We start from the raw sequence: 72089 nt of genomic DNA on the forward strand, positions 1-72089 counted from the left end.
GGGCAAATATCTCTCCTTATATGGAATGGGCAAGGGATAGAGGGCATGCTGCTTGGGAGGGCTCTGGGACATTGCAATGGTTGCCTTGTACAGAGTGATAGGAGTCCTGTAACTCTATTCCGGCAAGATTGGCCCTTTGAGTCTATCTTGTTCTTTGTCCTTGGAGCACACCACAATTACTACCTACTCTTGTGTTAAAGAATGAGTTGTCCATTAAGATGTGAGCTACACTATTTAGCTAAGCAAGTCCAAGCCAACAGCCAAGAGAGAAACTTGGTGAGATTTGGGGGGTTTACTTCTCATGTGAACCTTAACACAGGATCAGCAGGTATTAATTAATTAATTAATTAATTGGCAGGTAGTGTGTTTTCCATAAGAACAAAGAATTTTGGAACTGATGAAAAAAAAGCGTTGAAGGAAGAAGAAGCAATGTGCAGGTAGGAGCTGCTAGAAGATGAGTAGAGTGGAGAGGAGAGGAGAGGAGAAGAGGAGAGGAGAGGAGAGGAGAGGAAAGGAGGAGGGGAGGGGAGGGGAAAGGAGGGGAGAGGAGAGGAGGAGAGGAGAGGAGAGGAGGAGAGGAGAGGAGAGGAGAGGAGGAGAGGAGAGGAGAGGAGGAGAGGAGAGGAGAGGAGGAGGGGAGAGGAGAGGAGGAGGGGAGAGGAGAGGAGGAGGGGAGAGGAGAGGAGAGGAGGAGAGGAGAGGAGGAGAGGAGGGGAGGGGAAAGGAGGGGAGAGGAGAGACTGGCACATGGCTCCCTGATATGTACCATCATCACTTTAGTTCTTCCAGCTCCTCAGATCAAAAGCCTTGGGGTCATCTCTAGCTCCTTTTTTCTCATCTCCCCATATAGTAGTCCATCAGCAAATCTCATTGGCTCTACCTTCAGCATACAGCCAGAATTTGACCATTTCTCACCATCTCCACTGTCATCTCTTGTTTAGATTCTTGCAATATCCACCTAAATGGTCTCCACTTCTGCCTTTGCAGTCTACTCTCAACAGTCTGTTCTCAGGGTAACCCTGCTAAAATGTTTGTGAGATCATATCACTTCTCTGCTCAAAGCTCTCCAGTGGCCCTCCATTGACCTCAAGCTAAGAGTCAGTGACCTTACTGAGGCCTACAAAGCCTACATGATCACGCCTCACTCCCCATTTTTTTTTTTAACTCTAACCTTGTCTCCACTATCATCCTCACTCACTCAGTTCCAGCCACAGTGGCCTCCTCTCTATCCTCTCTAATCCAGACCCATGCTGCCTCTAGGGCTTTGAACTTGCTCTTCTGGGAAAAGGAAGAGCCTGGCCACAGACTAGTTCGAAAGTCACGTTCTCAGTGAGACCATCCCCGGCTACCTGTCTAAACTGAACTCCCCTACCCCTCGTGATTCATTTGCCCTGACTATTCTTTTAAAATTCCTTTTAGTTCCCAGCACTGAATATTATACTTACTTGTCTTGTTTGCAGTCTGATGCCCAAATGTTTGTTCAATTAGGGATTTTTGCCATTTCTTTTATCACTGATATATTTCTAGTACCTGGAATGCTGATTGATAGCCAGTTGGTGCTGAATAAGTATTTGTTGAATAAACTAATGAATAACACACAAATCACACTCTGCTCATAATAGGCTCTTAACATATCAAGCCTTGCACCTACCTAAAGGATAACTTTACCCACACTCTAAAATCATTTAAAATTAAATTCTTTAAAAGGTAATTAAGATTTTTTCTTTCAGAGACAAATTAGACAATTTCCTACTAACAAACTGTCTACTTGATCACTGGAATTTATTAAGCATACCAAATTCTCAGATTGCACATTAGAGCAGGGGTGTGTGTGTATGCACACACAGACACGCGCACAAGGAAAGGGGACAAAAGAGACAGGTATTTGGAGAGAGACTAATATCCTTCACACCTAAAGACTGGTAAAGGCATGACTGGTGGGCACCAAATTATTTGGTTACTGAGAAACCAGAAAAAAGAATTATGAAGAGTTTTGCCAAAAGTGGAATATGAATTTAAAAAATCTACAGGAAGGACAGAAGCTCCTCTCTGGAACTCGGAAGTGGTCCTTCTGAACCTTTGGAACTTTGGGTATACTTCTCATTCTAAAATCAGTTCCACCTTGTTTCATAATATTCATTTCAGAAATTCTCCATAAGTTTTCAGGCATTTTTCGGATCCAAACTTAGTGAAAGTGTGCTAAGAATAGATGGTACCTAGAACCTAGAAAATAATATATTTTATAAATATTATTAACTAATATTGAATAGAACTTTACAGTTCACAAGGCATTTTCATGTATATTTTTGAAGTATATGAACTGTTTCTATATTTTACCTCCCTCCTCAATCTTTATTGTCCACTGTATTTGTATTTTCCCTGATCATGAATTTTATCTATTTTATCTGTCTTTATTTAAATCATATATGGAACAAGGTAAAAAGAGCAAGTGAGGTAAATATAGTGGGTGTATAAGTGCAAAGTTTTATTATCCATATTTTGCAGGTAAGGAAACTGAAACTCAGAGAGTTTAAGTATGTTCAAGGCCACACACCTCATTAAATTATGGAGCTGAGATGCATACAGAGATGATCTGACCCATGCTTTGTCTATCATACCATTCTGCTTTTCTGTGATACGCCATTCAAGTACCAAAATACCAATCTACTATAAAATATCACCTTGTATTGTGATTGTTTATACAAGGCTGTCCTTCCAGCTGCAGTATGAACTCTTCAAGTTTTCACGTGTGAATATGGAATGACCAGTCAGACTGGCCTCTCTGCACTGAGACCCGTAACGAGCCCAGTGGCTGGCACAGTGGTATTCATCTCTGCTGACAACACAGCCTTGCAAGTGCACTCACACTCCATCTCTCTACCTAGTGCTCTGCCCGTTCTCTAGTCCTCACCCAAGGTCCACTCACATGCACATCCAGCTACTGTCCAAAGGAATTTGTTGGACATAAATTCAGGAATTTGGGGCTATCTTATCTCCATGCAGTACTGGCATATAATGGATATTCAGTAAGAGTAGCTGAATTGCTTAAAATGATTGAAATGTTTGAAACAAGGCATATATGGATTGGAACATGGACATTTATGTTATACCCCATATTTGTGGCATTCTGCTCATAATAACACTCCTAGCAAGATTTGATCTATAACATCATGAAACATTTTAAAATTCAGGTGCATCAGGACATTTCCCACCATAATCACTCAAGCCAAGTGAGGGAAGCTTCAAGAAAACCTCTCAGAGCACTTGGCATGCAACCCTTGGAGTTTCGAGGACACAGAGCCTGGAGGTGGACTCTAGTCTGGAAAGAGTTCAAATGTATGAAGCTTGCAGGAACTGCTGCCTTTTGGGGCCAAGGAGAAGAGAGGGCTGTGGTGGGAGCAGACTTCACTTCAAGAGTTTTTAGGACAAAAGAGCCAAATGTTTCCTCTGAGCCAGAATGGATGCCAAGGAAGGTAGCAGGACTTGAGTTGCCATCAAAGGGCCATGCCTGAGTGGTCACCGTCCAGAGCCAGGTGACTCCAACAGAAAGAATCAGAACCAGGGTCAGCCAGAGGGTTTTTCTCCTTTGCCAGGGAACAATGCTATAAAAAATATATCCCATATTCCACTCAGAGGGCTACAAAGTCATGTGACCACTATACTAATTAACTTTACTCCTTCCCTTACTCTCCCTCACCTCGCTGTGACCTTGAGAAGTAGGACAAGGTGGAATATAGAAAGCAAAAATACACCACACAGCCTCTTCCCAGCGCAGGTTTCTGAGCCTGTATCGACCTAGGAGTTACAGGGTGGAGATGGGGGAGAGGATCTTTAAACTGAGTGAGACATTGAATATTTGACATTCCAAATACTGGGCTTCCAAGATGAGCACTCTTTCTGCGCTTTGTGCTGCTCACTCATGGCAACTTCCTGTTTTCATATATACCTATTATACAGTATATTCGTCAAACTGCACAGTGTAGAACTTAGGAGCTCTGGCCAAGGAGGCATAGAGACGTGACTTTCTGCAAGGTACTTCACCTCTCTAAGCCTCAGTTTCCTTATGCACAAAAAGTGAATAACAATAACATCACAGGATCAGACTGTTGTGGAAGATGTGATAGTACACACGAAGAGATAGAAAGTTCAAGCACATAACCAATATTTATTGAATATCGTCTGTGTGTGTTTCCCAGGACTGCTTTAAAAAAGTACCACAAACTGGCTGGCTCAGAACAACAGAAATTTACTGTCTCACAGTTCTGGGGGCCAGAAGTCCAAAATCGAGGTGTCAATAAGGCCCCATCCTTTGAAGGTGTGAGGGAAGGCTCTGCTCTAAGTCTCTCTCCTAGCCTCACTTAGGACCTTGACTTGGACCAACATAATTCCAGTCTTCACATGGCGTTCTCCCTATGTGCAGGTCTGTACCTAAGCTTCTCCTTTTTATTTTTTATTTATTTATTTATTTTTTTTAAGCTTCTCCTTTTTATAAGGGCACCAGTCATGTTGGATTAGGGGCCTACCCTTTTCCAGTGTGACTTCATCTTAACTAGTTACATATGCAACAACCCTATTTCCAAATATGGTCACGCTCTGAGGTACTGGGGATCAGAGCTTAAACATATGAAGTCTTAGGGTATGTAATTCAACCCATAACACCTATTATGTGCCAGACACTAGCACTGGCACTGGTAGTCCAGCAGTGAATAGACAGTACTTGGGGTATTTGTGTTCTAGTTGGGGAAAGTCACACAAGAAATGTACAAACAATAAACAAAATAATTTCAGGTAGACATAAGAGCTCTGGAGAAAGGAAAATAATGGATTAGAGCGTTGGTCCTCAAACATTTTGGTTTCAGGACCCCTGAAGCTTTTGTGTATGTAGGTTATACATCTGTCAATATTTACCGTATAAGAAATTTACTCTATTCTATCCATTTTTCCAAGTTCAAAACTTGGTGATGTATTTAATACTTCATGTGGAAACACCAAGTTTAATATTTAAAAATACTAAAGCAATGGCTCAAAAAAAAGTAAAATTTTAGTGTCAACATTTGTAACTCAAACACATGATTTTTACACAAGCATGTAATGTTGGCTTAAGTGACTGAAAAATCATGCCTAGTTGAACCACATCAAGCCAAATACTTAAGCAGTATGTCCCTTTTGCTAGTAATTTATTGCCACTTACCTCTGAATTTGTGGTTCTCAGCCTAACCATACCTAAGAATCACCTGGGGAACTTAAAATTTTTTGCTGGCTAAATGCCACACTAAATCATTTCAGTCAGAATGTTTGGACTGGGTTCCCTGGGTATCAGTGTTAATTTCCTTATTTCACTATAGATAATTATGTATGTTACAGTAGGTGTGGAGACTCAAAACCAAACAAACACAAATGCTATAGAGGTGATTTTAAGCCAGGATGGAGAACATTGCTCTATTCCAGATGAATATGAACTCCAACAGGCACAGATTAGTAAAATCAACCCCTCTCTCAATATTCTGAGAGTCCCCAACCTGACCTTGTTTTACTCCATGCAATCATTTTGATCCAAAATGAACTAGAATATGTACATTATATTAATTCCACCTGTATATAGACAGTCAAGAAATTTCAGTGCTGGAAGGAAAAGTTCAGCTCTTGTTGCCTTGGAAAATGCCCAACAATCTGTCCTGCAAAAAGGTTGAAATGTCAAATGATGATGCTCCCTATGAAACTGAATTAGAGTATGACCTCAAATGTTAATATATTCAGATCCTTCCTCTGCCCTTAGAAGGTCAAATATTCACAACAGTCATAAAATCTACCCTGCACTATCCTCCCAGGATTTCTGAGGCTGCAGTAACAAATTATAAAGAAAAAGAAATCCCCTATTTAAGGAAAGTTACAGCCTAAGAAAAAGTAAGCTGCAGCTTAACAGAGAAACATGTCATCAATCCCATGTTGATACCTAATAGTTATGCCATGCTATACAACTTACAAAACTCTTTTGCATCTGTCAATTGATTTGATCTGCATGACAGTTGTATTTGGTGACTATTACTCCTATTTCCATTTTCTATAGAAGAAAATAGAAATTACAAGAGGTTAAGTGACCCATCCAAAGTTAACAGCACAGATAAGACCTTTAGGTCTTATTCAGGAAATCTTAAGTCCTTTCAGCTGCCTTTCCCTATATATAGGAATGTGTCAACATTTCTTGAACCCGTTTTCCTATTAAATGCTACCCGAGATAAAAACTTCCTCCCCAGAACAAGTAAATGCAAAATCTGTTTTTAAATTTTATCAGTATATTACACCACTCATAAGTCACAAAACATAAATTAATTCATTAAAATAGTATTTTTCATCAAAGATTACTAGGGATTTTCTATTCCATATTTTTATTAACAACGGTTTAAAACCAATAGTTACATAGTAGGGCCAGTTTGGGGCAGATTCTTGCTAGATAGAGTACTTTTCAAAACTATTTTTCTTAGTATTCTCTCTCATGTAAGTCATATAAATTGTAATAACTATGAAAAATCTAACCAAACATGAGTGCAGTTTTCTCTAGGAAACAATTCTGAGTCAAATGAAAAGGCACACAGTTAAATTAAAGAAGAAAGAGCTCTCTAGCATTTCACCTAAAAATCTGATCTGACAAACAATGTAGTCGTGGTAACCCACATAAAAGGCAGTACTTTGAGTAACAGTGATGAATTTGAAATCCAGTCAATGACCCATTTTAAATAACATCTGTGGCTCTTTGTAATCAATAATAATAAAACGATTCTCTTTAGTTTGTGTTCTTGTGTAGAGGCTGAGGGGGAAATAGCCCTCAGAGTAACAAGATGGCAGGGACACCCTCTCCTTTCACATTATTCCCCCAAATAGCAGCCAATTGTTACCGAATCAAACAGCCAAATGAAGACTGGACAGAATAAGAGACCAAGGGCAACAGAAAAACAGATGCTTTGGCGAGAAGGCAGCCTATAAACGTTGGTTTCCCAGGATTTTGATAGCAGGAGTGTTTATCTTATTGAAAGCAGAGTCTAATTGAATAAAAGAGTTTTTAAAATAGTGGGCCATTAATTAGGCAGCATGGGGTAAAGCACAGATTCCGTAATGTACGAGGCTTCTGGGAGGCTTCAGGCTGCACTCATCGATTCTGTCAGGGCGCCAGAGAAATGAGAGAGCCGAATGTTTTGCCTCTTCTGGAAACCTACCTGATACATTTGGAAGTGGCTTCCCCATGCATTGCCTCTGCTCAAATCATCCCATAATTACTCTGGCACTGTAAGCTGCGAACTTGGCGGGCTCTGAGAGATATCAGATGTTTTTCTCATGCTTGCTGAACCTCTCTTAGACAAATTTTGCATTGTTTTTTGTGTCAGTTTTATCGTGAAACATCGTGTTGCCATCTGGGAAGAAAAACAACATGGTAGAGGAGCAGCTGGTGAATGGCAATGGCCAAATAAACATTGGCAGGCATCCGCCATTAGGTGAGATAAGAGGGATGGGCGGCCGCCAGCGCTGACGATCCCTCACCGCTGGAACATCTTTCACTGTCCCCTTCTCTCTTATCTTCATTCAAATTCATGGCAATTTTTCATTCAGAGACTCAAGCTCTCCAAGTGTCAGGTGTTGGGCTTTCCCTGCTCTGTCCTGGAGGAACAAGATAGATCTATAAAGTGCCCCACCAACTGAATTTCTCTCCTGGTCAGGACAATGGGCTTCTTGAAGCAATGAGTGAGCTTCCGATACCTTAACAGAAAGGCTCCTCTAAGGAATGAGAGGATACCAAGGTCCTCACCAAGCTTTTCAGCCAATTTGATGGCCATTATTTTGGTCACACCCAACAATATCAGTATTTGTGGCTCTCAAACCCTTAAATCTTTTAAAGACCGTATGCGTATGATAAACCAACATAAATATTCATGCCTTTGGGAGCCGGGCAATGAGAGGAAGTAAGTTACACCTGATTAACAAAGTTATACCCCATGCTTTCTTGTTTCTAAGATAAAAATTTTCCATTGCAACATTTTAAAAATTGAGATTCGTAGAATAGATGTCTAAAAAAATATCTGCCAATCTTCAGACAGCAGAATAAGTTGTGAAGGGCCAATAGTTATCATTGCCAGCACATGTGCAAACTGGTGAACATTTGAAGGTGAACATTCATCCAATCACCTCATTGTATTATTTCTATTGTTGGAACCAATATGGTTGAATTTTTAACTTAAATGTGGATTCCCAGTTTTGGTTTAAAATATGTTCAAAATATTATATTGTAATATCGCATTTTTTTTATTTGTTCAGTTTGCAGAAATTTGTTTCACACAAGCAATGTGATCAGAGGCAACAGAAATTGCTGAATCTCTCAAAATAATTCAAAAATTTTTAAGTTAATAGAGGTTAGAATGACAAGCACATGTGTCCTGGAGACTGACACTCAAGGTAGTACATCTACCTGACAAAACCTTCCAACTAACTTTCAATATACAATTCATTTATATATAGTCATTACATAGTATATTCACTAAATTATATATTAAGTATATTACATTCAATATATTACATATTTAATATACTTTATAGTCAATATATTATATATTCAATATATTCAACATATAATTCAATTCAAGGAAAATTTATATATATGAGAGATAACTGACATATATTATATATAATTTTCCCTTAATTGAATTATACATTGAATATGATCTATATTGAATATATATGTTACATATTGAATATATTATATATAACTTTTTCATATGTATGAATTTAACCAAAAGCAAAATGGAAATGCAAACAAAACCCTGGAACTCTCAACAAGATTTTACTCTACATTCTAAAAAGGATGAGGTTACAAGAAACAAGAGCAGTGTACCACCATGTCATTTATAAAGGCAAGGCTGGAGTATAAAAGGCTTAAATATAAATTTCTCTTGTGAGGGTTATGAAAATGGCATGCAATTTTATGCAGCATTGATTATTAAAAAAAATACACACAACCTATGTACAATTAATATATTATTTCTTCTACCACCAAGAAAAGAAAAATTGATGGTAATGTAGAAAATATGCTAAATTTCAGAACTGTGGAGAATCACCCAATTCATCCCCTTGTTTTAAAAAATAAGATCCTAATGTCCCACAGCTCACTCACAACAGAACTCAAACTAGAATTGTGAACTAAGCAGGTGGACATGAAAGGACAAATGGGAGAGCAGGAAATGACATGCCTTGACCTAGGGACAGGCCAAATTAGGACCAGCCAGGGACTCTCCTAAAACAACATTAGAACAAGTTCTCTGGAAAAATTCCTGCTCCTAGATCACTTATACACTTATACAACTTAACTAAACACAATCAAGAAGATTGCTGGGAAAATCTAAGAGAAACCAAAGCATAAAGAAAACTTCCTAAAAGTCTGTTTAGATTTATTTCAATATTATTCATGAGAAAAGTCAGTCACTCTGAATGTTTCAATAAATACTATATGTGTAGCCACATTCTTTTGTCAATGTGCTATTCATTTTTTTCTATCTGTCAGGTAAGTATATGACAATTGTTATTATACTGATTTGAGTTCCAATTAGATTAATTGAATGGGTATCTCATTATATTGTTAATTCAATAATTTTAAGGTCATAATTCATTAGTCCATAATCTTAATCCATAAACTCAAATTTTTGCCTACAGACCACTCAGTCAACATTTATAAGAAATTTTATGCTAGAACAGCAGGGAAATACTTTCTAAAGTAAACCCATCACTGGAAAAAAGAAACTGCAAGCAATTCCTCTTCCTTTCTTCAGCATCTACTATGTATAATAACACTAGATGGACTCTGTAGTGATGTCAAGAAAGGTCATACTTGGCCCCATTTTACAGAAGAAGTAACTGAAGCCTACAAATGGTAAACAACTTGCCCTAGACCAAACAGCTTGAAAATCCAGAAAATCTCTAAGACCTATGACCTTAACTGCTACACTGTGATGCAAGGTGTTCAATAATTAAATACTAAACTAGTAGCATATAACTGATATTGTGACTTTGAAGTCAGTTAAAGTAGTTCAGGTAGGCTGGAAAATAAATAGGGCCTTGAAGGATAAATAAACTTGGTAAAGGTAGATTTTGTCAGAGTCAGCAAATAAACAAATAAAACTAAAGAGTAAATACTGGACAACAAATAAGGGAAATGCAGAAGGAAACAGTTGGAAATTTGTAGAAGGCCTGCAGGAGAAGAAATTGAAACTGGAATTACATGTTGGCCAAGGCAGTGCAAATCAATTTGTAAGCGATGGATGTCCCTTTGGAAGGCTTCCAGGGAGACACAGCAGTATGGACAGGAAGTAGCCCCCTCCTGATGAGTAAGTCAGTGCCTTCCTGAGAAGGGTAATAGCCTCACCTTTCAGTGGGGCCCAGATGACAGAATGCAAGAAAGCGACAGAGCTAATATGATCATTGCATTATAAATTAGAGCATTTAACCACATGGATATTTCTCACCCCAAAAGACAGGATCTTGTCACTTAACAGGATCAATGAAGAAAGACGCATATCCCTGGCCACAGAGAAGCACCCAGAGCTGCTGTATCTCTGCCTTGTTGAGAGTAAGATGGTTTTGGCACAGCTACAAGTTCATCTTCTGACCTACCAGAAGGTCCCTGTTAACAACAGAATTTCACAGAAATAGAATAAAATGTAACCATTAAGTACCCCAAACTCCGAGAATGCAACAATAGGGGTATGTAAGTTAAAGCTCAGGCTTTGAAGAGCCCAGATTTGTGATGTCTAAGGTAGAAAAATCTTGCAACATCAACATTAGCAAAAGGGGCACACTGAGTTCAAAAAACTAAGTAAAGAATCCTATCACAAGTAGAAAGCAAAAAAAAAAAAAGAAAAACAAAACAAAAATTAAAAAACTTCTAACACTGCATACTTACAAACAAAGCCAGGCCTGGGGTGAGGGGTAGGACTAGTATTGGGAGATGGGGGGAGTCCTTGCCACAAAGTGAGCATGGTGGGAACCCTAAAGGCTGTAGAATCTGTTTAAATATGTAAGGCAATTTATTCTGACCTCTAAATGGACTGCTTGGAACAATGTCAAGTACTTTAGGTCCTCAGAGTGGGAGCCTAAACTCTGGGGAAGTGAACACAAGGAACTAAGAACTACTGGACCTGTCAATGAACTCCTTAAAGAACGGGATAACATTTTATTTATATTAGAATTTCCGGTACCAAGCACAATGCCCAGAAAATATTGAGTTTAATAAACATTTGATGGCTAAACAGAATAATGATGTTCCTTCTAAGATTCTGTGAACTGTAGATGATACAGAATAAGCATCACCATGGGATAAAATGGACATTGCTTAGGTGATGTTATCTGAGAAGGACAGAGGGCCCCTCCTTCCACTGAACTTCTTCGACAGCCCTCATGTTAGGCTCAAATGTGACCATTAGAGGGTCATTTCTCAGTGGTAGGCATTGCCCTCTCTATTGGAAGAATGGCCCTGGGAGCAGCAAGCTCATGAAATACAGTACTAACATCTAACTGATGTCACTGTCTGAAGCATGAGTGACATCAATAGCCTGATTTGGAGATATTAAAAGCATGTGAGGACAAAAAAAGGGGGGGGGGGTTTCAAAAAGAAACTGCCCACTTAACAATTTGCTTTGAGCTCCAAATAGAGAGGACCACATCTTTTGTAACACACAGACATAGCCATATTTTACAGCAGTAGCAATGTTTGGATTCTCTGGTGCTATGTCCCCCCTTTCTTACTCTCTTCTTCCTTTTAATTTCTCCTTAAGCTCAGCTCCGGGAGAGTCCAGTTACACAGGCCGCCTCTTCTCGGTGAAAATAGGCTCTTTTATGGTAGGTAAAACTCCTGGCTCCAGGTCATCCCCTCTCATTCAAGCTACCTGCCATTTATGAGTCTCAGCAAATATCAAAGCATATTACATAGCTACAATAACTAAAATACTGTGGACCTGGCATAAGAAAAGAAAGTCAATAAATGACTTACAAATAGAAAGCAGTATTTCTTAAAATGCATATACTGTAAACGTGATAACAAATCAGTTTCAGCAATAAATATTAAAACATTAAGTTATCTATTTGGCACTTCCTAGGTGGTGCAGTGGTTAAGAATCCGCCTGCTAATGCAGCGAACATGGGTTCAATCCCTGCCCCAGGAAGACACCACATGCCACAGAGCAACTAGGTCCGTGTGCCACAACTACTGAGCCTGTGCTCTAGAGCCTGTGAGCCACAACTATTGAGGCCATGTGCTGCAAATACTGAAGCCCACGCGCTTAGAGCCTGTGCTCTGCAAGCAGAGAAGCCACCACAATGAGGAGCCCGTACACCACAATGAAGAGTAGCCCCCCGCTTGCGGCAACTGGAGAAAGCCTGTGTGCAGCAACAAAGACCCAAAGCAGCCAATAAATAAATTAATTAATTAAAAAACAAATTTATTTTTTAAAAAGTTATCTATTTGGCTTTTAAATCTAATTCTAGTCTATTTTAAAGATAAATGCAAAATATAAACCATAAAAAATTTTTAAAAAGTAATTTTATTGACTTTCTGGCTCTTTAAGCTTTAAGGTTAGATAATAAATTACAGAAAATGTTAAATTTAACAACATATACTTTTGTTTTCATATCAGAATACACCTTGAACAAATTTAAAAATATGATAGACATATGCCTGGGTCCAGCTTGAGGGTCAACAGGCAGTCACGTCTTCTCTGTGATCTCCTCCAACAATTTTTTAAAGAACTATTGGATAATATATTATATATACAATATACAACAGAGAGAGACTTAAAAGCTCCAACACTTTGTTATAATAATTCCACATTTAGGAATCCATCCTAAGGAATAATATGAAATAGAGATAAAACAATATGTCTAAGAAAACAATATGTATACGAAACCTCAAAAAAATCGTCATTAAAAGTAAAATTTATAAAGTTTTAAAAGCATAGTAAAATATTTTCATTATACCCTTAAGTCAAAAAATAGTAAACAAACTTGTGTTTATAATGTGATTGTGACTGGAAAATTATGTAGGCAGAGAAAAAAATAGAAGAAAATAAACCAATGCCTATAGTGACTATGACTGGGTAGTTGGATAATATTTATTTTCTTTACCTTACTTTTCTGAAGTTTTCAGATTGCCTATAATAAGTATAATCTTGATAATCAAAGGAAATTTTTTAAAATTTTTAAAGAAGTTACTTGCCCCTCTGTCCCATTTTCTCAGAAGTATATGGACTCTTTGAGGACATAGGATATCACAGACTCAAAGGGTACTCTGACTGGAAGGCATTTCAGAGATGATGTGCATCAACACTTCCTCTAACAGAGCTATCACATCCATGCATCTCTGACAGTCGTTCCTTCTCTATTTGAAGACTTGCAGTGAGAGTGGGAGGTGCAAGGCACAGAGCTCATTCACAGTCAAGAGGGACTCATAGCTCTAAGCGATGGAGAGTTCCTTCTTATATTAACTGAGCATCTTATGCTGAATTTACTTATGTTGATTCACATCTTGGTAACTTCAAATCATTCATCTTAGTTTTACTCTCTGAGCAATGAAAATCATGTCATGGGAGGATCATGGCTTTATCATCAGGTAGATCAAAGTCTGAATCCTGGCTACCACTGTACTAGTATTAGGATCTTGGGCAACAACTCTGAACCTCTGTTTCTTCAATCGTAAAGTGGAGATAATGTTATCTATCTCTCAGACAAGTATGATCCTATGTGTAAAGCACCTAGCATAAGTATACACAGAAGAGAATGTAATTCTCTATTCTCATATCATGACGGCTAAGCACACTGCCTAGAATATAAGAATTCAAAAATATTTCTTGAATGAATGAATTGTTGCTAAAATAGCTGTGAATCTATGAAAACAGTAATGCACCTTAGTTTCCCCATCATATCTTTGAGAATGCAATAAGAGAATGTGAGATGCTCTATGGAATTTAGGGTACATTATATCTCAGCTCTTCTCTGAATTCCTAGTCTAACAAAAGAGAAAAGAAATTTGATTGGTCCCGCTCATGTCCCTCTTGAATCCGTGTTACTCTCAGTGATCACCTTCCCCTCATAACTGCTCATAAACCATCTGCTGAATAGTCAAGAATTATGCTTACAATGACATCAAAGTTACTAGGCTACAGTTTTCAAAATGCTTTTCCTTTCCTATTTTTTTCTTCATTTGGTTTTCAAACATTTTTTCTGTAAACTCTCAGTAAACTTTCAAGGAGAAAAAGTGAAACAAAAAACAAAAAACAACCATTTCTGACAACCAAAATATAATCAGAAATCATACTCGTTGGTTCTTTGTATCCTAGGATGTAATGTATCAGGGTCTAAAGATCTGAACTTACTTAAAGCACATTGATGATCTCTGTTTCCCCCAACTTCCTTATAATTTGATTCTATCTTCATATTTTCAGTTCTACTCTTTCCAGGAAGGAAATCAGGTACTCAGAGCCAACAGAAGCATAATATGATTTCTGGTTTTTCTGTTAACTGTTAATGTCATAGCAGGTGCCCCTGAATGGCGTCTCATCCCTCTGGACTCCTTTTAGGATTACTGACAAGCCTCTCCCTCTCTGGGCCATCAAATTTCCACAAATGGTTCATAGTGGTTTCTGCCCATTTGTCTTTGGTTATCCGACTCTTTCTTTTAGGAGAGGAACAGAGACAGTGATTTTATTTCATATTCTCCCCCTTTTCTTTTTCCTCTTAACTGAAGCAGGATATCAAGTGGAAATTTTCTAATTTCCCCAGTATTGCATCTAAGATCAAAGCTGAAGATTAACATACGCTAAGACCCCCATATTCTAATATGTGGGAGCTTACTAACAGGCATCTGTTTATTAGCCTTACTACCAATCATTACCATCTCTCCCTAGGCGATATAAGAAGAGACCTTAGAGGGTATTGAGGAGGGCAGCTGTTTAAGGAGACACTATTCCATGAAGGAGAAAGAAAATGGGCTATCTTACCAAAAATCAAGGGAAGAGGGTTCAAAGGGAATTGATGTTAAGAATAGGGGGTGACTACATGAAAGGAATATGGGCAGTTGATTTTGCAGTTGGCAATCTGTTTGGCCAGCACAACTGAGCTACCTGAGCAAAGAAAAGAGAATTAGAGAGTATGGTGAGACTAGGAACAGAGGCAGCCAAGAAGCTGTCTGCCCCATTATCTGACATGTCATGGAAGGATGACTTTCCTAAGGGTCAACAGATGAGGAGACAATTTGCTGGACTCTGTCTTCCCAGACTTCACCAAGAGGGCTGATCACCAGAAAAGGGGATCTCAGTGTTGGGGTGGGCACCTTTTGGAGCAGCTAAGGGAGTAGAAAAGGTAAAATCAGATTTCTCACATCAAGAAATATGCATTAGGAAGAGGAGGACTTTGGAGACACTCAAAGGAACTCACATATGAGAGGACCAGCAGCTACATGCCAGCCACACAGAAGGTATTAATGATTACCTTGAGCCAAACGAATGCAGGCAGCTAGCCAAGCAAAGAACTCAACCTCACCATGGAGAGTTAAATAAGGAGGTGTTTGCCCTGTCCCTCTTCTTCTACATTGCATGAACATGACAGAAGATAGAGGAGGGAGGAGGGAGAAGTCAATTATTTGCAGAATGAAGAGAGGAAAAGAGCTTTGGGATTAATTTAAAACTTGAAACAACACAAAACTACTCTAATAATTAAAAGTGACTGGAAGATTATGCAATCTAGCCAACATATTATTAAGGTACCTGTTATTAATTGCCTGCAATGAGGTGATATGGTGCTTAATTGTACCACAGTACAATGAAAAATAGCAGTAATTGGAAGCTTAAACTCAAATGAACTGAAACTCTTCAACAAATATATTTAGATATATCTTCCCAAACTCTCATCTTCTTTTAGGATGAGGACAGCAGGCTGTCATTATGTGATGTTCTCTCCCTTTTTCTCCCTTGTCTGGTTATACTCTAGTTGGACACTCAAGAAAATTATGCCTTTTGGTATCCCTTACATCAGCACAATAAAAGTAATTTGAAAAAATAATCTAAAATGAGAGTCATCAAAGTGTCCCTATCCTACCTTTGCAATGCAAGAGTTCAGATATGCCAGTGGGCTTATGTGTGGACTACACAGGATGATTACAGGGGCTTTATCAATGAGAAATGACCACATGGAGTAGAGATGGTTAGATAAACATTCAGTGAAAGGGCCTTGGAACTCCATGACAGTGTGAAATATGGAGGGAATTCATCTCAATAGGAGATTCGAGATGCCTATTTCAGTAGAGGGCCAGTGGTTAATTTTATAGGTCACCACGGGCAACATCATTTGTAATATCTCCCAAACTATTCCCATAATAACTCACACCAAATTCCACTAGAAGAGGTGATATAGGAAGTCAAAGGGGTAGGGAGAAGAATTATTAAAGTGAATTAGAAAATTAACAGGCACACTAAGAAAATAAAACTCAAAATCAGATTATTGTAGCAAAAACGTCATAGCTGGTGAAAAGAGAGTTCCTCCCCACATCATCAGAGTGACACTTAAAGCCATATAAGGTGACATTAATTTCAAGACTCACTGCCATAGGCAATGACAAATCCGGTGGCCTGCGTGTAAGTTCGTTCCCCTCACCGGGAATGCCAGCCTAAAGAAGAGAGCTAGAAGGAAACAGAGCTTGTCACAAAAAAAAAAAAAAAAAAAAAGTTTAATACATAGTGGTTAAAATCAGAATAAACGATTGAATACGAGGACTTTTAGGGTTCCAAGAGAATATGAACTACTCTGAAGACCCTGCCAAGCAAAGAGATTTCACAGACCACACTGACAAGGATTTGAAAAAAGAATACTTTCATAACACTTCCCTTTATTCTTTTTTAATCTTATCATTTTAGTCATATTGAATCCCCAGGCTAATTGTGTTATGGAAGATTTAATAACTTAAAAATGAAGATAGGTATCAATGGTTGAAAACAGCATTTGTGTTTGAAGTGGGCCTTTCAATATCCTACACCAAAGTCATATGTAACGTAGGAATGTCAGGCACCACTACAGAGAGAAGAGCCTTTTAAGGACAGACTTCGAATTTATAAAATTCCTAAGAATATTGGCAGCCCAGTACTATGCATTGATATGCTATTCTACAAAGCTGATATTTCCAACAATGTTATCTAGGGAAATGTTCTGGGATTTTTCAATTCTGTACAGTCACTGGTGATGAATTTGAGCTGATCCAATATACGGCTCAAACCTCCTTGTGACCACTGAGTAAAGGAAACTGTTTCTTCATGATATTCATATTGTTCTGCTTTTTTTTTTCTTACACGAAATTTCCTATAGCCAATGAATTAAACAAATTGGCAAGTTCTGTTTCAGACTAGACCAGCTGAATATTTCATATCCAACTATTTGTTATGAAGCCCTGAAGTGATACGGGAAACCTAAACTGATTACTTCTCCAATTTGAATGTTTTGCTTGGGGGGAAAAAAAAAGGAAAGTGAATCTGCTGCTACAGGACTAATATAAAGTTGAAACTTTAACATAATGCATTCAAAACTCAGCATTACTGATTAGTTGAGAATTCAAAATATCTCTGAGTCATGGTACTTTTTGGAAATTGAAGAAGGAATTGGACTGGGATGCCATATCTAGCTTGACCAGAGACAGCACAACTGCAAAGTAAATAACATGCACTTTCACCCCTGAAGACTTGGGAAATAAACACAAACAAAATATTCAAGGGCTTAAAATTTAGCTGTGGGAAATTTACTGCAGCTAAATAGAGAAGAAAACAGCTGATCCCAGGGGAAGCAAGTAGATGGCAATGTAGGATGCAATTAAGAGCAGTGGCAAAGTCATTCACCATTACTATTTGCTTAATCCAGTCACTCTGAGCAAAGGTAGCTACAACGAGGAATTGTCCTCTCGACTCAGTATCTGGGGAATTCAGGGGTTTCCAGCACAAAGACCCATCAGTTGAAGGGCGATGTGACAGAGGATTCAGGGAGATTGGTTGGCTAATGGACAGGGGAATAAATTCTCCCAGAACGCTCCCTGTTCAAACCACTGGAAATGGAGTCGCCCTTCAGATCATCTGTATGCCTGTTTCTTTTTTTCCATTTTCAATTTATAATAACAATAACGACCTAGACATAGGACATTTCCTGGGCTTTAATGACTGTCTGAGGTTAATGGCCCTCAACTACACCTCAGGCCATCAACCCCTCCCAGCTGGTCATTAATCTCCAGGAAATATCCTGTTCCAGGGTCATTATTGTTTCAATATCAACTATACCTTAAAAGCTTTATGGATTCTGCAAATACACATCTCTTGCCAACAGAGGTTATAAAACCTGTTTAGAATTCTGAAATTATCTTGAGTTTGACCTCTCAGAGATGTTTTGTTCAAAACTAAAATTGGCTTAAGATAACATTCAACTTTATCTTTGTTTGTTTATTCACATTTTCTCAGGAAAGACATTAAATATTACAAGGACACAGACAAAAGCAATGAATATTGGAAGAAAAAGATCAACTTTAGAGGGGAGCAGCCTCTCTGCTGAACAGTACCATAACTTAGCCTTTGAGAACACTGTTATTTGTGAAAATAGTTCCCCAAAATGATTTGTATGTTTAAGTATCACCAGACTACACCCTATGCATAGAATTTTCAAAATATATACTATTTATAAAATTTCACTTTTAATTTCCACAAGAAATGCTCCAATTTATACATTAATATTATTACAACAAGCATTCTACCCATTGCAGAATATTTCACCTGAGGAGGGACTGCTGAGACATGGGTGAAACACAGCTTCTGCAAGATGCAGCTTTTAACATTCCAATTCAGCAGCACAGAGGAGAATGGCTCCCCACAAAGTGTTCGAGATGTAGCGAGCTGGTATAGACAAAGGAGGGGAACAGGGCAGGTGTTTAAAACCAAGGAAATCCTACAAATGGTAACAGGGGCACGTCCCTGTAAACAGGCAGACCATAGAAACACAGGGACTTGGGCAGGCAGTACCTTGAAGAGATGAGGAAGCCCTGCACGAGCTCAGGAAGAAATTAGGGTCAGAGACTTATGCATGAGGTTCTGATAAGAACAGAGTCCATCTGCAGAATTAGCCAGAACTGTGTTCCCACGTAGGCTTGTAACAGAGTTCCAGACCCAAAACTGAGGAACAAAATAGAACACTGGTCACAGGAATGGGACATGAGATCAGGTGCCAGACCAGGAGCACAGTCAGAGAAATCAGGAGGGCAGGCTGACTGGGTTCTACCTGAGCTAGATTCCCATGATCAGAGGGAGTGGTCCTGGAGCCTGCCTCAGAGCTGAATCTTGTAGCTGTGGGGCCATGGAGTAGCAAGTCAAACGGGTCACACACAGCTTTCCACTCCAATGTTCCATTTTGAAAATTTTTTAATAAACCTTTTCTCTGAAATGCCACTTGAAGATTTTACTCTAAGTCATATAAATGTGAAAACTGCAAGGCATCAGGACACAAAGTGGGGGAGTGCAAGAAAACAATAACTTCCTAGAATTTTCAAAATTAACTCTTCATTAGAGGGAAGTGAATCACTTCACTGATAGAAAATTAAATGATATATTATTGTTTCCCTACTTGACTGCTATTATAATACTTTATGTAGGCACCATAGTTGACATACTAATTGCTACCAGAATATTTTAACAGTGAAATCAGGAAAGCATAGGACAAAAGATGAATTTAACACAGACTCTGACAATAAGGACTTGAGGGTAAATAGTTTATTTGGAGAATTTCTCAGATGATTCTTAAACCCCTCACCAACTTTTAGAATTAAAGTGGAAACAAGATTGGAGGGATTTCTTCAGAGGACTGTGCTGTGAGTCTGTACCCAAAATGGGGAAGCATGGGAGGGCTACCCCCACCTAGCCTAGTGAGATGCGAGTTCTGAAGGGAATGATGGGAGAGCTGCTTCTCCTTAAGTGAGGTAGACTAAAGACTCCTAACTATGTCCATGCTGTAATCCCCAGTGAATATATTACTTTACATGGCAAGGGGTCTCTGCAGATGTGATTAAGGATCTTGAAATAGTGAGATTATCCTGGGTCACTTAGATGGACCAGAGGGTCCTTATAAGAGAAGGCGAGGAGGGTGAGTGTGAGAGAAGGCAATGTGACGATGGAAGCAAAGGTCAGAGTCTGAGAGAGATGTGAAGATTCTGTACTCTTGGCTGTGAAGGTGAAGAGGGGGCTGCGAGTCTAGGAACGCAGATGCCTCTGGAAGCTGGAAAAAGCAAGGAAATAGATTCATTCCAGTAGCTTCCAGAAGGAATGCAGGTCTGCCAACACCTTGATTTTATCCAGTGAGAGCCATGGAAGACTTCTGACCTCCAGAACTGTACAATAACAAATCTGTGTTATTGTATTTTTCAGGCATAACCTGAAGGACTGCGTGTTCTTTCTGTCCTATACTAAAAACAAAGTTAGAAGAATTAAAAACAGAGTATAAAACTAAGCCAGGGAATTCCCTGGTGGTCCAGTGGTTAGGACTCTGCGCTCCCACTGCAGGGGGCATGGGCTTGATCCTTGGCTGGGGAGCTAAGATCCCACAAGCCATGTGGAGCCACCAAAAAACAAAATAAACAAACACCGACTTTCAGTGTAAATTTTTTATGAAGTTTGCATGCAGAGGCGCTAGTTATTCCTTTTAGGAATCCTCCATTTAACGATCACTTTCTAATTGTAAATTTTTAACTAAAGCTAGAGAAATGAAACGAAAGGTGATTAACGCAGAGACCAAGCATTGGTTACCTCAGAAGAAATGACCTCACTGAAAACAAAAATTATGTCACTAAGATGTGGGTTACCCTGAATCAGTACTCCGTAACACCAGCTCCATATCACAGCTGAGGAAATTCCCTCTTACTACTGCACTTTCCCAGGCTTACTGCAGAGTGAACCAGAAAATGCTGAGAGATGCAGTCACAGGTATGTGAGATTTTTTTAATCTTTTTTAATCCCAGCGAGACATTAATCTCTCGTCTTCGTTTTCCTATCTGTAAAATATAAAGCAGTTGACTCATGCTAATGAATAGACATTCAAAAATTGTAAAAATATACGTGTATGCGTTTCATATTTTTGTTATACCTAAAAGTATAATAACTACACAAATATGTTCTCTGAACTGCTTTTATTTGGGAGGAAGGTAGGGAAACTATCTGAATGGTCATAAACTGGTCACAGTTAAACATTTGCTGAGTATCTCATACAGGTTGAGCTGTGTTCCCCAAAAACTCATATGTGGAAGTCCAAATTCCTAGTACCTGAGAATGTGACTTTATTTAGAGATAGGGTCTTTAAAGAGGTAATTAATTTAAAATGAGGTCATTAAGGTGGGCCCTAATCCTATACGAATGGTGTCCTTGTAAGAGGAGATTAGGACACAGACACATAGTGGAATGACCATGTGAGGACACAGAACACAGCCATCTGAAAGTCAAGGAGGGAGGCCTCAGGAGGCACCAATTCTGCCAAACCTTGATCAGGACTCACAGCCCCCAGAATTGTGAGAAAATAAATTTATCTTATTTAAGCCACCCAGTCTGTAGCACTTTGTTACGGCAGCCCTAGAAAACACAGGCACTCTCCTGGCCCTCAGGAGGAGATGGATGCGTAAACAGATAAAAAGTTTGGTGAGAAGGGTGTGGTGAAGCGAATTTTGCATATTATCAACTCAGGAGAATTATATGCAGTGATTGAAATGATAATTATAGAGAGTATGTAGCAACCTGGAAAAATGTTTATAAAAAATATCAAGTGAAAAGGCAAAACACAACAATGTATTCTATGATTACTATAAAAGATAGTTTGTTAATAGACAAAAAATAGAAGAAAAGTTGGAAAAACAGTTTTTGCTGAGGTGAATCCTTGATGAACTTTCATTTTTTAGTTCTTTACCAATGTTATAATAGCAATGATGCAATAAGTTTTAAAATATTTGATTTTACTGGTACATTCTCTCTCCCTTTTTTTTCTTTTGTTGTCTTCACATTTCAGTTTAATTCAAGTTTCTGCTTTTGAGAAAGTTATTATGAAAGGAAATTCAGAGATATTATGAGCCTAAAGATTGTACAGAACACAGATATGTATATATCTTTTTAAATTCATGTTTCTGTTTTCTTGGGATAAATACCCAGAAGTGGAATTGCTAGATCATATGATAGATCTATTTTTAACTTTCTATGGAACCTCCATACCATCTTCCAGAGTGGCTGCACCAACTTACATTCCTATCAACAATGCACTAGGGTTCCCTTTTCTCCACCTCATCACCGACACTTGGTACTTCTTGTCTTTTTGACAGCCATTCTGACAGGTGTGAGGTGGTATCTCATTGTGGTTTTGATTTGCATTTCCCTTATGACTAATGATGTTGAGCATCTTTTCATGTGCCTGTTGGCCATCTGTATGCCTCCTTTGAGAAAATATTTATTCAGATCTTCTGCCCATTTTTTAATTGGATTGTTTGGCGGGGGTGGGGCGGGCGAGAGGGCGGGGATTGAGTTGTGTACATTCTTTGTATATTTTGGATATTAGCCCCTTTAGTGGAAACTGTCACTAAAAATAAATAAGGACTTAAGGAAAATATTATAGCATACTTGATTCTGTATTCGAAAAATAATGACTTTAAATGAGATTCTAGAGCCTTGTCTGGCTATAAGCTCACTTATAAAAAATTCAAAGAAGAATTTGCCAAAGTAAAGGTGAGGACAAGTGAGCTGAGCAAAAGAAATAGCTCTCCATCCCTGTGAGGCAGCAGGAAGGGCCAGGGCCCAGGCAGCTCCATTCAGGGCTCATGCACCTGGCCAGGCCCCTTGGGGCAGAAGGGTGAAGCCCAGCACACAGAGCTCTTTGCCCAACCTGGAAAAGAGCATGTGTTTTCATAACAGACTTCCACACAAAGGCCACTGCATTCCTGACAGCCATGCAGCAAATCTGACATGTCACTCGGCAGCTCTTCTGCATGGGGTGGGACACAGCACGGAAAAGTTAACAAGGTGAGAACAGCTGCCCTAAAGCTACACAGGGTGTTAATCAAGCCACCTCCTGAAGAGCAGGAAGGTTTATATCAAGGACCTTAATTTCCCCCGAAGGCCCTGTTTTCACCTTGATTTAGCAGTTCTCACTATAGCAATCTGTTGTCCTCACCCCACACAGGCCCCAAGCTTAGGGTTCTGCTGCTCCTACAGGCTTGCCTTTGGTCGCCCCTCAAGGAGAAAAGCTCCCCAGGAAGGAGATAGAGCTTTATTTTTATCCCAGTTAAAGTCCCTATCCAATCCATTAATAGCTACAATAACCTTGGTCCAGGGCATTTCCTGGAGAAGCTATAACCAGCTGGGGTTAATGAACTCTCCCTACCATTAATTCCTGGGAGAGGCCATTGGCCTGAATTGTTACTTAATTACTCTTCTGTGTACAGCTTCATAAAGCAATGAAATGCCTTCTTTCAGGAAGAAGGGAGATGGTAATGGGGGTCATCAGAGGCCATTAATTTTACAAATAGTTTGTTAGAAACTACAGTATGTTAAGAAGTCACTCTGGCCCACAAATCAACTCAATGTGGTCCTTATTAAGTCAAGATCCAAAACTTCCCAGGTTTCCATGATTCACACACACGAAGTTACAAATTGTACAGAATCTGGTCAAAATGTACATACTAAGGTATGCAGAAATATATTCTTTATGTTCTGCAAATGATCTTATCTTCCCCCTCTAGCTCTGATCCCTTAAGTTGGCAGAAAAGACTCAAGGGGGCCAATTCAAGGCACCATAGACTTCCCAGTTAAAAATCTCTTTCAGGTAATTTCTCAATCTTTTAGGGAGATTCTCCCTCTCCAGAGCACTCCTCTTTCCCGGGATAGTGTCAGGTGCAGAGAAAAGCTACATACGCATAAGGAGGGTGGAAGGAGGAGCTCTGGGTCTTCAGGCCTCCCCTTGGTGCTCCTGGGTCTGTGGGCCTTTCAGGCTGTGTGCTGGCCCTCGCTGCTGATGACCACGGCCTTCTCTGGATTCTGTGTCCACCCCAGCGCAACCTGAGGACGCCCATTCACTAGACCCCTTAATCCAGCTCCACCACACCTCCAGGTCTGGGAACGCTCAGCTGCACCACCCTGTTTAAAACTGCAACAGCTTCCTTCCCACACACATGATACACACTACGTCTCCTCTTATCCCCTTCGCCCACTTACGTTGCTTCCCAGCATTCTCCTCTTTTATCACAACAAATCAGTTTACTCATTTATTTTGTGGCTTGTGTTATCCCTCCCCACAACACACACACATCCCCTAGAATGTAAACTCCATGAGGGCAGGTGTCCTGGCTGTTTTGTTTAGTCTGTCTCTCTAATGCTTAGAACAGTGCCTGGCATGCACAGGTGCTCCTTCAATGTTTCCGTGTTTGTCAAATGAATGAGTAGTTAGTTGGCGACATGATGGGGTTAGACTGCTGGCCACAGGACTCAGACTTTCCGTATTAGTCACACTTGGGCAGAGAAGGAGCTCAATCTGCCAGAGAAATAAAAGACAGGGGCTACCCCTTCATACTGCCCAGAAATCAGATCCATTAAACTACTGCTGCCAAAAGGAAAACGTGGCTATGAAACACACACCCAACCAGGCTCTGACGTCTCCACAGATGATGAGAAGCCGTTGCTACCCACCCCACTGTGACACCCTGCCCCACCCCACCCCCCATGTCAATAGCAGAGTCATGACGCCTCAGAAGGTTCTGAGATTCTATTGGACAGTTCCACTGGGGCAAGATTAGACTCTTCAGAAGCTAATTGCTTAGGGCAGAATCGGGAAGACCACACACATCACAAGGGAGGTGGAGTTTATGGAAGAAACAGAGATAAAGAGGAAAGCAAGGGGGGCAGAGCAAGCCAAATTATTTACTTCTGCTTGGTTTTTCGGAGCCCTATTTAAAATTAAGATCTTAATATCCGGAGATTCTTGTAGAGGCCGGGCTAGAGGGCAGAGAGATTATTTTTCAGAGAAGTTATACATATACACCCATGCCCATGGGCTCCTTAGGAAAGCAACTGGGTTTAAAGCAGAAAGGGACTTAGGAACAATTGATAACCTCTGTTGATCCTTACTGCTGTGTATAAATTCCAAAGGGTTTTGTGTTGATGAACTATCTCTGAATATATCTGCTAGCAGGACACATACTGAAATTCCCAGCGTTATCCCTGTATCCTCACTGTGTCCTTACTATGGCATCATAAGATCACGCGCAGAAAACCAAAAGGCTGAATTTTGTCATGACCAAAATGTGAGGTTGGAGGGAAGAAACCAGTTTATTTAATTTCATTTATATATTTGGGATCTCTTGGCTAGTTACTCTATTTCATAAATGGACCCATTTCCCCAATTCATTAGATATATCTCTGCTGATATTTTAGGGAATCTACAATGGAAAAACACAAGGAAGATGAACTAGATTATGAGTAAGTAATCATGATTATGTAAAGCCACATCCAAGGACCAAGGTATGAAGCAGGTCTACTGTTGGTAGCTTCCTTTATCTTCTAGTCTCCCTCTCTCTCTCCATCTACTATCTTCCCATCCCCCATTGCACTCCACCCCAAGCCCTTCATGCCCTCCTGAAATGATAGCTATTATAAAGTCCTTCCAAGGTAGGACTTTCTTTTCCAAAATCATCCCTCATTCTTACTCAAAAGTCTCTGTGCCTCACTAACTTATTTATGGTTAGTCATTTGAAAAGAAAACTAATTAATTGATACAAGAAAAAAGTTTATTGAGAGCTTCCTATGTGCCAGGTACCCTTTCTAGACTACTCTAGTACTTTATTCAAATTTACTTCAAAAAGACGTTTGCATTCTTGAAAGTAAAGGCCTGGATCATATCTGTGTGCTCAATGGAGAGACGATAGAGTCTCAAGCTTTGTAGCAGGCTCTGGAAGAGAAGTTTTGAGATGGGAGGAGGAAGGGAAAGACTGAAGTCCTACCTGCTGGTGGAAATCTCCTGTGGCTTTCCATGAAGCTGGTTCAGTCATAAGGAAGGTGCCAGCTACCTGGATAAAAGTACTCAATAATAGTATTGCATGAGCAGATTTTGTGAACAGTTTGTCTAAGAAACCAATGCAGGAGACTATTTAAGGAAGCAAGACTTCTCCTGGAACAGAGTGGAGGTACACTAGTATATTGAGCACTTTGGCTAAGAAAGCCTGAGAAAAATCTCTCTTGCTGACTGAGTTGAGAATTGCTGAAACAAATTGTAGAGCGTGCTTAAGAAATATAATTTCCTAAGAATGAAAAATGAAAGATGTGCTCCCAGAAACACCTAGGTTAATGAATTACATGCCTTCTAGATATCCCCTTTAGTCCAAAGATTACTGATCTTAAGATAACTTGCCCTTGTTCATTTTGGGGACTGAGTCTATAGGTCACAGAAAGTGGAAATCTTAAGATTGGACCAGTCAAAGAGGAACATTAACAGTTTGAATATGGACCTTGAAAGGGATATGCAGAGAATTGATGAAGCAAATCAGGACCTTCTTCTCAAAATCCATGAGAAAGAAGATGAGATTCAGAGGTGAGTGTTGGGGTTCCATGTGGGCAGTTCTCAATCCAGAGGATGGTGTGGAAGAGAAGAGACAAAACTAAACTTTCCTGTTTCTTCTAGAGACCTAAATCTTATACAGCAAAGTTTCCTCTTCATTCTTTGGCATTTCTCTGAGGCTCAAACCCTGAAATACAGCAAGTTTTAAAGAGATTCCTAAAAAAACACTGGGTGATATTTACCTGAGTTGAAAGAACACTGGGGTGTTTGACTTGGGAATCAGAGGAATCTTACTTTTCCAGCCTTGAAAGTGATTCTGAGTCTAAGGATCCAGGAAAGAAGGGTTTCCAACTTGAGGTTCATGTTTACTGTCACTGAGGTATCCCTGAAACTGACATAGGAGTTTTATCAGTTCTGAAACTGCCAGTTCCTCACAGTGTGTGCTTGTGTCATCTAGGCTGGAAAATGAGATCACTCAGACCAGAGACCTGGCAGAGGATGAGGAGTGGGAGAAGGAGAACTGCACTACAATGGAAAGGGAAAGGGCCCTGCAGGAGCTAGAAGAAGAAACAGCCAGACTGGTAAGCGAGAAGCTGAGAAGATGTTTGATAGCTTTCATTCATCATCCTGTCTCTCATCAACTGTCAGATAAGCTAGTCTCTCCTTTTTACATACAATGAGTAGTCAACTCAAAAGTCATAGTAGGATGTGTCTATGCATGGAAAGGGTTGTGTGAAGGGTAGGGTTTCTTTGGTAACATTTAGTACTGGGAAGCCCTGCATGGGACATCTCTATCCCTGGTAAGTTAGTGTGTATGTATTGAGATCAAACCACAGATTCTTTACCTGATATTATGCAGTAACGTAGAGTTCCTGCAGGAGAACGTTACTGGAGTGAAATGGAGAGCAATCAACTGAATAAAGACAGATGATGGTGTGCAGATGCACACTTACACTCTGCTTCTTTCTCTCAACAGGAAAGGAAGAATGAGACTCTGGTCCACAGTATAGCAGAACTTGAAAGAAAGGTGGGATGGGGCTCTTGTGTCCCCCAGTGTTCCCGCAGCATCCCCAGTCATCAAAGAGTCAAGGGAGCAAAAGTGATCATAGGGGATCCCACATGTCAGAGAGGCCTGCGCTGGTGTGGGTACTACTCTCCTGAGGCTGAGCCTCGTGACCTAAGTAAATGCCATGGCTCTTCCCTGCAAGTATCAGATGAAAGGAGTGGGTGGGGTATTCAGGGTATTTCAGTGATCCCATAGGTTCTTCATTCTATTACAAGAAAAGGATTCCAACAGACACTCGGTTAAAGTGATTGGCTGCCAACTTTGTAGTGAGAGTTAACTTCACTTTCAACAGAGATTTTAAAATACTTAATTCCTAAGGATTCTCTTTTCCTTGTCTAGGCATTCCCTCTACCTCAACTCCTGCTCAGAATACAGTGGGCTTCCTGTGATTATCCTACTTTGTGACCCATGCCTGAGTAACCCAGCATGGATTAGGGGTCCAGAAAAGTACCCTTGCCTTGAGCAGACTCTAGCTTTTGTGGCCAAGACTAGTGAGAAGAAATTAGAGGTAGAATAAAGATGTTTCCAAGGGCACCAAGTATCCACCAAAGGACCATCTCCCAGCAGCTTCTATCAAGACCAAATTACCAGCCCACATACACCAGAGAATATCTTTGTCTTCTTTATTTTTTAATTTGATGTATTTTTTATTTGCAATGTATTTTTTTTATTTGAAACTGTAGCTTACAAGGAAATCTCAAAAGGCAACTAAGTGTGAACAAGGCAATCTAAAGGGAACCCCGGAAGAGTCAAAGGTAAATGGAAAAGCAATCTTGAATGTGTTTGGACTATGTGAACAGGAAACAAGCCCCCAAGTGGAAACAATAGTCAAAGTTGGGATAAATTCTTCTTAGTTTTACCATGTCAGACATAAGCCTGGGCAACTGAGTGCTGAATTTTCCTCTGCTCTTAGTAAGGAATTTCACTCAGAAGCCATATATTTTGTTCTTTCTTCCATGAGGAAGAGCAGAACACAAATGCATATATAACACTGGAGGCAGTTGAAGTGCCTAACTTAAGTCCTGTCCCCAGTACTTAGTGTGGTATACGAAGGGCAATTTAATCAGTCCCTCCCATCCTCAGTTTGAAATTTGAGTGAAATTGAGTATATAAAGTATTCTTTCCCTTTTCTGGAGAGCTAAAACCTGGAGTCACATAATTTTAAAGTGACTATTTAAGGGTCTGGCAAAGGCATAAGTATGAATTCATAGAGGCAGAGCTAGGATCTGTAAACCTACTGCGTGCTAGGCAAATTACATATCCTGTCATGGAATCCAATCTAGAAAGGAAATCGTTAAATTGGTCATTCAAGTATCTAGTGAGTTCTACCTACTAAGTGCATCAGATCATGCTTAACATTTCTGTAATTGTGTTCCAGAGCTAAAAACCAATATACAACCACAATCTCTCTGACCAAAGATGCAAGAAGAATTAGAGACTTTATTTAGAGAACAGATTAAATTCTAACTTGATACTTTCTGTAGAATTACATCTTTGTCCTTGCCTTATCTAATTTTTCGTTAGCTTATTAAGCCCACACTTAAGCCCATACGGTGTATACGAAGCCTCTGAAGATATGGACACACTGAAAATAGAAATATAAAATGAAAGAATAGAGAATCACTCCCCAGTCTTCTCTTGGCCAAATTAGTGTTGATGGCCACAAAAAAAAAAGAAGAAGAAGAAGAAGAAGTTTAAAGCTACCAAGTAAGCTTGCTTGGCCAGGCACATCCAGGAAACTTACCTGGAAAGAAAGATATCTGGATCCTGTGTGTGCATCAGGAAGAGAGTGAAGTTAAGACTAGAAAGGATTATGAAGCCCCGTGACTATCCTTGTCACATAACTGCAGCAGCTGGAGATTGATTTTCTTCCTTCTCCTGCCCAAAACAAGCTTTCCTGACAGTAAGGCACCAGAATCTAGTGCTGACACTTTAATGCCAGCTATGGCAGGTGAGCTGAGCTGACAGACTATAGAGAGAGAGTTCCAGGTGGTATCAGAACAATGGCCATTACTTTCCTGGCAGCAACCAGCCCAGCCCTAAAGAGTTCTAGAGTATTATTAACCCTCTGAATCACTCCCCTTTGCCCACCTATTTTGTAGAATTCTTAGGTGATATCTCTAACTCTATGAAATATACAGCATCCCCTTTGCTTCTGTTCCTCTTGCATGCTGGTGATTAGTTCAGTAGTTTAATGGGATGCCTTCTTCAACTCCTTGTGACTCAGGCCGCTGTCTTGAAAATATAGCCTTTAGCACATTTTTGCTTTCTGGCCCTGGATATAATTGACTGGAGGGGAAAGGAACTGTTAGAAGAGTCCAGATGTACACGTAAAATAATGGTCCCTAGATAAAAGTGGGAATAACAGAGCTGAAAGGGAAGGAAGGAAAAATGCAGTAAGCATCTGTTCTACCTACAGAGTATAACCCAAATGCATCCACTCTTCTCCATCCACTACTACTATCACTACTACCCTCTTGCAACCCACCATAACCCTCACCTGGATGCTGAAGTAGCCTCCTAACTCATCTTCCTGCTTCAATTGTTACTCCTAAACAATCTCACTTTCCACATATTGAAAAGTCTCTTCTTTAAAAACACAAATCAGATTGTGTCTTTACTACCTGAAGCTCTCTCCTGGCTTTTCACAATTAGAATAAAGAACCAAATTTCTTTAGAAGCTATAAGGCCCTACATATGTAATCTCACCAGTGGCTACCTTTCCCCACCTTACCGGTATCCCGGGTGCTTCAGCCACATAACTTCTTCATACACACCAAAGTTCGCAGTCTTGGCCCTCGTTGTAACCTCTGCATGGGACATATTTCCTCCAGATCTCCACTTGGCTAATATTTATCATTTAGATATCAGCTCAAGTATCATCAGAGAGGCCTTCGCCAACCACCTATTATAGTTCTTACACCATCACTCACTCTCAGCATATTGCTCTGCTTTTATTTCCTTCATAGCACTTATCATTATCATGTTGACTTATCTGTTACGTCCCCCAACTAGAACGTCAGCTCTGTGAGGCAGAGGGTCTATCAATCCTGTTCACCATTGTATCCTCAGTACTCCCCCTGCCCTTTCCCTGTCACTCCAATATAGTGGCTGATATAGAATAGGCTTTCATCAAATATTCAAGGAAGGAAGAGAGGAAAAAAGAAATACAGGGAGAAAGAAAGGAGTGAGCAATGAATATACGAAAGCAAAAGGGAGAGTGAAGTTTTCAAGATCGATGTTTTTCTAAGAGAAATAGCTAAGGAAGAAGGAAGCTAAGAATTGAAGTATAAGGGTGAAGAGAGCACTGATAAATGGTCATTTGTCAAGAGCGCGGGCTCACCAGGCAGCTGCAAAGGCTGCTTTGACTGCCCTCCATCAAAAAGATATCTGAAATGGTGCCTGACACACTTCAACCACCTGTGAGATAACCTTTCTGATAGCATTTAATGGAATGCTATCCAGAATGGAATCCTGTTTTTGCCTTGCTGAGTTACCAGTCTCCTTCCCTGTCTATAGGTTAAGTTACAACAGCTGGAAGCCTCCTGTGTGGACCAAGAGAAGGAGCTGGCCAAGGTAACCACAGTAACCTCAATGTTACCTCTCACAAAGGAAGGGAAACTCGATTCTTGGTGAGACAATCTAATGCATTCCTCAAGTGATTGAGTTACAATAACATTCTAGATTCAAAACCATTATGGGATCAGGAGGGTATGAAGGAAAAGATGAATATAGTCTCCTAAGTTACCTTTTATTTAACATTTATAGGGTACATTTCATGATCTATATCTTCCACAAATTAGCATCTATGCTTCTCCCAACCATCCCCAAGTAATCCTCATGGGACTATAAAATATAGCTTGTTTACCCTCAAAGAAAAATAGTTTATATGTATAAAAAACACATATTTAGAACAATTAGAAAATCACATTTAGGGTCTGGTGCACAGGAGGAAACAAGTATGCTATTGTTCGTATAGCAATTCACTGAAAATTTAAGATTAATAAATTTTGGATCCCCAGGTAAGAGAAGACTATGCATTTGTGGCTCAGCTCTGTGAAGATCAGGCCCTCTGCATAAAGGTACAGCCTCTCAAGTAAAGTGATAGCAAAGGGTCTATTCAGGTACAGGGTGAAATGGAATCAGGTGTTTCAGAAAATACTGTCTGGAACAATTTTAACTCTTCAAGGTGTCATTCCAAAGGGACTTTAGGGTCTCTGACACTCCACCACCAATATCATTCTGTTACTTCCCTGGCCTCCCAGCTTTAACTTAACTTAATAATGAACACTTTTCCTATTTATAATTCCAATTACCCCCGGGGACCTGTCCAATGGTGAAATGTAGTGAGAGATCTGTAGTGGTGGGGTGGAGGCTAGGGAGGAGAAAAAAAAGTGGCAGTGGGAATACCAAAGATTTATGTTACAATGTAATAATGCATGTTTATTATGATTAGGAAAAGCTTTAATTAGTAACTGTGCTTTCTTTTATTTCTCTTCGAAGAAGTACCAGGAAACTTTAAAGAAAATAGAAGAAGAACTAGAGACTTGGTTCCTTGAGAGAGAAGTGTGAGCTTTGGCAAACAAAGGAACATCCTGGTTTTAGTGGTAACTCCATCTCAACCTGGGTCAGAGCATCTCTCTGACTAATTCCAATTTGGAATTGTGTGAGCCCCAACACCACCTATCTTTCTCCTCCACAGTGATCAGGTCGACTCCCACCCACTAAACCACACCAACTTTAAAATGCAGGTCCTTCTCCCATCCTTCTTAAAAGACTGTAGAAATACATCTCCCTTCATAACTTTATCACATTACCAATTATTTGGGTTTATATTAAGATCAGGAACATGTGCTTTAAAAAGGGTTAGTGGTCAGGCACCTTGATACGTAGAACATTCCTGATATGTAACAGAAAAGACCTTACAACTAATACCATCCTCACTTCCCCCAATATATGGAAACTCAACCATATGGGATAGGCATGACACTGATCTCCAGACACACACTAAGGCTATCATATTATGAAACTCAAACTGTAGTACTACATTAAACATAAAAGTCCCCCTCCTTACATTACTAATAAGAAAAAAAATATCAAATTGTACACACTAAATATATGCAGTTTATTGTATGTTAACTGTATCTCAATAAAAGTTCTTAAAAAAAAAAAGTCCCCCTCCCTAAAAAAATACCCCTTGAGTTTGTCAAAAGAGTTTAAATGGTGAGAAACTAAACCAGAAACCTCACTTCCATTTCTTGACCCTCTTTAGAAGTTAAATCTTAATTCGGTCAAGAAGTACCTCTATTTATTAAATATTTTGGAATCTTGGGATAAAGAGAAAGAGACCCAAACTGCATAGAGCCTCTAAATAGGGAGGTACACACCGTGGCCTGGTGTCCAGACTTGGAGGTCCTCGCCCCTAAAGGACACGTCCTTCAAGTCTCCCCAAATCCTTCCTGAGCACTAGGTATGATTTGACTGCTAAGCTAAGATTCTAGAAAAAGGATATTCAACAGAAATTTCTGTGCTATCTATTAAGTATCTACTTAGCCACTTACTGAGTACTTGAAAAACAAGCAGTATGACTGAGGAACTTTTTTATTTTAATTAACTTAAATTTAAATAGCTACATGTAGCAAATGGCTACAATAGTGGACAGCATAGTATGAGAATATAAAACTGTTTTTAAATAACCATCACATATAGTATGAATTTTGAGTGCACTGTATTCAATCTCTATCTTGGTTCTTTTCCCCCAGGTCGAAAGTCATGAGCATGAACTCTGCAAGCAAAGAGTGTAACAGTCAAAATAACAAGGTGAGCACCCACTCCATCTTCAGCTTCTTCAGCGTCATTGCCTTTCAAAGGAGTTTCCAAAATCATTATAAGCCACCAAACATCTATAAATCTTCCTGTGTGCATTTTCCAAGAACAGTTTCAGATGTAATCCCAAGGCATTTCAACCTTAAACAAAGAGGACACTAAGGAACAACTGTCTTCCTTTTTACAGACATGCAAGTGATGTGTTCTCAAAGAAACCAGCCTAAGACCAAAGAGAGTATATAACAGAAGCAAGAAGAAACATTAACTGAGGGTCCACTCTGTGGAGAGAAGGCCAATACATGTCATATACACCCCTCCTCTATCTCCTGCAATCACAGGATTCTTTCCTGACGATCCCAGCACGGTCCAGAATTTTTTACTACACAGAACACCAAGGGCATCTATCACCATCTAATCAGAGTTGGCCTATGAGTTAAAACATACGAAGCAGCTGCTTCTTTATGATACAGCTTCAGAGTCTGTTCACCTTTCACATCATGATGTTACCAGCACATATGCAAAGGTCTGAAGGAAATAGATGTGGATATAGAGCACCAGGTCTCTTGGCCTTCTTGGTGTCTTGTGGCAGCAAGTATATAGATCAATTTTATTGGGCTTTAATTGCAATTTACATTTCCTTTAGAGCCAAGGTTGACATTCATCAGAAATTTTATGCTCTTGAAATAAATGGTCTTTATAATCTCAGAAAAGAGAAGTCATCTCTTCCTTAAAAACAAACATCAACATTTGACTATTATCCTTGAGGTCCTCCAGATGTGTGAACAGGTTATTCTGGTCCCAAGCTTATGTACTCCACTCAGCAAACTAAACTCCTGAAATTAACTGAAGTCCACCTCTCTAGAACCAAGTTTGGCATGCTCCCTGATGTGTCCCATTCCCAGTGACTCATTAAAGTATTCCTTCTGACCACCTATCAGAGAAACAACAGGGTTGTCTTCATCAAGACTGTCAGTACCATTTTTTTAGATTCCATATATATGCAAGAATAAAGATGCAAATGTAGAGAATGAACTTGAGGACATGGGGTGGGGGGTGAAGGGGAAGCTGGGACGAAGTGAGAGAGTAGCATTGACATATATACACTACCAAATGTAAAACAGATAGCTAGTGGGAAGCTGCTGCATAACACAGGAAGATCAACTTGATGATGGGTGATGACTTAGAGGGTTGGGATAGGGAGGGTGGGAAGGAGTCGCAGAGGGTGGGGATATGGGAGCATATGTACAAATACAGCTGATTCACTTTGTTGTATGAAGCGAAAACTGGCACAACCGTGTAAAGCAATTATATTCCAATAAAGAACTAAAAAAAAAATTATCAGAGTCCCATGTGATGGTTCAACAACCTATAATATTTGAGCAATCTCTATAGAGAGGCTGCCTGAGCAGCTGACCAGCTGACACGCCACTTAATCTCACTCAAGCTATAGAATCAAATCTATAACCATAAAGCTTCTTTCTAATTCCAATTCTGCAAGCCTCATTTCCACAATTTTAAAATGTGATCATAATTCCTCTTCCTTTTTATCTCACAAGGACGTTAAAAGGAAAATGAAGTAACTGAGAAAATATTTTGGAAGAGAGATATTACAGAAATCCAAGATACATCTTCATCTTTACATTTTTATAGCCTTCAAAATTTATCTCTTAGAGTATGTTTTTGTTGTTTTTATAGCCTGTAAACTTCTCTAAGGGTCACTGGCTAAGTTGAAGGTAAGGGTATAGTTAAAAAAGCCCAGAATGTGGACTCAGAGGACCTTGGTTCCAGGCCTGGTCCTACTACATACTAGCTCCATGATCTTACCTTTGTATGACCTTACCTTTCCATGTCTTCATTCATTCCTATCACTATATAAAAAGGCAATGCAGTTTTACACACACACACACACACACACACGTATATGTGTGTGTGTGTGTGTGTGTGTGTGTGGCTTTGAAAATTTCACCTGCTTACATGTATGAAAAATTTGTAAAATATGATCTAAAAAAATTTTATTAATGGCTCACTGAATACTATTTGGCAATGATGATAACTTCCAGAAATTGTTTATTTATCAATGTCCTTTGTTCTTCTTGCAGGATAACTCTCTTCAAAAGAAGAAAACAGGGTTCTGTAAAAGGTAAATAAATATCTTTGAGTAAACTTCCTGGAAAACTGGGATTTCTACTTAGCCACACTGGTAGATAGCAAAGTCTAGGTGAGGAGAACATTGTATACATATACACACACACAGTCAAGTCAACAAACTTGTGTCATCAATGACTGCATTTCTCAGTTCAGTGTTATGACTTCCTTGTCCAAAGGCAATGGCTCATCTCAGCTTTCCAGTATTAGAAGGCAGTGGACTAGAGGTAATCAGAAACATAATCTTATCACCTAGAAGAGCTGTGGCAAGTCTCACACTTACTTCCTTTTCCCTTTAAATCTTTCAACAAGTTTGATGTGTCTGGTTTCCCAGTAACATCAGTAGATTAGAAATGGGGAGATGCTTTTGTGGTTCATAAGCATGATGATTGGGTTTTTACACTATTGTGTGAGATGTGCCTCCCTCAAACTTTGTTACAATGTCAGCACATTACCCCCTAATGTGAAAAATGAAAATAAAAATAGAGAATTTCTAAATGCGAGCATTACCACTGCCTAATAGCAGATAAAAGAGAGAAAATGATTGTGAAAAAGAGATAGCACCTGACAGTATCTAGCACATAATAATTGCTTAAAAATCTTGTTAAACCAAATAAGAACTCAAGATTCAAACAAGTGAGTGGATATTAGTCCTCAGGGAATCACTGTGATTAGCAAAGTAAAATTGGTATGGAAGCCCCTGCATTTTTAAGAAAAGGTCAAATTATGTTCAATATAATGTGTTTAAGAAGGCATAGAAGAAAATATATTTAAAGTGGTGTTAAATGTGATTTAGAAAGAGTTCAATCAAAATGGTTAACATAAAATTATTGGTGCTTAAAGGTCAACTCCAATTGTCTAGAAAATTTGCTTCTTACCAGATGAGTGAAGTATTACATATTTCAATATCCCTAAATACATGTTCCCAGAACAACCAGCAGAATTTTCCCTAGAATCCCTAGGCCACCTTCACCTATAATTCAACACCAGTGCCCAGCATGGAAATGCCCATGTGAACACCTGGGATAAGAATTGTCTGCCTTAAAGAGAGTTCATAGCCTGAAGAAACATAAGCCCAGCAAGTCCAGCTCATCACACCAAACTACAAGTGTCTTTCCTCTTGTTCTGATCCATCATCCTTGGGGCACTGGTATACTGGAAGCTGACAAGAAATAAGAAAGCAAGGTTATTCCTAAGATTTTCCTTGAGTATGTCATCCCAGAGATGTCATCCCAGAACCTTCTCATGAATACTGTATCCAGCTTCAAGAAGAGTGGCTTTTAAAAGGCTTTTGATTCTAATTTTGACCAAAATCCTGTACTAGAATGGATCTTGGCTCTTGTCACCAAGATTAACTCTACAAGAAAACTTTAAAAAAACTGGAAGGGAATGGGCTGTTTTTGACTGGTGAGTAGAGGTGGGCAGTGAATTTGTCCTGGGGCAGGAGGCAACACAGCACAGCTACATAAGGGTAATATAGCAAAGGAAACAGTGGAGGTTTGCTCGTGTAAATCACATTAAAACCACAAGGGCAAAATAACTTCAGTTAAAAAAGAAATAAAGACTACCATAAGGAAATTTACAGAAATTTATTAGGAAATATTAAAGGTAACATGAATGAAAGAAGAGAAATACCATGATCATGGATAGGAAGCCTTAATATCATAAATATATCAATGTCTCCAAATAATAGAATCAATTCAATTCTAATCAAAGTCCCCAAAAGATTTTTCATTAAATTGGAAATTATACTAAAATATACTGTATATGGGAGAGTAAAAGATCAAAAATAACCTGGGCACTTTTAAAGAAGAGCAAGGAGTGAGAAACATGCCCTTTGAAATATCGAGACTTACTAGGAAGCTACAGTAATTACGATAGTGTGGTATTATCACAGGAATAGGAAAGCTGACCAATGGAATAGAACAAAGAGCTCAGAAACAGTGTACATATAGAAACTTGATATATGACTGATTATATATCAAAGGGGAAAGAAGGAATTGATTGTTCAATAAATATGGAGGGGGAAAAATGGTTATCCAGATGAGAAAAAAATAAGATTGAATCACTACTATATAATGTAACAAAAAGCAAGCCCAGATGTGTTAAGGACTTAAATATCAATTAAAAAAAAAAAACTCAGTATTAGTTATCTATTGCTACATAACAAATTACCCTGAAATTTAGTGGCTGCATACAACAAACATTTATCAACTCACAATTTCTGTGTGTCAGAAATCTGTGAGCTACTTACCTGGCTGGTTCTAGCTCAGGATCTGTTACTAGGGTGCAGGTAAGATGTGGGCTGAAATCACAGTCATTAGAGGGCTTGGCTAGGGCTAAAGGATCTATTTCCAAAGGCGCTTGCTCACACAGCTGGTTGTTGGCGGGAGGTCTAAGTTCCTCATCACATGGACCTCTCCACCGGGCTGCTTCTGTGGCCTCCCAACCTGACAGCTGGCTTTCTCCTGAGAGTAAGGAGGAAGCCACAGTGTTCTTAGCACATAGTCTAGGAAATCACACACTGCCACTCCCATGATATTCTACTCTTTAGAAGCAAGTCATTAAGTCTAGTCCACACTCCAATGGACTAGGAGAGGAACGGAGAGGAATCTCTTGAAGGGAGGAGTATCAAAAAGTTTGTAGATGTATTTTTAAACCACCATTAACTTTTTTTTTAATTTATTTACCACCATAAACTCTTAATAGAAAATAGTATCTTTCAGGCCTTGGGGTATGGAATGATTCTTTAAACAAGATACAAAAAGCATTAATTCTAAAGGTTGATAAATCAGACTTTATTAAAAAATAACTTTTATTCTTTAACACCTTAGAGTGAGTGAAAGCTACAGAGTAGAGGGAAGATATTCAAAATACACACAATAGAAAAGGATTTACATCAAGAACATATAAAGAATTCCTACAAATTAATAAGCCCAAACAACATAGTAGGTAAATGGGCAAGAGAAAACACATAAGACCAATAAACCTAGGAATAGATGTTTAGCACCATTGTTCATCAGGGAAATGCAAGCCAAGACCATAATTAGATATTACTTTATACCCATTTGATTGACAAAACTTTAAAACTCTGAAAATATCCAATACTGAAGAGGATGTGGATCCACAGAAACATATACCCTGCTGGTGGAGTATAAATTGGTGCAACTGCTTTGGAAAACAATTTTCCAAAATAAAAATAAAACAAGATAATTTCAGATAGTGATAAATGCTGAAAGAAAATTAAACATGGTGATGGGAGAGAGAGTAGCTGGCAGGCCAGAAGAGGCTGCCTTTATAAGAGGTTGTTAGCAGTAGAGACATTTGAATATCAAGGAGTCAGACAAGCATTTAGGTATGCCTGTTTTGTTCCAGGTTTTCTAACCTCTAGTTAACAGTTTCTTGGCTTTCTCTTTCCAGGATGTTTCAATATTTCTTTTTCACCATCCTGTTTTTCATCAGACTGCTGGGATACTTGTTGTTGCACATAAGTTTTATAAATCCAGATCTCTTTGTCAACATACTGCCCAAGATACTGAGCAGGAACATCTTGTGGAAGCTAAGATGCTTCCTCTTTCCATCTCTCACACTTGAGACAGAGGACATGTTACCCCACTGATTCCCAAGAAATATCATGGAGCAAAAGAAGGCAAGTGGTATCTGAGTCTGTAGACTAGGAAACAGCAGAACTTGTGGAGAGAAGAGGTTTTCTTCAATTTTTCCCTCGAGGTTTGCCTACTTGATTACCATCCCTCCTCACATTGTCTTTCCAAGATTAACCTTGCCCAGTAAAGAGCTCTGTCAATGGATTTCTGTAGCTATATGGATAAGCTAAATAGTACCAATAGTAAACAAAGTAGGCTATTTTTGTAATAACATCATAGATACTGAGAAACATTAGAGTTGATCAATTCTTCTAGTGAATCTTAAAAATCGAAGACACTGGATCCCTGCAAAGCAGAATATTGTTCATTACTTATATTAGAACTCTTTGGTTGCAAGTTGCCTTAGTTTAAGCTAATTTATAAATTTATAGCACACAAAAAAAGTATTGCCTCATGGAACTAAAAATCTGGGGCTTCAGGCATGGCTGGATCCACAAGCCTCAAAGTAATGTCATTGGAGTTTCATCATCTCTCTCTCTTCTCATTGGATGGGCGTTCTCCTTTTAGTGGGAAGATGCTGCCAACAGCCTAAGTCTCATACTACCAGATTAACATCCTTAGCAGAATGAAACAGTCTTTTCTAATAGCTCCCAGCAGGAAAGTTCAGATAAACTGACTTAGTTGGGGTCAATTGTCTACCCCATCCCACAATCAATGCGGCCAAAGGGATGGGAATACTCTGATTAGTCAAGCATGAATCCATGAACCATATGTCCAAGCTCTTATAAGGGACAGGGGAGGTAAGGGGACAAGAAAGAGATAAGAGAGTCAGCCCCATGTAAACTATATGGAATGTGTTTCCCAAAGGAAAAGGGACACTCAATTCCCAGAGAAGGGGACCAAGATACTGGACAGGCAAAAGCAGACATTTACTTAATCACTAGTTTTAGCCTTAAATATCCAACTTCAGCAATTAAAACTCATAAAGCTATAGCTCACTTCATGTACCTTCCTACCACTAAAAATTATAGCTTCTCAAGATCATAAATTGAGATAAACTATTGCAAACAGATCAATATAAATATGTAAAGAACCAGGTCTCTAGGGCGAAAGTAAGCAGAGATTCTAAAGTAAACAGCACATGACATATAAACTGCTTCACAAATAGGGTAACCTAAATATGGTCAATCCTCCTATTTTTCCAATTAATTGCTGAACCATCTACTACCTCATTAACAGGATATACTCAAATTCCCTCTTGAACTTTCCTACCCTTCTAAATGATCAGGAGCCTTGACAGCTCTGAAGTCCAAGAACACAAAGGAGTCGTTCTGGCTTCCACACCAGCAGGGACTGAACTTTAACTCTTTGGTTCATTGTCATTGCTTCTTGAGGCCACACGATGTCACTGTTGAAAACTGGTCCTACACAGGTTGATTAAATAATTAATGATCCAAATTGAGACATATCTGATAATAGGAAAGGACGTATTAACAACTAGGTCAGGGCAGGAGAAATAGACAGGACTGTTTCAGCAAACCAGGATGTATGGTTATATATAATCCAAGAGCTTGCTGACATGGTATATTTTGCTGAGGCAGCTATGTCTCATTCTTCAGTGTCAAGGCTGCCCAAGCTTAGGACCCTAGTGCCAGAGCTCAAGCTGCACCTTTCCTCCCTTTCACGTACCCAGATGTATGTTCCAAGGCCAAGTTCCTAGAGGATTAAGATTGATTCCAATTTCTTCCACCATCATCCTTGCCTCCACAGGAAGCCCTACAGTCTGGGAAGTCAGCCTACTCTCAGGAAACCCACCCCTCTGGAGGTCAGAAGGGTGGTCTGAGGACTCAACTTTCAAAACACAAGGGCCCAATGATACCCTCCAAGGGAGGCTCCAAGGCACACACCTTCCCTTCTAGGCACTTTTCAGGCTTTTCTGAAACTTCTGCCCCTTGAGAAGAGAAACATTCTACCACGTGTACTAAGATGTCTCAGCAGACCCAGAAAGAGTTTGCCATGATACTCACCCAGCCCCTTTATAACAGACATGATGTTCATGATCATGAATTCCATTTATTAAGCACTTGTTATGTGGGAGGCACCATACTAAGTATTTCATGTACATTACTGTATTAAATACAACCTTCCAAGGTAGATACACTACCCAGTTTACAAATAAGCCAATTCTGAGAGGAAATAAAACAAGCAAAGTTCTGAGTTCAAAGAACCAGAATTTGTGCCTGTGTCTGTCTCCGAAGCTTGGCCTCTATAACCTCTATAGTTTCTAATATTTAGCAGACATCGAGCAGACAGCTGGCCAGGGAGAGGCTGAGGTATAATCTAGAGTGGTGGGATGTTCACCCACCTGTGAAGGGGGAAATCCCAGCCATGACTACATTTATAGAAGAATTAAGGAGACTCTCAGACAAATCAAAGATCATAGAATTGGCAAGAAATTTAGAAATTACTCATTCAGACTCAGTGAGGCACCTTCCCCCAGATCACATAACTAGTTAGTGACAGAACCAGGATAAGAACTTGATCTCCTGAGTATTTTTCAGTGTCCCTTCTGGGAATTTCCAACTCTTTACAGTCAGGCAATAATATAATGAAATGTTGCTGCAATTGTTATTTAAAACCAAAATCAACTGCACGCTCCTGTCTTCTAATGTAAAGACATAATTCTTAGCTCTGGGGAAATAAACCTCCATATTTCTCTCCCTGCTCCTAATGGGAAGAGGAGAGAAGAAAGGGTGACATTTGGCATGCATGAACCTTTTTTTAGCAGAGCACATTAATAAATCTTGAGTTATGCAAAGTGTGAACTGTGGGGGTGATAAGTGCTAAAACTGAAATGTTCTTCATAATAATGAAATACATGGAATTTTTGTCACATCTGAGAGGAGAAGAACCAGGAGCGAAAGATGAACAAAATGATGAGACACTAAAATCCAAATTGGTGGAAACGGACAAGAGACTTTAGGAAGACAAGGGAAGCTGATATTCAATTTTAGATTATTTTCTAATAAGTGGTGCTGCAATATATGCTCTTACATGCTTACATCACTGGTCAGTAAAATCTACCAGATATAATTGTAGATATTTGTCTGCACAAGTTGCCTTTTATTGACTCTTACAAGTGAATTCTGGGAGAAAAGAAGCTGTTATCTCTCAAGTTTGAGTCAATGCTGAATCAGAGATAAAGAAACAGCCATAAGTTATAGAATACAGAAGTAACTAGGGGAAAAGATTTGCAGAAATCCTCAGAAAAAGAACAAAAAACAGACATGGAATGTGGAGGCTGGCAGGAAAAGCAATCTCAGCTTGTATCAAAGAGAGGGGTGGCTCCTGCTGACATCTAAATTGTAGAAGAATCTTCTACATCTCTTCTTTTCTATTAGTTCTCTCTGAAGAGATCAATGTCAAGGAGACTTTCCCCTATGTTTTCTTCTAAGAGTTTTATGATTTCAGGCCTTACATTTAAATCTCTTGAGTTGATCCATTTTGAGTCGATTTTTGTGTGTTGTGTAAGAGAAGGGTCCAGTTTCACTCTTTTGCCTAGAGATATGCTGCTTTCCCAACACCATTTATTAAAGAGACTGTCCTTTCCCCACTGTGCATTCTTGGCATCTTTGTCAAAAATTACTGGACTATATATGTGTGGGTTTAATTCTGGGCTCTCTATTCTGTTCCATTGATGTGTGTGTCTGTTTTTATGCCAATATCATACTGTATTGATTAGTACAGCTTAATAATACAGCTTGAAACCAGAAAGTGTGATGCCTCCAGCTTTGCTGTTCTTACTCAAGATTGTTTGAGCTATTTGGTGTCTTATGTGGTTCCATGTGAATTTTAGGAATATTTTTTCTGTTTCTGTGAAACTTGCCATTGAAATTTTGATAGAGATTGCATTGAATCTACAGATTGCTTTGGGCAGTAATTCTTCCAATGTACAAACATGGGATATATTTCCATTTATTTGTGTATTCTTCAATTTCTTTCATCACTGTTTAATAGTTTTTAGCGTACAGATCTTTTACCTCTTTGGTTCATTTTATTCTTAAACATGTTATTCTTTTTGCTGCTATTGTAAATGAGATCATTTTCTTAATTTATTTTTCAGATAATTTGTTAGGACACAGAAACACAACTGATTTTTGCATATTGATTTTGTATCTTGCAATTTTACTGAATGTGTTTATTAGTTTTTATAGTTTTTTGGTGAAGTCTTTAGGGTTTTATATATATAAAAGACCATGTCATCTGCAAACAGAGATAATTTTACTTCTACCTTTCCAATTCGGATGCCTTTTATTTCTTTTTCTTGCCTCATTGCTCTGGCTAGGACTCCCAGTGCGACACTGAACAGAAGTGGTGAGAGTAGGCACACTTGTCTTGTTCTTGATAATAGAGGAAAACCTTCTAGCTTTTTATCACTGAGTACAATGTTAGCTGTGGGCTTGTCATATTGGCCTTTATTATGTTGAGGTACATTTCCTCCATACGTAATTTGTTGAGAATTATCACGAAAGGATGCTGGATTTTGTTAAATGCATTTTCTGCATCAGTTAAGATGATCATATGCTTTTTGTCCTCATTTTGCTAATGCAGTATATCACAGTTATTGATTTGCATATGTTGAACCGAACCATCTTTGCATCCCGGGAATAAATCACATTTGATCAAGGTGTATGATCATTTTAATGTGCCGTTGAATTGGATTTGCTATATCTTTGTCAAGAATTTTTGTATCTATGTTCATCAGGAATATTGGCCTGTAATTTTCTTTTCTTTTAGATTCCTTTTCTGGCTTTGGTATCAGGGTGATGCTGGCCTTGTAAAATGAGTTGGAAATGTACCCTACTGTTCCATTTTTTGGAAGAGTTCAAGATGGATTGGTATTAATTATTCTTTAAATCCTTGGTAAAATTCACCAGTGAAGCCATCAAATCCTGAATTTTTCTTTGTTGGGAGAGTTTTGATTACTGATTCAATACCCTTACTTTTTTTTTTAAGAATTTTATTGAGATACAGTTAACAGACAATAAACAGCATATATTTAGAGTGTACAATTTGGTATCCCAATCTCCCAGTTCATTCCCCCCCAACCCTCTCTGCTTTCCCCACGTGGCGTCCATATGTTTGTTCTCTACACCTGTGTCTCTATTTCCACCTTGCATTTCCTCTTTCATAGTTGTTAGCATTTGCCTTATCTACTGAGGTGCTCCTATACTGGGTGCATATATATTTATAATTGTTATCTCCTCTTCTTGGATGGATCCCTTGATCTTTATGTAATGTCCTTTTCTTGTCTCTTGTAACATTTTTATTTTAAAGTCTATTTTATCTGATATGAGTATCAGATAAAGCTACTCCAGCTTTCTTTGGATTTTCATTTGCATGGAATATCTTTTTCCATCCCCTCACTTTCCGTCTGTATGTGTCCCTAGGTCTGAAGTGGGTCTCTTGGAGACAGCATATATATGGGTCTTGTTTTTGTATCCATACAGCCAGTCTGTGTCTTTTGGTTGGTGCATTTAGTCCATTTACATTCAAGGTAATTATCGATATGTATGTTCCTATTACCATTTTCTTGTTTTGTTTTTGTTGGTCCTTTACTTCTCTTATGTTTCCTGCTTAGAGAAGTTCCTTTAGCATTTGTTGTAGGGCTGGTTTGGTGGTGCTGAATTCTCTTAGCTGTTGCTTGTCTGTAAAGCTTTTGATTTCTCCCTCGAATCTGAATGAGATCCTTGCTGGGTAGAGTATTCTTGGTTGTAGGTTCTTCCCTTTCATCACTTGAAATATATTATGCCACTCCCTTCTGGCTTGCAGAGTTTCTGCTAAGAAATCTGCTGTTAACCTTATGGGAGTTCTCGTGTATGTTATTTGTTGTTTTTCCCTTGTTGCTTTTAATAACTTTTCTCTGTCTTTAATTTTTGTCAATTTGACTACTGTATGTCTTGGCATGTTTCTGCTTGGGTTTATCTTGCCTGGGACTCTCTGTGCTTCCTGGATTTGGGTAGCTGTTTCCTTTTCCATGTTAGGGAAGTTTTCAACTATAATCTCTTGCAATATTTTCTCAGGTCCTTTCTCTCTCTCTTCTCCTTCTGGGACCCCTATAATGCAAATGTCGGTGCATTTAACAGTGTCCCAGAGGTCTCTTAGGCTGTCTTCAGTTCTTTTCATTCTTTTTTCTTTATTCTTTTCTGCATCAATGATTATCACCATTCTGTCTTCCAGGTCACTTATTCACCCTTCTGTCTCAGTTAACCTGCTGTTGGTTCCTTCTAGTGTATTTTTCATTTCAGTTATTGTGTTGCATATCTCTGTTTGCTCTTTTATTCTTCTAGGTCTTTGGTAAACTTTTCGATCTTTGCATCCAGTCTTTTTTCAAAGTCCTGGATCATCCTCACCATCATTATTCCGAATTCTTTTTCTGGAAGGGTGCCTATCTCCTCTTCATTTAGTTGTTTTTCTAGGGTTTTATCCTGTCCCTTCATCTGGTACAAAGTCCTCTGCTTTTTTCATTTTCTCTTTCTGTGGCTGTTGTTTTCAGTTCCACAAGATGAAATACTGCTGATACTGCTTGATTCTGCTGTCTGCCCTCTTGTGGAGGAAGCTCTCTAGGAGGCTTGTGGGTGCTTCCTGATGGGAGGGACTGATGGTGAGTAGGGCTCAGTAGAACTTTAATCTGCTTGTCTGCCAGTGGGTGGGGCTGTGTTCCCACCTTGTTGGTTGTTTGGCCTGAGGCTACTTAGCACTGGAGCTTACAGGCTCTTTGGTGGGGCTAATGGCGAACTCTGGGAGAGTTCATGCCAATGAGCACTTCCCAGAACCCCTGCCGCCAGTACCCCTGTCTCCTCGGTGAGCCACAGCTGCCCCCCACCTCTACAGGCAACCCTCCAACACCAGCAGGTAAGTCTAGTTCAGTCTTCTATGGGGTCACTGCTCCTTCCCCCTGGGTCCTGGTGAGCACACTTTTTTGTGCGCCCTCCAAGAGTGGGATCTCTGTTTCCCCCAGTCCTGCGGAGGTCCTGCAATCAAATCCTGCTGGCTTTCAAAGTCTGATTCTCTAGGGATTCCCCCTCCCATTACTGGACTCCCAGACAGGGAAGCCTGACATGGGGCTCAGAACCCTCACTTTAGTGGGTGGACTTCTTCAGTATAACTGTTCTCCAGTTTGTGAGTCAACCACCCAGCATTTATGGGATTTGATTTTAACGCGATTGCGCCCCTCCTACTGTCTCACTGCGGCTTCTCCTTTGTCTCTGGATGTGGGGTGTCTTTTTTGGTGAGTTCCAGTGTCTTTCTGTCGATGATTGTTCAGCAGTTAGTTGTAATTCTGGTGCTCTTGCAAGAGGGAGTGAGCGCATGTCCTCCTACTCTGCCATCTCCAAATCTCTACTCAATCGCCTTACTTTTTATTGATCTGTTCAGAGTTTCTATTTCTTCCTGATTCAGCTTGGTAGGTTGTATGTTTCTAGAAATTTATCCATTTATTCTAGGTTATTTTATTTGTTGACATATAATTATTCATAGTAGTCCTTCATGATCTTTTGTGTCAGTGGTATCAATTGTAATGTCCTCTCTTTCATTTCTGATTTTATTTATTGAGTCTTTTCTCTTCTTAGTCTAGCTAAAGGTTTGTCAATTTTGTTCATGTTTTCAAAAAACAACTCTTAGCTTTGTTGATCTTTTCTATTATCTTTCTACTTTCGTTTATTTCTGCTCTGATCTCTGTTATTTCCTTCCTTCTACAAACTTTGTGTTTAATTTATTCTTTTTTCCTTCTTTTTTCTTTCTTTTTTGCTTCTAAGACACCAAAAGCACAGAAAATAAAAGCAAAAATAAGTAAGTGAGACTACATCAAACTTAAAAGTTTCTGTACAGCCAAGGAAACAATCAACAAAATGAAAAAGCAACGTACAGAATGGAAAATTTTTATGCAAATCAAGTATCTGTTATCTGATAAGCGGTTAATATCTAAAATATATAAGGAAAACTTACAACTCAAAAGCAAAAACCAAATAACCTAATTTAAAAATGGGCAAAGAATCTGAATAGAAATTTCTCCACAGAAGACATATAAATGGCAGACAGGTGAATGAAAAGATGCTCAACATCACTAATGATCAGGGAAATACAAATCAAAACCACAATAAGTTATTACTTCATACCTGTTAGGATAGCTATTATCAAAAAATCAAAAGATAACAAGTGTTGTTGAAGATGTGGAAAAAAAAAAAACTTATACACTGTTGATGGGAATATAAACTGAGGTAGCCATTAGGGAAAACAGTAGGGGGATTCTTCAAAAAATTAAGCTAGAACTACCATATGATTCAGGAATCCAACTTCTGAGTATATATCCAAAGTAAATAAAATCACGATTTGAAATACATATCTGAACTCCCATGTTCATTGCACCATTATTCACAGTAGCCAAGATATGGAAAAACCCTAAATGTTCATTGACCATTTTTGAATTAGGTTGTTTGCTTTTCTGTTGTTGAGTTTTAGGAATTCTCCATACATTCTAGATACTACTCCTTTATCAGATATATGACTTACAATAGTTTTCCATTTTCTAGGTTGCATTTTACTTTGTTGACAGTGATTTTGATGCATGTATTTTTTTTAATTTTCATGAAGTCCAATTTGTCTATTTTATCTTTTATTGCCTATGCCTTTGGGATCATATCCAAGAAGTTATTGCCCAATATAATGTTGTAAAGCTTTTGTACTCTGTTTTCTTCTAAGAATTCTATAGTTTTAACTCTTATTTTTAGGTCTTTAATCCATTCTGAGTTAATTTTTGTTTATGGTGTTTGGTAAGGGTCCAGCTTCATTCTTTTGCATGTGGAAATCTAATTTTCCCAGCACCATTTGTTGAAAAGACTGACCTTTCCCCATTGAATGGCCTTAACATCCTTGTTGAAAATCATTTGGGTTTATTTCTGGGCTCTCTATTCTGGTCCATTGATCTATATGCATGTCTTTATGCAGTACCACACTTTTTTGATTATCATAACTTTGTAGGAAGTTTTGACATAAGGAAGTGTGAGTCATTCAACTTTGTTCTTTTCTAAGATTGTTTTGGCTATCCACAGTAACTTGAGATTCCATATGAAGTTTAGGATGGATTTTTGTATTTTTTTCCAAAAAAGAAAATCACTGGGATTTTGGTACGAATTTCACTGAAATTATAGATCTCTCTGGGTAATATTGGCAGCTTAACAAAATTAAGTCTTTTAATTCATGAACATGTGATGTCTTCTCATTTATTTATGTCTTCTTTATTTTCTTTCAGCAATGTTTTCCAGTTTTCATTGCATAAGTCTTTCACCTCCTTGGTTAAGTTCATTAATAAGTATTTTATTCTTTTTGAAGCTATTGGTAACTGGAATTGTTTTCCTCATTACCTTTTTATATTGTTTCTTGTTAGTCTAGAAATGCAGCTGATTTTTGTTTGTTGATTTTGTATCCTACTTTGCTGAATTTATCAATCTTAATGGGGCTTTTTTTGTATGGTATCTTTACAGGTTTCTATATATAAGATCATATAATCTGTGAACAGAGATAATTTTACTTCTTCCTTTCCCATTTGTATGCTTTTATTTCTTATCCTTGCCTAATTGCTCTGGCTAAAATTTCCAGAACTATATTGAATGGAGGTGGTGAAAGCTGGCATCCCTTCCTTGTTCCTGATTTTAGAGGAAAAGCTTTAAGTCTTTTACCACTGAATATGATGTTCACTATAAGTTTTTCTTATATGGCCTTTAATTATGTTGAGGTGGTTTTCTCCTATTCCCAGTTTGTTGAGTGTTTTTATTTTATATGAAAGCATGTTGAATTTTGTCAAATGCTTTTCCTATATCAATTGAGATGATAAAAATGTGGGGTTTTCCCTTCCATTCTGTTAATATGTGTATTACATTGATCAATTTTCATATGTTAAATCATGTGTGCATACCACGAATAAATCTCACTTGGTCATGATGTGTAATTATTTTAAGATGCTGCTGGATTCAATTTACCAGTATTTTGTTGAATTTATTTTTTGCATCAGTGTTCATAAGGGAAAATGGTCTACAGTTTTCTTTTTTTATAATGTCTTTGTCTGGCTTTGATATTAAGGAAATACTGGCCTCATAGAATGAGTTAGGAAGTTTTCCCTCCTCGATTTTTTGGAAAAGTTTGAGAAGGATTAGTGTTGGTTCTTCTTCAAGTATTTGTTAAAATTCACCAGTGAAGCCATCAGATCCAGGGCTTTTCCTTTTTGGAAGATTTTTAATTACTGATTCAGCCTCCTTACTTGTTAAAGATCTATTCTACAGAATAGGTTTTCTATTTCTTCATGATCCAGTCTTGATAGGTTTTATGTTTCTAGGATTTGCCCGTTTCATCTAGGTTATCCAATTTGTTGGCATATAATTGTTAACAGCATTCTCTTATAATACTTTTCATTTCTGTAGCATCAGTAGTAATGCCAGTAGTTATTTGATTCCTCTTTTTTTTTCAGTCATCTAACTAAAAGTTTGTCAATTTTGCTGACCTTTCTGAAGAAGTAACTTTTGATTTCACTTATTTTCTCTATTTTTCTATTCTCTAATTAATTTACCTCTGTTCTAATCCAAATCTAACCCTATATCTGCACTTCACATATCAGCTGGCCCACCCAGCTTCCTGTCACACTTAAGTTTGATAAATGGCCTTCTACAGAGGAAAGTTCCATAACATGTCCCTTGAAACCCCCTCCAGATTGGCATCAGCCCATACTCAGCCAAAAGAAGCTGTTTCAATTTGAAATCCCAGATATATTAATGTCTATAGCTGTAGGATCCAGGCCAGTTATGGGAAGGAGTTAAGGGGATATATAAAGGCAGTAGTGACTGGTGGATGGCAAGGACTGTTCTATACATTTTCCTATCACTTTAGTAGCTCATCAAAGAGAGGAATGTTAGCACATACTGATTTGTTCTTGACTCCCTCAAATGTCTACAATCACAGCTCCCTGTTTTAAGTGCTGGTAAAACTTTTTCTCTTTGGGTTTAGGAGGCTACACAAAGAATAAGACTGGAAAAAATGGCCTATTGGGAGTTAAATAGTGCTAGTTCTTTGTAAGCAATAGCTTTCCCTACCTCTACCTATTAGAGCCCAATCCCAACACCAACATACTGGTCAATTTGGAAATGAAGAACCAACCTCTCAAGGAGAAGCAAGCTCACCCCTCTCCATGGATCTTGGTGTCAGCCACACAAGAAAGGCCACTATGGAGGTAGAAATCTTCCTCCTCTCTTTGCTAGCCACTCCCCTCCATGTTCTTAGGACTTAAAGCCACAGTCAATAGAACTGCTCTACACTCTTCTCTTCTCTTCATTCTACCAAAAGAATCAGGAAAGAAGCTCCACTTCATGTTCCCACCCCACAGGAGGCAAACCATGTGGTTTGGTAAAATTCTTTTGCACCCTACAACCAGATTTTATGTCTCTTTCTTTCCTCTGATTCAGCCTGAACCTCTTGGGTAATAAAGGTCAGAAAGTTGCCTCAGAACAGGTCCTGACATTTCTTACAGAGTCCAAATTGGTAACATCCACTTTGGAGCCCAGTACCTAATCCCAAACTAGGCGTCTAATTTACACTCTGCCTGATACAAAGCTGCTCTGTGAATCTGCCACTGTTGTCTTCCTGCATGCGATTCAGTCATTTTGTAGAAGCATAAGATCCTTGAGAGCCCAGCACTGTATGACACTGCTGCAAAAAAATATTTCTATCACTGTGCTGCTGTGCAATGACTCAGAAAAAAATGAAACAGGCAAGAAGATACCAAAATCACGTTGCCAGAGGCACAGTGCTGACCTGTTATGCAAGCCAAAGAAAAGTCTATATCTGTTTTATCCACATGGTGGTGCTAGCTGCAAAAGAATTACCCAAAAAGGAAATGAAACAGTTCCACTTCCTTATCGTTAATGATAAAGCTGTACACTGTGCTCAAAACATCGCTTGTGTAAGGGGTCTATACATTAGTTCTGCAAATAAGCATGTAAAATAAATGAGTCTGTCCTCATCCTCATCCCCACCCTACTTCCCAGGGGGATTAAAAGGAACCAAATCACTGGCTTTTTTTTTTTCCCAACTCACTGATTCAATCTTTACCAACCCTGAGGCAAAAGAATGACTCATGCTGGGCTGTTGGATGTGTACAGTCCTGGCACAGAACCTTATTATTCCTGAGAGGGAGCTAGGGTAGCCTGGGGAGAGCTGGTCAACTAGCCATCTAAGGCTCGTCATTGGGCTCTTATAAGTGCTGCTAGCAGTCTGAGAACATGGGAACAGCAGACATTTCACTGGTGTCACTGAAAAAAACAAGGTGGGTTCAATGTGGGTGCCTTCCAGGGCAATGGGCAGAGAAGAACAGAAAGTCTCGTTTTGGCTTCTAAACCCAGAAATATGCCCTCCACCTGTCATATGACCAAGTCTCACCAGCCGCCTCCTCTATTTGTGGAATTTAAATCTTTTACTTAAATGTTTTAAAAGCTCAGGGGGATCTCATTAAGCATGCAAAATAGTGCTTAGGCAACATAGATGATGCCAAATGGACGCAATTACCAGGTGTAGAAACAAGCAACTTTTAAAAACATGGTGCCTGTCAACACCAAAAGCACCCTTAGAAAGGGAGAAATGACAAAAGTTGGTTAATGGTCCTCTGTAAGTCAGCCCACACCCGACACTGACACTGATAACAGTGATGACCATGAGCTCCATGATGCAAGTCCAAACTCTTAGACCTGGCCCTAGACACCGGCAGCTCGCTAATACCTGTCATTTGGGAGATAACACAAAGTACCACTTAGTATTATGCCTAAATATCCTATCCCCTCTGGCCTATCATGGACTTTTGACCCTTTTACATGTTTAAAATCCTCAACTTTAGACAAGAGCTGCAAGAATATTATCCCTATAATTTCATTCATAAAATATACATCTTAACAGAGAAGAAAGACTCTAGCAAAAATGCCCATTAAAGTGAATGAAGTCATTAGATTGCCTGAGTTACCCTTGAAATGGCAAGAAGCTGGATCCTGAGAACATGGCATATGAGACAAGTGTTGACAAAAACCAAAGAGTTCAGCAGTCATAGGTGCCAGGTCCAATGACTTGGAATACAAGCATGAATGAATCTGGAATGAGTCTGGAAGGATTTTGCCATTTATCACAGATCAGACACAGCAAAGTGATGGCTCACAGGCTCAGTGAAATTCAGAGTTGCATTTCATTTGACTCAAACAGTGGGTTTTTTTTTTTAATTTGCACTTATTGTAAATTCTAGAGATACCATCTAAAATTCTACATTTTGGACTTCTTTTTAAAAAGTGAAAAGTTTTGTCACCACTGGACAGAATTCTCAAGTGACAATAATTGCTCAAAGCTGAGAAATAACAGCTGAGTCAACAATATGTGGCCATTTGTTCACCTTAGTCCCCATCATCCTAGTTGTGTCATACCTGGTCTACTTCACTCATCTGTGCCATCACAGGCCCCTTTAAGTCCTAACTGACCTTGATTCCTGAGGGCCACACAGAAGAGAAAATCCTTAAAAGAAAGATGATGATGCCCACAGTAAAGGGAGGTCCTAAAAACAAACAGCTTTCTGGAAAGAACAGCATCATTCATACCTGACAGGCCTAAAGGAAACACCTAGAGAATAGTTAATACAGCACAGCACAGCATATACTGGGCTAAGTAGAAAGCACAGAGTTTCCAGGACTCAGGGCAGTGTGAGGAGGAGAGACAAATGAAAAACCATATGATGTGATGAGAAAGTGTTCCTGAATCTCAGCATTTGATTTATGAGGAGGCAAACCGCAGACTTACCAACGAGTCATATGAACTTTAGAAATAGCCAAAGGCGCCCTGTGTGGCAAGATGCAGCCTATGTGCTCACTTTCCCGCAGCTCATGGATGAGGAGCGATGGGACTGAGCTGCAATAAAACAGGTTTGGCTTAGGCTGAACATCAGGAACAAATCACGTTCTAGAATTATATATACATTAAACTCTGAGATAACTGCACAGATTTATAAATTATTTGTACCTAAGCAATTTGTGCCCGAGTCTTAATTTATAAAAGTGACTGAGTGATGATACAAAGAGGTCAGTGTCACTGAAAAAGAGTTTATTGTTACAAGTCCTCAGAAATGAGAGGCACATGGAGAAGCACCAGAGTCAATCAGGAGGCATAAGCAGGCGGGATGGGAAAGCATGGCCTAGATTCTTGATTATGTTTTCCATGGAAAACACAAGGCAGGGAAGGGAAAACAGTCTAAATTTGATTAGTTTGAATAATATTCGCAGCCTCTGCACTATAGAGGTGATCTCTAGTTGTCTAGTACCTGGCCCTAGGTGATTAGGGCAGGAGAATTATTGGGTTTATTTGAGATTTAGATAAAAGAGGTAGTTGTAGGTATGGACTCAGAATTGGTTGAAAAGTTTGATTTTTTGCGCACCTGTGAAAGCTGAACCACAGGGGAGATGTAACCAACTCTGACCACTAGTTTACCCTGGTGATTAATGGATGCCAAACAGACAAACACAGAATCTAAGAGAAAACAGATCTAATTTAGGGAATTTAAGAATTCTTCAGTCCAGTCCCTCCACTTTATAAATGAAGAAACTGATACTTAAGGATGTGATGTCATTTGTTCAAAATCCAATGAAGCTTGTTAACAGCACTGCACAGAATAGGATTCTCATGCACGACTCACAGCTCTGACCTCTCTGCTAGATTCTATTGACTTATGCCAATACGCACACTGACTTCAGCAATTCCCTTCATCATGTCTTGAGAATCTAAAGCAGGGATTGGCAAACTTTTTCCATAAAAGATCAGATATATATCTTGGGCTTCTGGGTCATCCAGTCTCTGTCACAACTACTCAACTCTGCTATTGCAGCAGTAAAGCAGCTACAGTTTAGTGACATAAACAAATGGGTGTGTCTGTGTTCCAATAAAACTTTACTTATGGACACTGAAATTATAACTTCATATTAATTTTCATTGTCGTCAAATATTATTCAAAATTTTTTCAACCGTTTAAAAATGGAATAACTATTCTTAGCTTGTAGGCTGTACAAAAGCAGGTAGCAGGCTGAGTTTTGCCCATAAGCCAGTTTACTAGCTCTTGAGCTAGGTAATTTGCACACCTCCTATGAAATCTCAGATGACTGAACCAGATGACAGTTCATCACTATAGGTCTTAGTTTCTCTATTGATAAAATGAGGTAACTAGACTCTAAGGTGCCTTGCAGACCTGTGACCTTGAGGCTTTTTCCAAGGATACTCAAAGACAAAAATGGGCTGTGAAAGGGAATCTCCTTCATGGCGCACTATTAAGCAATACCTCTCTCAGATATCTCCAGCAGCCAAATTCAGGAATGATATTGCAAAAAACATCAGATACACAAAATTTTTGTATAAAAAAAGATTTGTAGAATGGTAGGTTTAGGGAACAGGACTAAATAAATTTCTCTGCTCTAGAACCTCTCAAACCTAACATGCATAGGACTATCCGGAGGCAGGGTCTTCCCAAAGTAGCCTCTCAGATAAGGACTTGGGTGCAGGTAGTTTATGTCAGAGACAGAAATAGGAAATACAGATGACACAGGGAAAAATGAGACAGGGAAATGGGAAACACCACATAGTTTATGTTAATGAACAAATTACTGCTCTGAGCAACTAGAGCTCAGTTTTGCTGGAACTATGATGTGGCTTAAGAATTATTCCACAGAGGATGGGGTGGCTTAGGCATTCATCTACCAAGTACAACTTCCCAAAGGCTGAGGGTTGTCCTGAGGGTGTGAAGATTCCCATGGCTTTTCGGTAGTACCTAGAGGGAGCCCAGAAAGAAGCTCCCAGAGTGATGAAGAAAGCCCTCAGACAAAGAAGAGAGCTGGGTTAAGGTGGGAAGCTATCGGCATGCCAGAAACATCTACCATGGCTATATTCAGAGAGGTGTTGAAGAGATAACGTGTGGATGTCAACACTCTGGCTACAGAGGTGATGGGGGGAGGAAAGGAATCAACATTTTCTAACCTCATTTGCCCTCAAAACACTTTCTTCCATAATTTGACTCCAGAACTCCTTTTTTTTTCATGAAGCATCTGTCCTTGGAAAGGTACCAGTTAAAAGTAAATAGAATAGTGCCAGCGACTGGGCAATCTTGACAAAATTAGAAGGTCTCTTCAGGCTCTATTATCTAAAAATCAATATGACAAAGCATACACTAAATACCAATAAGTCTCTATCATCTCTAGGGCAGAATCTAGGCCAATACATTTCACACAGTGCCAGGTATGAGGTCAACTCCAACACAAGAAAAAAAAAAAAAGCAAAGAACAATTCACCTCCAAATGAGGTTGCCATCTGAAGTGATGCATGTCGGAGGAGGGACAGAATGTTCAAAGTGTAGTTGGAACCATGACAGGGCATCACCATCTGCCATCTGAGTCCCATCTCCCTAGTCTTTAACCATCTGCACACCTGCTCTGGCATGCCACATTGGGGAAGGGATGGCCCTGCCATCATTAAAGCAGTGACAATAAAAACAAAAGCTCGAGAAATAGCTCCAAAGGCCTCTAACAGCATTACCTTCTTAAATTTGGAATCTGCTTCCAAGAGGACATCTATAGAAAAAGAGATGCATAAGCCTAAAGTTTAAATCTACACAGAGCTGAAATATGTGTGTGATCTGAATTTTAAGACTAACAGGTCATACACAGAAAATTAGCAAATTGTTAAAGGCATAACTTAGCAAATGCTAAGCAGAACATAATCTAGAATACGTTACACATTTTCATCTTGAACTTTGATCAACACAAGAATCACCTCTCTCTACCTTCATTCAGATTTCATGTCTAGATGCACTTTTCCCAGGAAAGCTAAAATAAATCCATCTAAAACTAGTTATGGAGAAGTGCCTCTACGTACTCAAAGCAACCAGTCTTCCCAGAGAGCCTGGCACATAAGGGTACAGTTTGGCTCTTCCACCTCTTCAGCGCCCCCACACCAGAGACTGGGTTTATGTAAATGTGGCACATCCAAAGAGGAGTAGACCTCATCCAGGATCCATTCCCTAAGGAATGCTATTTACTTCATCTATCTTCTCTAGGCAGCAGGATTTTGATTCTAAATGTTGGGAACGGTCCTCCCAGTTCAAGCATCTTTCCTTAAAAACAACTGAAAATTCCAAAGTAACTAAAAAATAACTAAAATTCTTTTAACTTGAGAACTAAAAAGATACCACAAAACACACCTTTAATAAGAACTCCCTGAATATATTATATGCCGTGAAGTTGATATACCCTTTTCTAATTACTTAGGTTAAGCATGTGAACCTATGGGGGCGGTTGGGGGTGGATACCACATAGAAGTTAGATAGATGAGCTCTGAGGTCAAACTGCGTGGGTTCACTCTGGCTTCATCACTTACCAGCTGTGTGACCTGAGGCAAGTCACGTAAACTCTCTGAGACTCGGTTTCTTTGTATATAAATGAATAGAGATAACACATGTAGATGAATATACATGTAAAGTGTTTACCATGGTATCTGGAGCATAATAAGAACTTTAAAATGTTAGCTATTTGTAGTATGACGAGAAAATGGTCCCCTGAAAGATATCCACATTCAAAAATCTGGAACCTGTAAATATCACCTCATGTGGAACAAGCATCTTTGCAGATGTGATTAAGTTAAGGATCTTGAGATGGGGAGCTAACCTGGACTGAGTGGGGCCCTAAATGCAACCACAGATATCCTTATAAGAAGGAGGCAGAGGGAGATTTCATGCACACGTGCACACTCGCATACACGAGGAGAGAGAGAGAGAACCAATATGAAGATGGAGCAGAGATTCAAAGGTGCTGGCCTCCAAGACGAGCAAGGTGTTCACAAGGCAAAGAACGTCAGCAGCCATCAGAAGCCAGAAGAGACCGGAAAGGATCCCCACTCGAGCCTCTGGAGAGAGTGCAGCCCTGCCAACGCCTGGTTTCAGCCCAGTGAGAAAGATTTTAGGACTCCTCGCCTCCAGAATTATGGCAGAACAAATTTCGGTTGTTTTAAGCCACCAAGTTGGTGGTAACTTTTTAGACCTGCCATAGGAAAGTAGCACGTTATATATTTATATTGATTCTCTATTGCCATTAACAAAACAGTGGCTTATTTATTTATTAAACAGCATTTACTAAATAATAACATTAATAGCAATTGAATAGTAAATTAAATAACATTTAATAAACATTTATCATCTCACAGTTTCTGTGAGTGTAGAATATGGGCAGAGCTTAGCGAGGTATCTCTTGCTTCAGTTTCTCACAAGGCTACTATCAAGCTGTGGGCTGTGGTCTCGTCTCAAGGCTTGAATGAGGAAACATCCAAGAGGGATTCAGTCCTTCACAAGGTACTAGGCTGTGGGCCTCAGATTCTCACTGAATGATGGTCAGAGGCTGCCCTCAGTTCTTTGTCACATGTGCCTCTCCATAAAGCAGCTCACAACATGCAGGTGACTTCATCATAGTGAGCAAGAGAGAGATGGAGAGGGAGGGAGATGGAAGTTGACATCCTTGTTAACCTAATTTCAGAAGTAATATCCCATCACTGTTGCTGCATCATCTTTGTTAAAAGTGACTCACTAGGTCAAGGCCACTCACTACCCAGAATGATTACTGCACGTGGTAAATACATCCATGTGCCAGGAAGGTGACACACCCCACCTGCATGAGGACAGACGCTCCTGTGTGGAGAACCCTTCTAGACCTTATCCTGGGTAACTCTTTATCTGACTGTTCATTTGTATGCATTATAATGTCCTCTGTAATAAATATTGGCAATAGTAAAGTGCTTTCCTGAGTTCTGTGAGCCATTCTATCAAATTATTGAACCTGAGGAGGGGGTCATGGGAACCCCTAATTTATAGACGGCTTGTCTGAAGTACAGGCAACTCAGACTTGAGACTGGCGTCTGAAGTGCGGGCAGTCTTGTGGGTCTGAGCCCTTATCCTGTTGGGGTCTGTCCTAACTCTGGATAGTGTCAGAACGGAACTAAATTGTGGGACACCCAGTTGGTGTCCGCAGAAAATTGGAGAATTGCTTGGTGTGGAAAACCCACACATTTGGTGACAGAAGTGTTGTGAGTAAAAACAGCCTATTACTGGCTATAACAAATTACCACAAACAGTGGTTTAAAATAACACAAATTTATTCACTTACAGTTCTGGAGGTCAGAGTCTAAAATGAGTCTTCTGGGCTGCATTCCATCTGTGGGCTCTATGGGAGAATTTATTCCCTTTTCCAGCTTCTAGAGGTGAGCTACGTTCCTTGGCTCCTGGCCCCTTCCTCTATCTTCAAAGCCAGCAGTATTATCTTCTCCCTGACCTTGCTCTTCTCCTCACATTTTCTGTCTGACTTGTACTTCCTGCCTCCTTTTTACAAGGACCCTGTGATGACATTGGACCCACAAGGATAATCCAGGATATCTCCCTACCTGAATATTCTTAATTTAATCACATCTGCAAAGTCTCTTGCCATGAAAAGTAATATATTCACAAGTTCTAGAGATTAAGGTAGATATCTTTAGGAGGACATTATTTCTTATAGCATACAATCCCTCCTAAAATTAAAGTCTCTTGAATATTACCTGGTTTTTGCTTCATGTGTATTTTCTTAATCAAAAGGATCTGAAAACCTACCTAACCAGTTTCCAAGATGCCCTAATGAGCCACCAAATACCCTTGGTTTCTCTTCAGCTCCCCTAATTTTAATCTACTTTCACTCTCCTTGTAATTCCTTTTTATCAAATAATAAAATAAATGATACTTTAGCTTTACCATTAATTACTCTACCAACCTCTCTACATTTACTTGAACTGTCTTCCAAGAGTTAGAGGGATTTCTGGATTAATGAAGAGGTGAAAAGGGCCATTTGGCACACATATACACACAAAGTCCTACCCCACAAGCCTAAAATTGCTTACTTTATTTCCCTCTCGGTCCCAAGTACTCTTTAGTCTCATTCTGCTTCTCAGTACATGGCAGTAGAGAAAGTGGAATACATAATTAATTCTAGGGCATTTAAAGATTCTCAAGGCAAAGACAGCATTCAACCAGAATGCAGAGTGTCAAAATGGAATTAGGAAACAACAGTGAGATAACACTACACACCTGTTAGAATGGTCAAAAGCGAAAATGCTGACACACTGAGTGCTGGGGAGGATGTGGAGCAACAAGCACTCTCATTCCTTGTTGGTGGAAGTACAAAATGGTACAGTCATTTCAGAAGACAGTTTGGCAGTTTCTTACAAAATTAAACATACTCCTATCAGATTATATGATTATCTACCTAGAAAATCCAAAGCACTAATTAGGGTAGGTTAAGCTGCTATAACAAACACCAGAATTTTAGTTACTTAAAGGATAATAAGTTTATTTTTAGTTTAGGAAGTGCTGCAGGTCAACAGGCAGCTGTCTGTAATGTAATGCAGGAACTTAGGATACTTTCACCCTAGGGCTCCTCCATCCCCTGGGGAATTAATAACATATGCATGGCAATGCTTGCAACATACATAAAAAGTTTCAGTTTCCAAAATATACAAAGAGTGGCTACAAATCAATAGTCTTTCCAAGAGCTAAAGTAAACCTCCTTGGAAAACAATTCAGAAATCACCTATTTTTATCTAAAGTAGGTTCATTTGGAGGTACATTCTCCACCTGAAGAATCTTACCAAATATCTTCCCATCAAAATAGTTGCTTTCAAGGGCTTTGGCAAGGGTTTGGGCAAGAATCACTCTTAGACATGATTGATAGAAGTATAAATTAATTATGTTAGTCACATTTAAAATGCATCTGGCCTTAGACATAGCTATAACACATTTAGGAATCTGTTCTACAGAAATATTAGCCTAAGAATATATAAGAAATTATTGCTGGATTGACTGAAACCCTCTGCTTCAAACATACTCTTTCCAGGTACCTGCTGCCGCTATCCCCTCACCTCCTTCTGTTCTTTGCTCAGACCTCATCTTCTCAGGAAGGTTCCCCTAAGGCCATCTTATTTAAAGTTGCAACAACCCTATTCCCCTTTCCTACTTTATTTTTTTTTGTAGCACTTACCCTCATCTGACATTCTATATAATTTAAGTTTTTAAATGAACCGACTCACCCCACTAGTACGTAACCTCCATTTTTGCTGTTGTTCATTGCTGTATGTCCAGTGACAAAACAATTCTTGGTGCCTCAATAAGAATAAGTTAAATGAATGGGTGAATTTCAACATCATTTGTAATAGTGAAAAGAAAAAAATTAGAAACAATCAATGCTAATTAAATAAATAATGAAAACACCATTGCTAAAAAAATTATGCTCAAAATATGTTGTATATCTCTGTATACCAACTAATAAACATATCCATGACATGTTTAGGATAAAAGAAAGCAACCATTGAACAATATATGAAAACTTCTGGAAGAATATACCATCCATTTACAATGGTTATCTCTGGAGAATGAAACTGGAGAGGAGGAAGAAGGGGGAAAGGGGGTGAAGGGAGGTGTTCCTAACTTTTACCAGGTGCTGAGTTTCATTCAGGCCAAAAGACCCGAGGAACATCATTCTACCTTGACTTGAACCTTAGTGCCACCCTTAGACCCATGCAAAAAAGGGTCCCCACCCTCAGTCCCTGCACTGTGCCTATCATTTAGATGGCCCCTCTCTAACAACCATCACTGGGGCTGTGCTCCTTTTTAAAGGGTAAGGAGTTCATGGGGACATGCCAGTCTGGTGCCCATACCTCCCTATCTAGACAAGAGTCTAGGTACCCAGAACCTTTGAATTCCCTGCTAATAGCCCTGAGCTCATTTCTAGGGCCTGCCTGGACTTTGTTCCAGTACAGATCTCCTGAGCAAGAACTGGGCCAGTAGTGTCCTCCCCACTGGGCCAGAATGGCAGGCAAAGGCAGTTTTCAGGATTTAGTGGGCAAAGCTCAGATGTGCAGGCTAGGGTCTCCCCAGGACACTACCTGGTGTAGAGTAAAGCCAGAACTGAGAAGATAAGGGGGAAAACACAGGCTGGGCCCTCAATTCACCCTTTGCCTTCAGGTCCCACAAATGTCAGGAGTGGCCAGCCTGAACTTTACCACATCAACCTTCTCTACCAAAGCCCAAGGGTTTTGAATGCTGGAATTTTTTTCCAATCTCATGTTGGCCCAACTGTGCTTCCCATCCTTTGGGTTGGGCTTTACTGAAACAGAAACCAACTGCTTTCTGAAGGATACAGTCCACTGACCAGGACACAAACAACAAATGTCATCCTGTCTCAGACACCGCCAGGGCCTAATGGCTCTGCCAGTCTAAAAGCTGTTTGATGGCAGAAATCCAGTCAGCACCTTGGGACCGGTTAATTCACCCACACCTGTCACTGACTGTCATCCTTCACCACTACCCAAAATGCAAGCCCCTCCGGTCATGTGTCTTTTCTTCTATATTCACCTCCATTCAGTTCTGTGTCTCTGTCCGGCAACACCCCCCCCCCCCCCCCGCCCCCCATCATCCTCCCATTACTGGCATATCCATCAGCCCTTCTCATGTTATTCTCTGGGATTCCCATTCTTGGTAAACTGTCCCAGATTATCCACCTTTCTCCCAAACACTCCCTCTTCCTGCTTGTTTCCACCTCCCAATTCTAGGTTGCTCATTTTCTCACTGTCCATATGATGATGGGAGGGACACACATCACATTTTTCTTGCTCTACATTGCTGCCTTCAGATAACCACTTCTCTCCTTTATATAAAAACACTTCCATTGAGGATTATATCATCTGTCGATAGCCTGCACTGTTTCCCTTGTCATTGTCATTATTGACTTGCTAGTTACTAATCACATGTATTACAGATTAGAGCACCTGCATCATACTTATTACCTTCCACTCTTCTCTAGTGCTGTCATCTTTCTAGGTCCTAGGTAAATCTGATGTCCATATGTACGATGTATCTGGCATCACAGTTCCTTGACTCTCCACTTTACAACAGCAATTTACTCTTATTCCAAATCCAATTCTTTGACATTTGCTAAATCTATTCCACCTCTTAAACTAAAATTCTGATATCCACCCCCAAACTGCAACTTCCCACATTTTCTTACTCTTTATTTTCCATATCCCTATTTTAAACCACACCAATACCTCTAAAATTTTAATTCCATATTTCCCGAAGTCTGCCTTCCTACCCCTTTCTATTGATTGGACTTTCTGTAACCCTCCAATTGTCACTGTAAACAAAATTCTGTGTTACTCTCCTACTTAAAATTCTTCAAAGGTTCTTCATAAGTTTTAGAAACTCCAAATTCCTTAAACAATAGCTTTTATAATTTAGCCTTGGCTGACCACTCCAGCCTTATTCACTACCCGACACACACCCTGCACTCCAGTTTTACTGGCCTAGTTTCAGTTCCATTTGTCCATCCACCTAGAACGCCCTTCTCTACTATTGCCTCTCAGCTAACTCAATCTTAAAGAGTTTAATTTTTTAAACTAAACTTTTTACTTTAAGGTAATTATAGATCCACATGCAGTTGTAAGACATAATGCAGAGATAACCCATGTACTCTTTACCTAGTTTCCCCCAAGGCTAACATCTTGCAAAACTACAGTGTAATACCAGAACCAAGATATTGGGTGGGCCAAGAAGTTCATTCAGGTTTTTTTAAGATGTTACAGAAAAACCTGAATGAACTTTTTGGCCCACCCAATATTAATGGTGATACAATCAATTTAGAGAAGAATTCTACCAACACAGGGATCCCTCAAAATGCCCTATGATAGCCACATTCACTTCCCTCCCACCCCTATACTCTTCTTAACCCCTTGCAATCACTAACCTGTTCTCCCTCTCTATAACTTTGTCATTTAAAGAATGACACACAAATGGTATTGTGCAGTCTGTAACCTTTTGAGATTGGCTTCTTTGACTCAGCATAATTCTCTGGAGAATCACCCGTGTTGTTATGTTTAAAGTTTTTTTTTCTATTATGAATAAAGCTGCTATAAACATTTATGTAAAGGTTTTTGTGTGAACATAAGTTTTCACTTCTTTGGGATAAATATCCAGGAGTATAACTGCTGGATCATATGGTTGCTGCAAATTTAGTTTGTTTTTGCTTTTTAAGAAACCACCAAAATGTGTTCCAGAGTGGCTATGACATTTCACAGTCCCGCCAACAATGTACGAGTTATCCAGCTTCTCCACATCCACACCAGCATTTAGTGGTGTTTTTTTTTGTTGTTGTTGTTTTTATTTTAGCCATTCTGATAGATGTAAGTGATACCTCATTGTGGTTATAATTTGCACTTCCCTAATGGTGAATGATGCTGAACATCTTTTCATGTGTTTACTTACCTGAATATCCTCTTTAGTAAAATGTCTCTTCATAGACTTTTTTCCAAATTTTTTAAACTGTTGAGTTTTCAGAGTTCTTTGTATATTCCGGATACTGGTCCTATGTCAGATATGTGGCTTACAAATATTTTCTCCCAGCCTTTAACTTGCCTATTTGTTGTGTTAAGGAGTCTTCCATGGAGAAAAAGGTTTTAATTTTGAGTAATCCCAATTTATCAAACTTTCCTTTTGTGTACTGCACTTTTATTATCAAGTCTAAGAACTCTTTATCTTATCTTAAATCCCAAAGATTTTTCTCCTATTTTTTTTTGTCTTAAAGTAGTTTTACATTTTATATTTAACTCCATGATCCATCTTAAGGAAATTTTTGTATAAGGTATTAAATATCTTTCTTCCACTGAATTGATTTTTTCATCTTTATCAAAAAATAAGCTGGACATATTTGTGTATATTTATTTCTAGGTTCTCAATTCTGCTCCATTGACTTATATGTCTATCCCTCCATCAATATTACACAATCTTGATTACTGTAGCTAAATAATAAGCCTTGAAATCAGGAAGACTGATTTCCTCCAACTTACTTTGTCTTTATCAAAATTTATTCTGATTCTTTTGCCTTTCCGTATAAATTTTAGAATAATCCTGTCTATATCTACAACAAAATCTTGCTGAGATTTTGACAGCGAGTACATTAAATCTGCATACCAATTTATAGAAAATATCTGTACTTTGTTGAGTTTTCTAGTCCACAAAGACAGTATGTCACTCCATGTAGTTAATTTCTATGATTACTTTCACCAGCATTTTGTAGTTTTAGCAAACAAGTCCTACACAAGTTTTGTTAGATTTGTACCCTCAGTATATTATTTTTTGAGTGATTGTAAATAGTACAGTATTTTTAATTTTAGTGTTCACATGTTCATTGCTAGTATACAGAAATACAATTGATTCTTATATGTTGGTCTTGTACCTGCTACCCTGCTAAATTCACTTATTAGTTCTAGAGAATTTTGTTGTTGTTGTTGATTCCTTGAAATTTTCTACATAGAAAACCAGGTTATCTGCAAATAGGGGCAGTTTTATTTCTTCCTTTCTGATCTGCATGCCTTTTTTTCTTGCCACGTTGCATTGATTAGAACTTCAATCAGTATGTTGAATAAGAGTGGTGAGAGCAGACATCTTTGTCTTGTTCCTGATCTTTGAAAGAAAGCATTCAGTCGTTCATCATTAAGTATAATGCTAGCTGGAGGTTTTTTATAGATGTTCTTTAACAAGTTGAGGAAGTTACCCTCTGGTCATATCTTTCTGAGAATTTTTATCTTGAATGAATGTTGAATTTTGTCAAATGATTTTTCTGCATTTGTTGATATGATCATATGATTTGTCTTCTCAAACTTGTTAACATGGTGGATTATATTGATTTTTTTAAAATACTGGACTAACTTTGCATGCCTGGAATAGACCCTGCCTGGAATAGACCCTGCCTGGAAATGGTATATAATTCTTTTATATCTCATTCAATTCTATTTGCCAATATATTGTTAAGAATTGTTGCCTCTATATTCTTAAGGGACATTAGTCTGTAGTTTTCTTTTTTTCACACACTCTTTGTTCAGTTTTGGAATCAGGGTAATTCCAGCTTCATAAAATGAATTGAGAAATATTTCCTCCTCTTCTCTCTTTTAGAAAAGACTGTAGAGAAATGGTGCTAATTCTTCTGTAAGAGTAAAATTCTCCAGTGAAAAACTCTGGGCCTGGAATTTTTTGTTTGGAGAGTCTTTTCACTAAAAATTCCATTTCCCTAATAGTTATAGGCCATTGTAATTAACTATTCCATATTGAATGGAATTTTTTGTCTTTTGAGGGATAGGTCCATTCCATACAAGTTGTCAAATTCTATGTTTATAGCAGTTCATAGTTTTCCCTCACTATCCTTTTGATATCTGCAGGATCTGTAGTGATATTGGGAATTTATGTCCTCTCCATTTCTTAACTAGTTTTGCTGGAGGCTTGTCAATTTTATAGGTCTCTTCAAAGAACTAGACTCTTTACTGAAACGGTTTTCTCCACCATTTTCCGTTTTCAATTTTATTGAAATTGAATTCATTTATGCTCTTATTTTTATTAGTGTTTCCTTCCTTTTGCTTGCTTTGGGTTCATTTTGCTCTTTTTCTCAGGTTCTTGAGGTGGAAATTTGAATAAATGATTTGAGACCTAGCCTTCTTTTCTAATGTAAACATTTAATGATATAAATTTCCCTCTCAGCACTGTTTCAGTTGTATTCCATAAATTTTGATCTGTTTTGTTTCCGTTTTCATTCAGTTCAATATCTACTTTTATTCAGTTCAAATATTTGAGGATTTTTCCCCCTATTACCTGTCACTGAATTGGTGCATTTGAACTTATATTTTATTAATATATTAGGGTTTAAATCTACCATGTCATTTTTTGTTTTCTGTTTGTTCTGTTTTTTCATTTCTATTTTCTTTTTCTCACCTTCCTATGGATTACTTGAACTTTTTTTTGAATTCCACTCTGATTTGTCTGTAATATTGCTGAGTATATCTCTTTGTATAGCTTTTTAGTGTTTGCTCTATATATTACATTATATGTATGCATTATATATATAAAACATCAGAGTCTTACTAGTCTTTTCACCAGCTTAAGATATAGAATCTTTACCACTCTTATACATTTGTACCCTCTTTTGTTTACAATTATCTTAAATAACTCCTCTATGTACATTCAGAATGATATGAGAAGTGTTACAACTTTTGCTTCAACCATCGAATATAATTTAGATAACTCCAGAGGAGGAGGAAAGTCTATTGTATTTACTTATATTTTTGCTTACTGTGTTTTCTCTTCCTTTCTGATGTTCTAAGATTTCTTCTTTTATTACTTCTGTGATAAGAAGAAAGAAAAAAAAGAAAGAAAAGACAGCTAAAACTTCCTTAAGCCATTCTTTTACTTTAGGTCTACTGACAACAAATTCTCTTAGCTTTTCTTCATCCAAAAACGTCTTGATTTCCCCTTCATCCCTGAAGGATATTTTGCCAGTTATAGGATTCTGGACTGACAGTTCTTTTCTTTCAGCGTTTGAAAAAACTGTTGTGTCAGTTCCTTATGTCTCCATGGTTTCTGACAAATAACTGCTATCATTCAAATCATTCTTCCCCATAGGTCAGGTGTCATTTCCCTCTCGCTGCTTTCAGGTTTTTTCTTTGTCTTTTTATTTTCACAAGTTTGACAACGAGGTACCTTGGCGAGTTTTTTGGTTTAAGGTTAGCTCAGCTTCTTGGATCTGTAAATTTATTATTTTTGCCATATTTATAAGGTTTTCAGCCCTTATTTCTTCAAGTAATTTTTAAACAGTTCCCTCTTCCTCCTTCCCTTCCAGGACTCTGATGACACATTTGTTACTGTCCCATGTGTCCCCAAGAACCTGTTAATTTTTTTCAGTCTATATTCTCTCTGCTGTTCAGATTAGGTAATTTCTATTGTTCTGTTTTCCAGTTCACTGATTCTTTCCTCTGTCCTCCCCCTTCATTTGTTGAGTCCATTTAACTGAGCTTTTCATTTCAATTATTATACTTTTATTTGCATAATTTCCGTTTGGTTCGTCTTTACACCTTCTATTTCTGTCCTGAGGTATTTTTTTTCACTTATTTCATGCATGTTCATAATAGCTCATTGAGGGATTTTTATGATGGCTCCTTTATATAGTCTTTAGCAGATCATTCTAATATTTGTGTCATCTCAGTGTTTTTTTTTCTATTCAAGATGCTAGTTCACAGAATCTATTGATTGTCTTTTTTCATTTAGTAAGAGATCTTCCTGGTTGTTGATATGACAAGTGATTTTCAATTAAAACCTGGATATTTGGGGTATGATCTTCTGAGACTTTTATTTTTTTTAGTGCTGGCTTGGATTTTTTTTTCCCAGATCTTTATTGGAGTATAATTGCTTTACACTGTTGTACTAGTTTCTGCTGTACAACAAAGTGAATCAGCTGTATTTATACATATATCCCCATATGCCCTCCCTGCTGTGACTCCCTCCTGCCCTCCCTATCCCAGCCCTCTAAGTCATCACCCATCATCGAGTTGATTTCCCTATGTTATGCAGCACCTTCCCACTAGCTATCTGTTTTACATTTGGTAGTGTATATATGCCAATGCTACTCTCTCACTTCATCCCAGCTACTCCTTCCCCCACTCCCCGTGTCCTCAAGTCTGTTCTCTACATCTGCGTCTTTATTCTTCGCCTGCCACTGAGTTCATCAGTACCTTTTTTTTTGGCGGGGCGGGGGGGGGGCACGGGCTTAGTTGCTCCATGGCATGTGGGATCTTCCTGGAGCAGGGATCGAACCCGTGTCCTCTGCATTGGCAGGCAGACTCTTAACCACTGCGCCACCTAGGAAGCCCCATCAGTACCATTTTTTAGATTACATATATATGTGTTAGAATACTGAGACTCTGAATCTTAATTAAACTTTCTGTTTTACCTGTTTCCTCTGACAACACTCCAGCAGGGGAAGGGAGGTGGCGGTAGGTATCACCAGCTCATTACTGACAGGTATACAACTAAGGCATTGTCTTGGCAACAAGACAACGTAAAATATGTATTTTTAAAATATGTATTATTTTTCAATCAGAGAAAGTAAAATTTGTGCTTTGAAAGACTTAGTTCAATTATAAGTTCTTCCAGAAAGCCTTTCCTAATTCTTCAATCCCAGGTTGGGACCCCTTCCTCTATCTGTTCCCAGGTCCAACTGTACTTGTCTCATTATAGAATTGTCATACTATTTTGTAGACGTCGGTCTACTTCTCTGTCTCCACTAAACTGCAAGCCTGGTGACAGTCTTATCTGATATTGAATGCCTAGACTAGAATAGTGTCTGACATGTAATTGTCACTCAATAAATATATTTTGGAAAGCTATCATTTTGCTGTTCAAAATCTTCAGGACCTTATTAGTAACTTTGAAAGGAGAGTTCACACTCAATTGGTTATTGAAGACTTTGCAGTCAGGCCTACTGATCTCTAGAAAGAAAGCTCTCACCACTACCCTATATAAGTTCTTTCTTCAGCCAAAATGCTCACTTTGTCTCCAGACGCCTCCTACTAGCATGCATTTCTATCAGTCTGGAGGATAGTGTAGTAGAAGGATCTTCTCTCATGTCTTGTCACCTCCTTTTCTAGAACCCTTTTTCTAACCACACTAACATACTTTTCATAGTATCTATACATGAGAACCATCTTTGACATATTTTGACTCATTTTATTTCTTTCTAGGTATATCACTATTCCCAGGATCTTCACATCTATAAGGTCTATGCAAGCAGGAACTGTGTCTTTCGACCTTAACATATGGCACAGTATCTTGCATCTCTTGCAAATAGGTACTCAATAAATCTTTGTTGTTGAATAAAAAGAAAAATTAAAATTTTGAGTATTTTAAAAGGATCCAATATTAAGCCACAATTTAAGAAAACTGGCTTCTCCATCTAATTCAGTTCCTTACTTGGTGTAACATAGCACTTAGATCCAGTCACCTAACCGTCTATTCTTAACTTTCTTCATCAATAAAAGTTGATAATGTGGAGACACCTTAAAAAATATTTGAAGTTTGTGAGCAAGTGTGTTCAACAGAATTGTTTTTGTCTGTGTATTTGTTAAAGACAGCTCAAATAACCAATTTTATAGTTAACAGGCTGAGGAAGTGAGTTCAAGAGTTCAGAAGTGAATTGCTAGCTTCACATTAATTCAGCCTGTTTCAAGCCTCATTATATGACAACTGCCGCATGAGATAAGCCTCTGACTTGAGTGACTGGCTCAGCCAGTGCTGATGCTCCATTCAATCATTCTCAGCAAATGCATCCACCTGTACAAACTCACTTGTGCTCACAGGTTAATTTCTCTACGAATTGTCTCAAACACAAATATTTTGGAAGAGAGTACAGCACAGGATCTGTTTGCAGAATCACTTTGGGGAGAAAAATAGTCAAGGTAATTGTGGTTGCATAAACGGTTTCTGCCAAAAGAGCAGAGAGTCAAGCATTAACAATCAGTGGGGGACGGAGTGTACAGAACAACGATGACAGGTGAGAGACAAGGCACAGGTCAGTAAACACCTCAAGAAAACTGCTTTTGCTGCCTGGAAAGGGTCTTCAGCTCACTTGGTACAAAATAGTGGGTCCTACTGGACTCCAAAACTTCTTCCATAAGCTCACAGAATGGACCACAAAGGAATTCTCTGACACAAACAAGAAAATAAAAGAAGAAAGTCAGAAAAATCATCCAAAATGAAGACTTTTCTTTGAACCTATACTCACTGGAACCTAAAGGTGGAGCTTGGGATTCTAGAGAAATACTGTTATACTGTTCAATAGAAAATAATTTTAGCAGTTTCTGTAGGAGGAAAGGAGGAAAGAGAAGCAGATGAATCAGACTGGCTTGGGTGTATAAAAGGACTAGTGGGAGTGGTAATGATCTGGAATAAAGTGGAGAGAAGAGAGAGCCAAATGGAGAGTTATTTGGCTCTCTGTGTTTGACATAATTTTAACTCTTGACCCTCAATGCCAATTAGGTCTCAATTAGGGCTGCTGTTATATATATATAGTATCTACACACACACACACACACACACACACACACACACACACACACACAGTGATTACCTGTTGATTGTTCACTATTCCAAGAAGTGTAATTCAGGAAATCGGTATTGTAAAGTAGATTTCATCACTAATTCAATTCTCTCAGAACTGAGAATCTCAAAGAGAAAAGTATAAAATAACTGATGTGTATTTATAAACAAGAGGATTTTAATATCAGTGGGGGGAAATGTAGTTTCTTACTGGAGGCAAATTTGCTGCTATAGAACATTTTTGGTTCAAATATCTCAGGTAAGAATTGACTTTCCCTTTGCCACCATATAAAACCTCCTCGAACTCACTCCATTGTCTTCTGGGGTACATAAGAGTTCTTACTAGTTTGCCCCTGAGTTGGAGGAAATCTTTATAATTCCTAGGAATTGTTGTATTTCCTGTTCTCCAATCTCCATGGTAAGGAGGAGCTACTCTACATTTGCAGACTCCCCTCTTTCCAGGGTCTGTGACATAATTTTCAGAAGATTTAGAACAAAGTCGACCTTACTGATGATGTACTTCTACCCCTGTAGCTGAATTCCAATAACTGGATCAGGGAGACCTAGCCCAGATCTTGTACCTCACTTCTTGTCAACATCCCTTCCTGCTTCTTCTGGCCAGTCAGCCACAGACGATTAAGCCATGATCCTGAGCATTATCTTAAACTTCCTCTTCCTCACCTTGCAACTTGCAATAATTATCAGATTCTAGCAACTTTACCTCCTAAATATCTCTTGAGTCCAATTCTCACTGACCCCGATTTGGGCCACCATCAATTTGCACCTATATTAATATCATGGCCTCCAAATTCCTCTCCCAGCCTCCACATTCGCTGATTTCAAATTATTCGCCAAGTGGCAGCCACAATAATCATTCTCAAGTGTGCATCCTTTCCTTAAAGCCCTTTAGGAACCTCCTCTTGCTCCCCAAATAAAGGCCAAATTCCTTAATAAGAATAAAGGGCTCATCTGGATACTGTACTGACTTTGTGTTGCTTACCCCTCCACCTCCACTCACCTCCAATCTAGACTCCAGACACACTGAATCACTTTTCGGTTCCCAAACATGCCATTTTCTTGATCATTTCCCAGGTTATATCCAGGCTTGGAACATTACCCTTTGACTACTCATTCTTTAGGGCTCTGCTTAGATGGCACCTCCTCCAGAAGTCCTTTCCTGACTCTCCTGAATGAGTTATGTGCCCTTCTAATGCTCTCGCAGAAACCTGTACTTTACCCTATTATAGAAGTTATTATGCTAAAGTGTAACTGCCCACTTACTACTTTCTGTGTCCCCTTGAACTGTAAGCTGCAGGAGGTCGGACTGTGAGTAGGCCTTCTCACCTCTGCATTCTCACATCAGGTACATATTGTAGCACATCCAGCCTCCCAGGTAATCACTGGCTGAATGAATTAATGCACACTCAGGCCCTGGGAATAAGGTCATGCCTCTACCTTGCCACTTCCTTACACTCTTCAGGGAGAGGAGTCTTGTGGCTAGACTTTGCTTAAAACCCTTCCAAGTCTTTTCATTTTTCTTGGAATAAAGTCTAAAACCCTAAATATGGCCTAAAAACTCAAGTCCATCTAGCCTTATGGTAGCCAGCCTCCAAGATAACGCCAAAGACCCCAGCCTCCTGCTAGTCACATTCTTTTGCAGTCTACCACACATTATATCAGTATTAGTTTGTGTGAACAGCAGCATATAGTAGAAGTGATGACATATCACTTTTGATGCTAG

The 72089-nt window shown here is 39.0% G+C and overlaps 1 protein-coding gene and 1 non-coding gene across 2 annotated transcripts; both read left to right on the top strand.

The window, feature by feature from the left end:
• The first annotated feature begins 25506 nt into the window (after nucleotides 1-25506).
• On the top strand, nucleotides 25507-39272 carry TMCO5A (transmembrane and coiled-coil domains 5A). Its single transcript, XM_057725062.1, has 11 exons — nucleotides 25507-25541; nucleotides 26500-26649; nucleotides 27074-27197; nucleotides 27593-27643; nucleotides 28366-28437; nucleotides 31202-31258; nucleotides 31705-31764; nucleotides 32186-32250; nucleotides 33445-33502; nucleotides 35608-35648; nucleotides 39074-39272. Exons 1-11 carry the CDS (start codon nucleotides 25507-25509, stop codon nucleotides 39270-39272), a joined length of 912 nt encoding a protein of 303 aa, XP_057581045.1.
• On the top strand, nucleotides 36015-36122 carry LOC130847273 (small nucleolar RNA U13). The gene has a single exon (XR_009052054.1). It is a non-coding gene; the product is annotated as a small nucleolar RNA U13 (small nucleolar RNA).
• Nucleotides 39273-72089: the final 32817 nt, after the last annotated feature.

Source organism: Hippopotamus amphibius, chromosome 2, assembly GCF_030028045.1.
Source record: "Hippopotamus amphibius kiboko isolate mHipAmp2 chromosome 2, mHipAmp2.hap2, whole genome shotgun sequence".
NCBI lineage: Eukaryota > Metazoa > Chordata > Mammalia > Artiodactyla > Hippopotamidae > Hippopotamus > Hippopotamus amphibius.

Excerpts from the sequence above, each read along its gene's own strand:
- TMCO5A (XM_057725062.1), top strand. The coding sequence starts at position 25,507 with ATGGAAAAACACAAGGAAGATGAACTAGATTATGA. Across the intron at positions 28,438-31,201 it reads GAACCCCGGAAGAGTCAAAG|GTTAAGTTACAACAGCTGGA; the intron begins GTAAATGGAAAA and ends CCCTGTCTATAG. Across the intron at positions 33,503-35,607 it reads GTAACAGTCAAAATAACAAG|GATAACTCTCTTCAAAAGAA; the intron begins GTGAGCACCCAC and ends TTCTTCTTGCAG.